Raw genomic sequence first — 72,089 nt, forward strand, 5'->3', positions numbered from 1 at the left:
GGCCTAAGATCAGGGGAGGCTAACACCATTCTCCCATCACTGAGTTGGTTTGATGCTCAGTAGTAAGATTTCATAAAGATCTATTTAATCTCATTCTGTCTCTGACCTCAGCATAATTTTCTAAACAAGTAATTTTTACAGAAAGTTCTCTGATTTCTCAATATTCTCTAAGATTTCTTTCACACAGGATTACATCTTTTCCCTTGCATGTTTTCTAAGTGAATCCTAGACTTGATGCTGAACTGAAAATTCTGGAGCTCCCTGCTAAACCAAACAGCAGGTGGAATAGCAGCAGTTGAAGCACATGTCCTTTTTCACAGTGAAGTACCTTACATCTGACCAGCAGGATGGCAGAAGTGAAATTCAAGTAGATTCTTCGAAGCGATTGTCAAAGAGGCCATCTAGCACAGTAGTCACAGTGAGTTTTAAGAATACAGATACCTGTAAGACACACTGACTCAGTTCACACAAACTAGACACAGATACAAAAATACACTGAGTTTGAAGACACCATAGGGAGAGGCAGTAAGTTTTCTCTTCACCATCATGAGCATTTTGATTTGTAAGCCTGTGCTTTTATTCTGGTTACCCAAGAACACATTCAACCATCATATCAATGCTGAGTAACTACCAATGGGAGGAGTTGTCCATCTGTAACAAGACCACATGCACAGGTAAGCATGTTCTTGAGATTACAAATCTTTCTGTTAGATTCTGATCAGCTTGCCTATACCTTAGCTTCTTGCAGCAGTCAATGGTAAAACCCAAACCCCATTTGGGCAATTTTATATTCTGCTTTTGCAGCTTTCTTTGTGAATGATGACTGCTTTTGCACTCTGTCTTTGCTTATCCAGACAAGTTCAATGCTGGTCCCACTGGAAATATCTGGCTTCATACACATTTTTAAATGCAAACACCTTCCATGTTCTACTTGGATTTTCCAGGAAAAAGTTTTTGTTTCAAAGCAAAATGATTAAGAAGATACAAAAACGAAAATATCTGTCCCAGGAAATAAAAAGTCCTTGCAACTACTCAGCAGTTTCTATTGAAATCCCACCAGATGTCTTATTTCTTGATAGATGGGGGCAGCCAGTTCTTTGGCTTTCTCTGCTCCTTCATTTAAAACCTTTATCAGATGAGATTTGTCTTCCTGGAGTTTCTTGATTTCATTCCTGATAGGTGCAAATTTTTGAATAACTGACTCTGCTACCACCATTTTGTAGTGAGCGGTGTCGAGACCAGCAGATTGGTGCAGCACTTCTTTGATGCTAAGCCCCGTTACTGCAGCATGAATAGACACCAGATTGGAGACACCAGGGCGACCAGCTGGATCATAAGTCACCTCAGAGGTAAAGTCAGTGACAGCTTTGCGGAACTTCAGCACTATTTCATCAGGGCTGTCCGCTATGTTAACAGTTGCTAACTTCTGTGGGTCTGACTTGGACATCTTCACTGTTGGATCTCTGAGAGACTTTATTTTCTTTGTTGTACCTTAAACAAAAAAAGGAATAAATATGAGCACGCACACACATGGACAATGGTTTCTTATGACAACTGATAAGAACACTTCGTAGCAGCATGAAGTTCCGTGTTTTTCCTTGCTTAAAAACAAGTTGTGAGCACAACTGCATACACTCCTGCTTAGTCCTTTTGCCCTCCATGTCCTTCTAAGCCACTTTTCTGCTCCCATAAGCTAAAGGAAAACCTGCTCCATTTCTCCCCTTCTCACTAAGCAGAAAATTCAGCTGTGAGACTCCCTAATATTTTCTGGGGATACATGCTGATCTTTCTGCAAAACTCTCTCCTCCCTTCATTCTTGGTGCTGGGGACAAGTTACCTAGAGAGCACAGACTGCACATTACTAAAAGGTTCTGTAACAGTGGAGAAGCAGGTTAAATCCACTGGTAAAAAAAATCACAGGACAGTTAATCTACTTACTTTACGAAAATCTTTCACCCAAAATCTCCTGGTAATTCTCCTAAATATTAATAAAGACACTTACTAAATGTTCCCTAACTGAACACTAATCATCTCCGTTGGAGAGCACTGTTCAGACAAGAGAGGTGTGGGTATTGTACAAACTACTAAGATATATGCGTGTACATGAAATAGAATAGTAGCATTCAGGGAATATTGTAAAGTACTTTCTTTAACAGCATCAACACAAACTGTTTCAGTCTTTTACCAAGAAACATCATACACAAAGTACCACTGATCTAGTACCACTCACGCCAATTGTTTTTAAACATCTAATACAGACAACTAAATTACCCACATACTCCTCATAGATGGTCTGTGTACTCAGTGAAAGGAGAAGCATTCTTCCAGGGTGCAATTCAGACTGCCCCAGAAAGTGCTCTGTTTGAATCACCCTTTGGAAAGGTCTGTTTCTTTTCTGTACATTTGAAGAAGTCCAGGTAACCTTAGCTGCCTACAGCCAGTGAGCCTGAATAGGTACCTAACTCCTCCACTCGTCTAGGATAATTCATTGCTTTGCATATAGCCTGTGCACTTATAAAGGTGTGCTTTTCATGAGGAAAGTTTATGTTCTGCTCCCCGCCCCCAACCGAGTTTTTTATTTCCTGGGAAACAGTCTCACCTGAATCATAGGCTACACTTGGCTCCTCATTACAATACTTAGTATTTAATTCTTCATTAGAAACTGCAGAGCTTGCAATACCTAGTATTCTGTAGGCTCCACTATGAGTCTAACACCATTTTTAGTCACTGAGGCTTGAAAATTGAGAAAGGTTTATTACTGTCCATCTTTTCTAAGGTGAGAGCTCCTTGCCCTTTAAGGGGCGAAGGTCTCTGCTGTGCATTCCTCTACATTACTTACAACAAAGATGCAATGCTTCTTCCTTGCCCAGTTCTTCATGTTTCTTAACAAACATGCCATTTGTGCCATCTGACTCCTCCTCACAGCCCGGCCTATGACCCTTTAGCTTAAAAATGGCTGAGAAGATTTTCCTTATAAGTCTCCTGGAGTCTATAATCAAAAGTGGAAAGTCTAAGCTCTGTAAGAGACCCTTACTGAAATACGCAAGTATATATTAAACTCACCTAAAAGATTTTTGAGCATTGTAGCAATAAACCTACAAGCTGTTTAGCATGTTTAATATAAACATCTACCACTCAGACACTGAAGAATTCTGCTTGCTATAGTCTCTCATCTTGTTCCTTACATGCCTCCTGAACTAGCAACATGGAGCAGAGGCCCTACTCTTAAAAGGTCTAGTACTTGAAGAGCAAGGCTGACTGGCAGCAGCCGAGTGCATCTGGCCCCCTGGACCAGAATACCAGACGTCACATACATTCCTCTACTGGGGATTTGTAAAGTCTTATGCCGATCTTGGGAGTTCAATTTCACAGCCTCTAGTCTCTTGTTGTCAGTTTTTAATTTTACACTCCCTTAGCATCAGCTTGCACCCTCTTCTTGGTCCGTGAATCTATTTCCACAATATTTAAATCTGTCTTCAACCTTGAAGTGTAGTTATGGGGGGAGGAAAAAACCAAAAACAAAACCAAGACCAGCTCACTTAAAATGGCTTTGGGCACAGGAAAGAATTCTCCGTATTTCTTGTTGAAATGTTGTGCTATATCTTGGGCTAGTTCCAGGTGCAGGACTTGATCTTCTCCAACGGGAACATGTGTTGACCTTTTAATAAAAGACAGATACAGGAAACTCAGCAAAGCTCTCTGGTTCTGCTGAAATGTTACTCAAGACTGCCATAGCTTCTGCCATGACTGAGGGTCAGATTGAGCCAAACACCCAGTCCCAGCTAGGCATACATGATGTGGGAACAAGATCTCAAACTGACTGTATCCCAGGATGAGTCTGCTCTTTATGCTGAAGTACAACTCCAAGGGCAAAAATAGCCCTTCACAAAAACATACCATAAAGATACCAATAAGAGCAAAACATTAAATCCAGCTCAAAGAAAGGTTTTTGTAGTGTCTCCTGCTGTCTCTTTGGAGATGAGAGAGCACGTGTTACAGTGAGTAAACAAAGTAAGAAAGATCTGCAAGGCACAAAGTGCAAGTACATTGCCTTGTCAAGTTTCAGGAAAACAAAACTGTTGTTGAGAAGTTAGTACTGTGGATTTATCCGGGGAAGGAAAGAAGAGAGTGGTCCTTCCTCATGGGTCACAATCATGTAAATATCACGTGAGCCAGTGCCTCTACTGCCACAAGTGTTATCATTCACAGATTAGAACTGTTAGGATCAAAGGATGATTTGATCTTCTGTATTGAACTCAATAGCCTGAATGCAGTTCTGGAGGAAAACTCAACTTGCATCAGGGTACGTGAGGAGGTGAAGAATCCATTACTTCCCCTGGTGATTCTTTCCCACAGTTAATCATACTAGCTAAAAATGCATGATTCTTTTAGTTGAGGCAGACTTGAAGTCTTGCCAGCTTCTGATTACTCTCCCTTCTCCCAGCAGATTTTTTTTTTTCTAAGGCTTGTGGGGTATTCAGCTCTGAATCCTGGATATGTTCCAGTGTAAGAAAGTTCACTATGCATCTTTAAAGTTCCCAGAAAATTTCAGTTCAACACGGTACTCCTTCCTTCCGATTCTGAATTACTGGGCTGACATCCAGGAATCAATTTGTCCACCTTTATTCCCCACAAAACAGTCAACAAGGCAACCTAAAAACAGTTACAGTAGCCAAGAGGAAATCACAGTGGCCTACAACTAACAAAAAGAAAATCAGCTACCATAATCAATATGCTTTAAGCAGGTCAAAAGAAATGTTTCCATATGCCAAAACAGTTCCATATTTACAACTTTGCCACTAAACAGAAAACATATTGTCTTTGTAAATGCCTCTGCATGATTCTTTGCCTTTTTCTTTGCTGTTTGTAAAATATTTCTGTCCTGGTGCTATTTTTATTCCTTTCTATCATATATTTACCTTCTGTCCATTTTCCTGTCTCTTTGATCCTTGGTTCATCTGAATTAGTACTGTTTCTCCCCCTCCTCCAGTTCTTAATTCTTCTTCATGACTGCTGTTCCCTTCCTGTGTTTCCATTTCTCCCTGATTCTTGTTCCATATATGATGTTTTTACATGAAAACATTTTTTGTTAAAACATAGTATGTCAAATTTCTTCAAAGAGATATTGTTTCTCTTTCACTTCCTTGTTTTGCACTTTGTCTGGATGGCCTGCTGTTAATACACATGGTAGCAAACAAGCCACAGGCTTCACTAAGGAATGACAAATCACATGATCTTATTAGAAATGGAAAAGACATACATGGCTGAGCTCAATCAAAACAAGGTGATTTCTGATAAAGCTGCCTATATTTCAGCCTTACAACAGTGCTTGACCATCGAATGGGACTCACTGCTTAGAAGATTATCTTATTAGTGTTCAAACTCATTCTGACTTTTGCTTCCCATTACTTTCAGTTAAAATTCAAGTGAATTAAAATATCATCTACTAGTCTTGTAACGTTCTTACTAATGATCACTTAGGATTACATTTCTTGAGATGGACTTCTGGGTTAACAGTTTGCCAGGCATGTCCTTCTAAAGTCCCTGCCTTCAGAGTTCTGTATTACCTCCCTGTCCCAACAAATGTTCACAATTTCACTTCAGAACAATTCCACAGAGTATATCTGCTCAGAACATAAAAATAATTAATACATAGTGCATTGTCTTTGACATTTACTCATTGAGACAGTTTAAAACATATTATGAAATATAACTAGTCATGACAATGTACTACACGTTCTATCAGCTAGGCTACAAACTTAGGCATACTGAGTCACCAGTCCCTCATTAGGATGTATTTCCCCTTCAGCACACAGCACACCACAAAAAAAATGGAATTAGCCCAGGTGCCACAAGATGCAGTAAATTACTCACTTTTTCATCAGTATCAACAGGCCTACACAGAATCCCACACTAATATGGGTATACTGTATTCAGCTAGCTTAGGTATCTCTACAGTACACTGCATGAAATAAAGCATAACTATCTAAAAAAAAAGTACGTGTGTGAACATGTAATATGTATAATTCAACATCAATGTGTTATAATTCGCTAAGAATTGTTTTGAAGTGACCAGCTTTTTCTTTTTACAGCCCTTTCAGTTGCTTTCCAACCAGACTAGATTTCAGCTAGCCACTTGACAGGTAAAAATGCTGTCATCCCTTTCCAATCTTCTGATCTAATCACACCCAGCTCCCCCACTTAATAACTTAGCATGTTGACCTGATGAACATTCATTTTAATGCAGCTGAACGGACATTGCCCATGGGCTCACATTCTGTCTCTTACTTGTACAGCAAAATATCTGCTGCTTGAAGCACAGGGTAAGTCAACAAACCAACAGTTCCTTCATTATTCTGGCTGGCACGCTTCATCTGTTTGCAAAAGAAAAACAGAAAGAAATCACCCTTTTGGTTAATGGTATCAAAGACTGTGATTTTAATTAATTAGAATCCTGACTAATTTGAGTAACTTATCATGCAAGTCTAGAGAAAAGTGTACCACATAAAATCTGCTCCCTGTGAATACACGCATCCCATTTTATGTCCTATATTTAAGAAACAGGCTTGGGTTTTCTTTCTGTTTGTAACCCTACTGAAGATAATAATTACAAATGCAAAACAATCAGGCTAGGTCATTACACTGATTATTGATAATCCCTACTTTCTAAATAGCATTTTCAACAGTAAATTTTTGAAATGCTTTATAATAAGCTATAAAAAAGCATTAATACCCATGTTTCACAAAAAAGAGATCAAGACATAGTGGTCACACACAGTCACCAGGAGAGTCAGTGACAGCTAGGAGAACCCAGAACTACAGAGGCAAAGCCCAGTGTTCTCTCCAGTGACTCACGCTGCTCCCACTGTCCTGAAATCCTTTACCACTCTAGGTTATGGATCATTTAAACCAAGATAGTCAGACTACAGATACTATTTTAGCAATGGCATATCTACTTTTTGCTTTTAACAATAGTTAAGCACACCAAAATCCTTATAATCTCATTTGAATAGTCTTAATGAAATAATTATCTTCAGATTTTTCTCACTCTCTTGTACAGATCCTGTCTTGTGTCTACATCTCTAAGTACCTAGGGTTCAGGGGACCTAAATTGCAAAGCCTAGCACCTGAAAAACCTATTTGTAGATTTGGAAAGTCAATCCAGTCAAAGTTGGATTTAAGAGCTTAACTTTAGAACCTCAGGTTTGAAAAGGTTGGCTTTAATCTATGCCATGCATTAATGCTGGTTGCTGTATTTAAGTTTTACTGTTTTTATTTAATTAAGAAGAAAAACAGGAAAAAAGAAAACATCTGGAGGCATTTAAGACTGCTCTGAACTCTGCAAGCCAAACTGCTCTTAAGATTTTTTTTTCCTTTTTGATACTTCTCTCTCCTGCCTTTTGGTTTTTCTGCTTACTAAATGCCAAAATACAATACAAGGAAATTAAATGCAAGAATTCAGCTGATGCAGTACCAAGATTAAGAAGATGAATACTTGCAACTTGTAAAACCAAACATTTAAGTTGCATTAACTTTCTCACTCAGTGCATTTTTAATATTTATCATCTCTATACTCTTCTTCCAACATATGCTTCTCTTGCACCCTCTTCCATCAAATCTAGAGAACAGCCACTCTTCACACTGGAAAAATAAAGGCTATTTATGGAACTCCTTAATCAGTAAGACTCAAGGTTTCCACTATGATATCTTGTAGTTGTGTTGATTTTATTAAATAAGCATTGAAATAACTCCCAGGATTATAGCAAAATCAGTTTAACAACATCAAACAACTCTCCTATTTAGTACAATTTCTGCAAGTCTCTGTCAAAATTATTATCCTGTAGCTTCCAGGAGAGAAACATCCACTGAAATAACAGACCTGGAAAGACATGTTTTCCTCCTTCCACCAAAGGACCAAAGAATTACTTAAGCTTATAGGAAGGTGTTTCACAGATAACAAGTATTCCAAGGACAGCAGTTCTAGTGAATTCCTTTCATTTCCTTTCTATTTATGAAATTGTCCATACCTTCCACTGGGGCAAGCGTAGCAAACGTGGCACATTAGTTAAGCATCCAAGAATCCATGCAAGTTCTGCATGCTCAGGAACCTGGAAACACAAGGTCAGAATGTATTTTAACCTTCTAAATTTATGTGAATATTTTATCAAAATCAATACAGATAAATAGTATCAGAAATAGATCAGAATAAACTGTATAGATCAGAAAACCATTTATCTTTGTCTATTATTTTTTCAGTAGAGTTCAGCGACAAGCTAATGGGAAGTTCTGGACACTACAGGTATTGAACACACTACGCTCAAGCAGCACAGTAAGGTTCTGTTATTGCTAAAGCATTTTCTTTCTTTTTTTTAGATAATGTATTAATAGTTACAAAATCTCTTTGTTTTTCTTATTTCCAGTGCCAGTAAGCCACTTGAGCTTCAGTTCTTCTGCATCATCATCCTGAATGCACAGATTTCCCCTAATTGCCCTCACCAGCCTCACCTGAGCCCTCCACCCATACCCTCTGCCCACAGCCCCAGGAGCCCCATTTAAGCTCATGCCAGATTGCCCTCGGTCCTTGCCTGCGCTGCATTGTGCTGCAGCGTGTCTGGCACTATACTAACCGCAGGTCCTTCACAGAAGCCTGAGCTAATGGCCAGGGAGCAAGAAGAGCTGGGCTGCCCCATGAGGCTGCGGGTGCAGACAGCCACAAGCCAGGCAGTAACAGTCACCTCCATGACCAGGACAACGTCCTGCAGTATTTCATCAGGGCAGGGGTAGTGATGGTGACAGTCTGGTGATCATCAGACATAGTAATCAGTCACATCTGAGGTCAATCCCTGAAGCCCAGGGAGATTATTTGGGCAGCAAGGACAGGGCTGAGCACAGGTACACTGTGACATAGCTCAGATGAAGACTGGGGGCCTGTACTTAAGTGAAGCTCCTGGGGTACTGGACTGACAGAAGGTACATGGCTGAGACTTGTCAGGGCTTTGGGTGCACCAACAGGTCTTAATGACCCTGACCTGTCTGCAAAACAGGGATAACAGCTGAAGTCAAACTACAGTGCAGCCTGAATTGTGGCTTTATTTGTCCCTCAGTTCTGCAATCCTATCAAATCCAACACTGATCTGCCAGTGAAAGAGAAGGATTAGGTTTCCACATACCTTTCACTACAATGGTGGTTTGAAAAGATGAGAGAGAAAAGAAGATCCCATTTAAGCTCATTCAAGAAATCATTTAACGTTCTCAGGAGACTGCAGTGATAGTGGAATTTTAGTCATTTCAGAAAGACAACAGAGTGATTGCCCCCCTCCTGCTAAGAGGAAAACTGCTACAGGCAGAGACAAGAAATGTGCTGTGCAACCATCTCTTTTGGATGAATTCCTGTGTAGCTTCTTTATATACACTCTTCAGCTTTTGCATTTCAAATACTCATTTTAGGATTAGTAAAAGAGGCAAACGTTGCTCATGCAGATGCTGTTCTTCAATTTCTTTCCTGTCATTTTGTCTGTTGTTAGTTAGCGATATATACAATGATCATCAAAAGAAAAAGTTGATCTGTTTTCTGCTCCTTTGCTTACATGTTTGATTCACTTTTTTCAGCATTGGCAGGTTTGGATACTTAAGTGCATGCTAACTATCTCAAAGATACTCAAAGCTTCATGTTTGCCACATGATATAATAACCCAGATGGAAGGCAGTAAAGTGTTTGTTAACAAGTAAGAATTAGTAGCATTGTTAATGGCAATTCCTTTGTTGTCACATTTTAAATGTAGTAATTTTCTAACTAAGTCATTAGACTATTTAGGCTGTCAATGTTGTGTAGAGGTATCTAACCTCAAGACAACTGCTCAGCAGTTAGAGATATTAAATATTCCAGGTTGATTCTCTTTCCCCTCTTTCTGCCTTTCACACAGTTTTTTTTCCTTTTAATTTCCTTATGCTTGTTTGACCTCCAGTCTTCTGTGCACAAGTGCAGCAAGATGCACCAAATGTACTTTCTGCAAGATACAAAGAGTGAACTGAACGTTATAGAGGTCTTGAGCTTAGTATTTTCTATTTCATTTAGAAGGAATCACCATCTGGTTCAAAGTGGTTTTTCTCATTCCTTTCTTCTAGTCACGGACAGAGAGGAGATGGTGCTCTGTTGCCCCTGTGTTGACAAGGACTCCCTTTAAAAGCTATTCAGTCATCGATCCAGCTCTGTCAGAGGTTGCTTCCACAGCCAAGACTGCACGTGTGTTTCATTGCGTCAGTGTCTTTGACATTACATCAGTTACCAAAGCACCAAGCGATCTAAACATAATTTGTTGATTTGAATCCACAGTTCTGGGTCCTAGCAACTTATACTTACTTCTCATCCTCAAACACATAGAGTCCTTTCCTGAGTAAGGCTAGAGTGCTAAATACTGTGAAGAAAAAGCCTCATAAAAAGGGGAGAAAATATTAAAAAGTGCACAGAAGGGTAGAGATTTCAGTTGGAAAACGTTTCAGTACTGGAGCCTAACAAGTTAACATTCATCACCCAAACTGCAGTAACTGACAGTGTGTTGGTCTGTGAATCAGGCTGAAACCACAAATCATTTGTCAGACCAAATAATGGTTTAAGCTACTGAGTTTTACTTGGCAAGAGGGGCAGGTAATTGCTGCATTTGGTTGGTCATCGTGCATCAGCTCAAACATGATTACTCATTAAGCTACAGTACTCCATAACTTTGATTGGATAACTTTGGATACATAGAAACTGGAAAAAGTGAAGATGTATATGATACCAGTAAAATAAAGGCGCCATCTACTCTTTCTTTCTGGCACTGAGCAACATCGATGGATCACAATTAGGAGAAGCCATTCTCTCAACAAACTCAGTCACTTGCCCTGAGGCCATTTAAAATTCTGAGCAAATGTCTTCTTTAAACAACCAAAACATCAGAACATAAGAAATAATATTGTACTGGATCACAACAGAGGTAGCTGTAGCCTAGAACTCTGTTTCTGGGAGTAGCAACATGAGACGGCATTTAGGGCAAGCACATGAGCTTATTGCTTCCTACAGAATCTCCCCCACCCCTACTTCTCCAGCATCCATAATTTTTGTACTATGGAATATCAGAATGTATTATCCCTGGCCCAGTCCTGTTAGTATCCATGTTCCCTATGAATGTGCCTAATCCCTTTCTGAACCTGATGATCCTGCCCATTTCACAAGTACATGAAACAACAATCTCCAGAGGATCAAACCTGATGTGTAAAGAAGTACTTTTATTTATTCACTAAACTGATTAATAGTTTTAAATGCCACCTGTTTCTTGTATTGCACAATTTGATGAACAATTCCACATTCAGCTTATCCAGTGCTTTTCTGATTTTGTAAACTTTGATTGTATCTACACCTCAGCCTTCTCCTCTCTGAATTGAAGCATCCCAGACTTCTATAATAAATTTTTCCTTTTAAGGCAGCTACTCCATCCCCTGTAGCATTAATTCCCCTTCTTTCTATCATCTCTAATTCACTACTTCCTTCTTGAGATGTCAACATTAAAGCTCTACCCAATATTCAAGATATGGGCACACTAACGTTTTTTATAGTGACAAAATGTCACTTCTGTCTTGTTCTAAATACCCTTCCTGATGGTATGGCGACGATAACATATTATTGCTTTTTTTGAAAATTACTTGGGCTGAGCCAATGATTTCAGAGAACCGCCAATGATGACTCCATTGCTGGACCAATGTTTTCTTCGTGAGTGGTGTCACACATTTAGCTGTTGTTATTGTTTTTTCTTTAATGTTTGTGGGTTTTTGCTTTGGTTTGGTTTTAACACATTAGGTGTTTGTTTTGGTTTTTAAACATGACCTACAGGACAGCTGTAGGTTTCTTGCCTTTTGCTTATTTATTTCTGACGCCTAGCTCCCTTTCCTGAAATAGAAAATTCATGCACTTTATTTGGCCTGCTTCTTCCAGCCACAATGCTAAACACCACTATAATGATATTTCTGCTACTGTCTTCCACTAAAACATCCTGAACTGGGTCCTGTGCATCACTCAAAAGTAAATGTAGTATGGCATAATTTCTAACTGACTGTAAAACTAGGACACAGTTTATTGCATCCAGAAATTTTATCTCTGTGGCCATCCTGATAAAGGCTATATGTAGACAGTTGAAGTGTAATACGATTGGTGTTTTGGTTTTGTTGTTGTTCTTTTGCTTTTTTTTGTTTTGTTTTTAATTAATGCAAAATCTAACTATAGCAAATAAGATTCTACAGAGTTCCAATCAAATAAGGTTAATCTGTGTATACATGAACTTAATTTTGTTTGTATTAAAAAAAAAAAATCTGATAACAGAAGTACCCTCTGGAGCTACAACATACTTCAGGAACGCCTCACCTTCCCAAAGATAACAGATAATAATAAGCTTAGCTCTTCTTCAATGAAGACAACAGTTTCTCAGCAGTGCTCTGTCCCCCAGATACCCCAGTATAAAAATGCTACAAAATGCAGAAAAACAGAATTACATTTCCAACAAATGAAACTTACAACCAGTGACAGTTCCTAAACTGTATGTCAAACCAGCTTCCAAGAATGTCACAATCACTGGTAACTCTGAAAAACAGCTATCTAAACCATTAAATCCTTCATGTCAACTCCAGCTACTTTTGTATCCTGAAAGAATATAATTGCCTGTTTTCAATATAAATATTTTTTTCAGGAAATATTTCTTGCAGCTCAGCTGAAAATACTTTGAGTACTAAGTCTTGTAAGTCCTCTATTTATTGTTTCCCTTACAAAGCCAACTATTTCCCACTTAGCAGTTTTCACAAAAAAAGCTTAACCAGATCCATACAGTGAATCCATTTTTAGACAGTCCAAATCATACCCTTTGCTTTTCTCAGTAAATACATCAAGTTTCTCTTTTTTTTTTTTTTCCTGCTCTGTGCTCTCACACACTTTAACACAGTTTTCTTTCCTAATCTGTTGCAAGTCTGTAAAAACCATCAACAATTCTCAAAGGGTCGAGATGGTCATCTCTCTGCTATTACTAGCGACACATTTCCTCCTTCAATTTCCATTGCATTAAGCATCCCCCACGATCTGGCTTACTAATCACTAATCAAAGAGTGATCTCCAGAGCAAGCTACTTATATTCCTTCCTTGTGGCCCAACAAGCCTGAGTCTGCATAGTTAGATTCCTTTTATTTTTTTTTAAGCACACTTATTTAACAGGGATGTCCACTACTAAATGATAACGAGCAGTTACGTAGAAAGCTTTGTTCTCAATCCTGGCTATTCCCTACTGAGTTACTGCTGCTATTCCCTGGCCACAGCCACAGTTGATATATACATGGAAAACCAATAGGTACTTTTAGTTCAAATAATTCTAGATGACTTCTCATGCTGAGACATACAGCTGAGGAAGACAGTAAGCAATGAGATTCAAGAAAAACGGAGGGAAAGGCATGGACACTGTAAGCAGACCTGAAAGGAGGCCAATCAGCAACACTGAAACTCAGCTTTCTGAGGCTTATTATACAAAGTCTGTGTTGGCATCTGAAGTGGCTTCCTGCAAAAAGAGACACAATGTTTCATTTTCAAGATGGATTTCCTCAAGTTACAACCTATAGCCCCTCTCTGTAAGGCACTGCAAATCTGCTGTGTGCCTGTTACATGGAAACAGCTTCCCCTCAGCAGTGTAACCTCATGATGGGCTACATTTTAAATGGGCAATAAATTTCAAAGATTTGATTTTGACAGCACAAACACGCAGGTGTGGGGAGGTAATTTGGATAGCTATGTACTAAGAGAAATCTGAGGAGAGGAAGGGAAAGTGTCCTAAATCTGAAAAGAAATGAAACCTTTTTAAAAAGTATTTTTGTCTTTCCTAGAAGCACCAGTTAGTGCTTCCAAAAAAATTAAGAGGCCTTTAAGAAACAAATGCTGCTCATGTTTGTTTTCCTTGAATAAGAGGTAAGATTTTTTTAATGCCTAAGGCTGTAAATAATATGTTCAAGATATTTAGTAAAGCCTCTTTATACTACACAGCTAGAGAGAATAACAGGGCTATAAACAAGACAAATCAGACTGCTCTTGAATCAAATGCACACAGTAACTGAAAGCCCAGTGAGATACTTTCATGAGAGAAAATTTGACATGGTATCCCAAATTCCTGTTCAAAGAAATAATTCAAGTGTAGGTGGATATGTTCATGGTTACAAAGGCAGCATCTGATTTGTAAAACATGTTAAGCAATGAATTGAATTGGGGGGTGGTTATCTAACTATCATTGGTAAATCTATCAGTATTTACAGCTTGCACTATTACCTTTAAACAATTTAATAACTTATCCTCGTTTTGATAAAACTTATGGAAATAAGATCTGTTTCTCCTTTCCAAAGATCCTGACCAAGAATACCCCTGCTGGAATCAGGTTATACTGGTTAGAAAGCCAGACAGAGCACAGTAATTTGTTCCAGGAACTCTCTTCCCTCCTTTTATTCATTATGAAATGAACTTATTTTCAGAAACATTCTCCTAGTCTAACACACAATACTGTTTGATTAATTAGCCTGGGGTATCCAGAAGACCGGTGGAGATAGGAACATATAACAGCTACATAATAGTATGAAATAAACCAGGTAAATTAAGGAAGAAGGAAAGAAAAGAAAAAAGAAACCCTACTGAACTGTGACTTCTCTTCCCGCTGAGCTCTAGTTATGTCTAGTCCAGTCCTATGGGGGAGAAAACAGAGGGATGAGAGAAGCAGAATAATTTTCTACATTAAATAGTCACATAGTTCCTTTTACAACAGGAAGTTTTCAATGGACCATGCTAAATTAATGTACTTAAATGAATTTATAAGCTATGATGCAATGGAAGCTTTTAAGCTCCTCTGAAAATTGGACAAGAACTAGTGTGAATCCATTCAAACTCTGCCCACAAAACAAAGCAGCTGGATATTTCTGGAAAATAATAGCAGTGAAACAGTTAGTGCGCACATTTAAATTGTTGTATTTTGGCTTTTGGAGTTAAGGCTAAGACAAATTGGCAAATTCCCACCTCCCAGAGTTACTGCTTCAATTTGCTTGCACACTGCAAGAATACTGCAGCTGATTATACTCAACAAATAAATCACCCCATCCAGAAGGTTGAAAACTGCAATTTTCCACCCTGAAACTGAATGTTATGTTGTCCAGAAACTCACAGAAATCCTCAGAGAAGTGTTAGTGCAGCATATTGCAGCATATCAACCACTGCTTGCTGAATCAACTCTGACGGAATTTTAGTTTCTCTTGGGACATTTACCATGTGTCTACTACGATAGGTGGGTGGACAGAAAGAACTGCCTGAGACCACATAAAAGCAACAGCCGTTTCTAAAATTGTTTTGACTGTGAAGCAGATGAGATACAAGATGGTTATGGGTAAGAACTGAAATGTGTATTGTACCCACCAGGAATCAGAGAAAATGGTTTATACCATATAAGCTTACCATGTGCGCAGATTGCTTACTGTCTTCCTTATTTCCCCCTCCCCTGTAGTCCTTTTTGTTTTTAATAAAACATTCAGGGTTTTATGAAAGATGACTGTTACAGCTTTTATCAGTTACGGTACAATTTAAGGAATACATTTGCTCTTTCTTCTAGTATTCTCAGGACATGTTTTATAGGTCATTATTCTGTTACTTTTCTTTTATGCCTAGTAGGCAAAAGCAGCCACTCACAGCTTACATTGACATAATTTTCTCTTATAGCTGTGATCCAAATAAAAAGCATAATTTTGAAATATGCATATAGTTTTATTTTTATTCTTACAGAAATTGTCACTCTCCTATGACTTGTCTTCCTACTTAAGAAAATATAATTAATCAAGCTGCAATGAAAGAGCTGCTCTCACTGGGAGGCCATTCTAGTGTCCAATACATTCCACAATTGTGTTTTCATAGATACTCAGATTAAATGTGCTCATTTATAACCCTTCACAGACAATGCAATTACAAATACCACCCTAAATATTAATAATCATCCTTCTTGCTTCTAAGTATTTTCAAGTTATCACCACTTGCTCTTCATAGCCACTACTTCCCTAAGCAAGAGTTCAAGTTTGTATATGGTAATAAAAGTGTGGGAAGTTATTTGGTGAGCTGCCACGTATGGAGACCAAATATATAGCCAGCCGTTAACTTTCTGTTTATATATATTATAAAAAACCTATAATTTATAAATGGTAGATTCTATGAAGTATATAAATCTAATTTTCATCAAACTAGCACTTTCCATTTATAGGAAACTTTGCTGCATACCTGATACATTAGAACAGATGCCATACACTGTATAAGCAATACAATAAAAATCAGTCTATGCAAACTTCCTCTGACTTTTATTTCATTTTACTCGCAAGGCAAGGATATCACTGAAATAAGTTCTGGGACTCCAAGACAGCTTCACCTGTATCCTTATCGCAGCAGCACCTTTTGAGTCTAGTGTAAACGTGACAGGTATCTCTTCTCACCACACTTCTTCCCAGCAGTCAACCTGTGATTATTCAGCCTTTTTTCTCTTGCTTGTATTAAAGGATGATAAAATGTGGGAAAACTATGGAGGCAGGTATTTCAGATAGCTCTGGATTAGAGATACGATCTGCATAAACCCTGCTGTAAACAGTCTGCTGACAGTGAAATCCTTACCAAATGCACATGCCTTTTGAGAAACAGGGTAATCAATATTTTTTCTCACATATGGCAAACATATTCCAGAGAACCAATACAGGCAGCAACAGAAAGAACAGAAAAAGCCAAACAAATAAACAAAGCCCTCTTCAGCAATTCTAGACCATTCTTGCCCAAGTTAACCCAGAGGAAGTAAGAGGACACAGGAGCACTTACAACAGTGACTGTATGAGCAATTCCTTTAATGGGATCTTACCATTACCAGCATACTTTTGCAGTGCAAGAATTTAATTATGCTATATACTACTACAGAATTAGAGTGTTACCAGTCATCCGCTGTAGCTGGATTTGGTGATTAAAACAAAAAGTTAGTATTTTTTAATAATTTCATTGCATGTTTAAAAAAAACAAGAAGTGCCAATCAGAAGTAACTGCAGTAGCACTTAGGTGATCTATAGATTTGGGAATTTTCAAGACAGAACTGAAAACACAGCACTAATTGTAGCATGTTAATCTACTGAGAAGTCTCTCAATTATTAGTTTGATCTGGTATTGAAAAGGGAAAGCTACTTTGCCCATAACCAAATACCTAAACCAGTTTTCTATTTGGAGCTGGATTTTCACTGCTTTCCAGATGACCTCTGGAAGTACAACCTATTTCAGTATGCAATTGGTTTTGGTCACTTTGCTTTACACCTCAGCCAAATGTTTGTAAGCAAATTTGTGGCCTTTTAGACCACACTTGGAGACTGCTACAGTGGCTGAAAAGGACAGACCAGCTCCTTTTTTGAAAACTGAGCAATTACCAACCCAAAATCAAGCAACAAACTTTTTTGATTAGCAGTAGCTGCAATCATCTTATACCTTTGTTTTTAGAAACAATCACCTCAATATTATGACATTCCATTGCATACTATTTCATTACCATACTAAACCAATAATCACATTAGCAAGGTTCCTGTCTCCTTTCCTTGCATCAAGAGCTACACACAGATATTCCTTTTAATTGCTTCCACCGGAATGCCTGGTCCATTGTGCATTTCTGGGTGCATTTCTGGTGCATTTCCACTACATGCAGCTTGAATAGACTTGTTTTTGGGACATCAACAAGCCACTTCAGCCTGAACCATTACTGAAACAGTCTGCATTCACAAACAACTGTAATAGTCCTCCCTTCTGCTTGCAGTGTGACAATGAGCTTACAAAAGCATGCTAGAATCAGCCACTTCTGAAAGTTGTATTGATATATGTGTACTAAGTATTACTAAAAATATGACTCAAGACAGCAGACACTGGCCACAGAAAGCAAACAGTTAATGGCTTAGATTGAATAAGAAGAAAAAACACTAGATCTGGACAGTTAAAACCACTCATAAAATTAGGATAAAAGGTAGTCTATTTAACAGAGGCCAGCCTAGCCACCATAACATAAACCAGAATCATCTTTGGTGGAAACTTTTGTTTGATAAAGCTGAACATTCTTCAAGTCTAGCAATCCAAAACTTTAATTGCTTGTTGACTGTATTGGTTCTGTAGAATCATCACTTAGAGTCCTCCATTTCTTGAGGCTGATACTTTCTCTTTGGAGACTCAAAGACTCAATCTCAACATTGTTATATTGTGAAAGATACAATGTGCTTTCAGATTCTTACTGATAATCTGATGGCTTCCAGGGAAGTCTGTGTGTTGCCTTTAGCAAGACCTGGAACAACAGTAGTTTAGCTTTTAGACTCATAGGAACCTAAGAAAAGCAACACTGGAACAGCTCAAATATCCATATCCAACAGTAAGCATCAGAAAAGAGTTTAAGTACAGAAAAGCGCAAATACTCTCCCAAATGTGGTTGCAGCACTTCTTGCAGAAGTGGCACCCTCAGGTATGTAATAGTCCTCAACAATTTTTTCAGATTAATTTGTAAAGTCCTTTTCTGAATCCATACATTTTTTTAGCATGTGCTGTGTCCTGTGTCAAGGAGTTCTGTAGCCCAATTGTAGACTTCATGAAATGCAGCATTCTTTTGCTTGTGCTGACGTTAACTTATTTTGGTACCTGTTGTTCACATTCTTTAGTGGATAAAACAGTTGTTCCCTATCTATTTTCTCCATTTCACTTGCAGTTTTATAAATCTTTACTTTATTCCTCTCTAACCGTAACCTGCAAATTATCTCTCTTCTAGGCTGAAGAGTATTTTCTGCGCATCTAGTTATAACACAGAGTCAGTTACTAATTGAACAGTTCAGTTGCTTGAAAACAAGAATAAACAAAACTCCAGACTGGTTTTTACTGCGTTACTGCCTTGTAACTTACCTTGAGATCATTCCAGTTAATGTCAGCGTCAATGTGAATGAAGCTAAGTCAGAGTAGAGCCAAATTAAAACCCAAGCTGCTAACTTATTTAAAAGGATAAACAGATTTGAAAAAGGATAAATTAATTTAAACACATCTGTGCTATAATTCTGACTGTTTTTTTTTTAATACAGAGGAAAAGTGAAGCAGGAAGTGTATCTGTCTTCATCATATCAATATACACCAGGGATATGGAGCTATGATTGTCATTTGCAGTTTCACAACCACAGGAAACTCTGCCTGTAAAGAACCGTGTTCAAAGGAGGAATGTAAGACCATAATTTTCTCTCACACTGATAAAATTCAGACCCTGTGCACACCAACTTTGCAGCTCCGTTGCAAGTTGGACATCAGTTTAAAGATGTCTTTCACAAGAGCAGAAGCTATTACACTTCTGCTGCTGTGGGAAACTGCAGAAGTTTGTCAGTTTAGAGAGAACTACAGAAAGTTAATCAAGCAAGAAACTAAGCTGTATCCCAAGAAAACGCAGCATGCGATAGACTATGCAGACAGATGCCAAGTAGAAAGGTGACATGGTCAGAAGATGCTAATATTTTACATAGGAATTATCAGATCAGGTGGAAGAAGGTACATATGAAAAGGAGTTTATAGCAGAGAAGGGAAAAAAAACTAAAAGAAAATGGCACTCCCTGGTGATTACGATGGAGCTGACACAAAACTTACCACGCCAATCACCTGTTGGAGATATTGTTCAGCTGGTCAATTAAGTGGTTAGTGCTGATATGAAACCAGAGACATGTTTTACTTGCCTTTATGGTAACACAGGCTGTGCTTATGCCTTTATGAGTTAACCTTTTGTGACTAAAGTGACACTTACTGAGCTAAATTAACACTCTCCTAACAGGTCTTTTTGGTATATTACTCATAACCTGCACAAGCTTCTAGCTCTGTTTCAGAAATATAAAATGTACTTACCCCTAAATGAACTTCTCAATCATGATTTCAGTCACTTCAAAACAGCAGGAAGGGGTAAGTTTAAAATCCAACATTGCTAACATTTTCTAGGACCACCAACACAAAGATGATAAAAGAGTTCAGTAATGCTATGCCCATTCATTAATGTGTCTGGAAAGCCACTTCATGAGAAACAGATCTAACGTAACAGGAGCACTAACCAGTGACTGTCGGAACAGGAAACACTTCTTTGGGTCAATACCACAGGCAAGGATGGCAGCAGTGGTGTCCAGTATGTTCTGGCGCAGGACAGCTGGCTCTTTGGGCATGGTGAGAGAGTGCATGTCCATAATGCTATACAACACAGAGCTGCACTCTTCCTGCAGATTCACCCAGTTCTGAATGGCTCCGAGGTAGTTACCCAGATGAGGTGTCCCAGTTGGCTGAATACCAGAGAAAATTCGATCCACGACCACATTCTGTCACAAAGCATTGGTAAAATTAACACATGCATTTTTTTGACAGATTCTTTTACATTTTAAAGCCATTAATAAAGCCTCACTTACACCTGTCTCTTGTCTTCTCCTGCTAATATATTAACGTATACATGACCTCAGGATTGACTAAAAATAACTACAGTAAGTCAGTCAAAATACTCAATCTTCCTGCAGAGAGACTGACAACTACCATAATTCTAAGCTGTAAGACTGCATATGCAAACAAACACAGCTGTAAACAAGAACACTGAAAACTAGATCTTAGAAATCAAGTGGTAGATTCTTTCATCCTTTTTGTGCTGAAGCTGTATGTTTCTCTTTAGCATATTATCCACTCTGATACAGAAACTCAGGATCACAGCACAGAGAAATTAAAACATTTTTGTTGTAAACATACGTGATGTCCCAGTAGATTGCCATCTTAACTCCCATGAACATTGAAGTCTTATTTTTCTAGCTGGAAAGAACATTTTGAGCTGTTCTTGAAAGAAACCTAGTCCTTGACCCAAAGGTCAAAGAATTATGAAAGAGATTATCGAAGTTCTGAAAGTACCCGTCTTGGCAGCAGTAGAGTTTCTGAAAGGGCTCTACAAAGAAGTCCTGTTATAGTTCAAGATCACACCTGGAATACTGTGGATGCATCAGTATCAGTAAAATGTCAAAATCTTAACAGAGTTCACAGAGAAGCAGCAAAAAATGAGTAAGAAGCTGAGGTTTTGAGCAAAGATTAAAAAGCTTAAAGTGTGTATAGCTTGGCTAAGTGACAGTTACCATCTTGGAAAGTTTGTTTTCTTGCATCCCAGCCCTCCATCTGACCATTTTCTCACTGCCCCAAGCTGTCAGCATATGATCAATTACCTCCCCGACCTTTCCAAAGAATTCCACCATATTCAGAAAGTAACTCAGCAATGTTTTATGTGAAAACGCTTGTTATGTGCCAAGTTGTAATAGCATGCAAGACTGCTCAACTTATAAATGAGGGTCCCACCAACCTCAGCAGGGAGTCCCAGTCACAAAGCTGCACAATACAAACCTTCAGACTCTGTTGTGCAGCAGGAACATCAACTTCATTATGCCTCTGGCTGCATGACATTTTTTTTCCTGCTAAATTTTATAAGCAACATCTATAACAAAGTAGAGAGAATTTATTTACTGACATAGTTCGTCTCCAGTTCTGCAAATCTCTTAAAAATGTATGGCGGAGAAAAAAAAAAAAAAAGCCATACAATCATGAAACCACAGAAAATTGCACCAGAAGTCTAGGACAAGAACCATTATTTTTAACTATTAAAAAGAAAAAGGACTTCAAATTGACTTAATTAATTTTCACTCGGACTCAAGAAAAATCAATGAGAAAGGGTTTCCAAGCAGAGTAGGACTGATTTTTTATTTTTTTGCTTGTCTTTTTACATGATCTATAGCTCAGGAGAGCCTAGCCCATTTCCTTCACAACTTGCTGAAAAATTCTCTTTGCTTTCAAAGTAAGCCTCTTTTTCAGATCAAGACAGTTTTCTTATCCAATGTTTAAGTGTTTGCAGTGACAAGAGCAGGTTTGGGCTAGTAGCATGCTAATTTTTATTGCTCACATAAATGCCTACACATTTAAGTCCAGGTGGTAACCCTCTCACCCCATCCCAAATATCTGCTTGACTTTGAGGTATATTCTTGAGTCAGTTTCTAAGTGCTCTTGGAGAACCTCCAGCACAGGAGCTCCAAGGTAGTCTCTGCAATGAAAAGCACACAATTTCCTCCAACAGCAATTCTAACTTCCAGTTCTTGTGCTACATGTTCTTCACCAAACATGACCTTTTTCTCCATTACATAAAAATGGAATTGTGCTACTCAGTTCCTTGTTTGCCATTTGATTCCTTATTTTTCTAGGAATATGCATTAGAGCACTCATCACCACTTGCAGAAGCCCCTCACCTCCCATTAAGCTGCTACATGGCCCAAGGACAGCAGCCAGTTTTTTTGTTAACACTGAGAAGGGCCAGGTGCCCACCTAGGAAAGAAGGCATACAGAATCCCAACATACATAAATTAAATTAAGCCTTGTAGAACCTTGGGGTCCACTAGGCTTCAAAGCTGTCCCTCTATTATTAATGGTGTAGAGCTGTTGCTAGCCAATGCAACAGGTACTTCACAGGCATAATATCTGTCTTCTGCTTTCCATGTTCCTGCTCTTCACCAAGAGAATAAGAGCTCAGGAAGAAAACAGGCTATAAATATATGATCACTAAGATGATGTTCTGGCCCTATGGGGATCCCAGAACAGCTGGTTGTTTTTCAGAGCACATTTCCTCTTCCCCCAGCCTCCCCTCACTCAGTCCAAATCCTGATGCTCCTTCCCACAATTACTTCTCCTCCCAGTGCTTCCTGCTTTCCATTGCCCATTTATATGCCTGTTTAATTGCTCTTTTCTATACAGGCTATAGCTTCTTACAGCCCCACTCTCCATTTTCTTATTAGATAGTTTAATTCCTCTCATGTTACTGTATTCTCTTCTTCCTCCACTTGTGGTTCCCCACCTTGTGCTTCCCAGAAGAGCTTCTGAATGGTATATCAAGACAGTAAGGAGGCACAGAGAATGCCATACAGTAAGGAAGCTATTACTGCCTTACTGCAGCAACTTCATATTAAATATGTTTCCTACCTGCACTGTTAGAATAGCTAAGCAATTTCATGGTGTTCTAGAAATCCGCTATGGATGTGCATCAAATAAAGAATGTTAGGATGACCGTGTTAAAGCATGATGCAGAAACTTGCACATCTTTCAGCTGCAGTCTAGACAAAGACAGCACTACCTGAAATGTCCCCTGGTGTTATTAGTTCTCATCCCTGGGACTCTGAGTTAGTGCTACTTCAGTACAGAAAGAACTCTACCCTCTGGGATAACTGTCTGTTATACCAGAAAGCAGGAGTCTCTGTGCAGTCAGCATAGATCAGCTTACGTGCCAATACCTTGACCCGAAAAGAGCTGGCACCCTGAGCCTGTGGAGAACGGTTCTGCCTACAAACCTTGTGGGTCTCCAAGTCATGCAGACTCCATTCCCTTGCAGCTGCAGCCTCTGCTTCATATGTGTTCCACAACATGTTCATTATGCACCTTTTCCCCTTCCCAGATCACTGTAGATTAAGTCACTATGAACATATCTGATGTGCTGGTAAAATTATGTCCCCTAATTTGAGAATCATGCACTCAGATGGTACAAATGTAACAGAGATATTTAAGTAGGTAGTTTGAGGACATTTTTCACCAAGAAAATACAAAGTATCAGTGTTTCAACATACACTACAGATACAAATTCTGTACTAACTCCAAATGTTTAAGGGTATCAATGAAGCTAATTAAACAATAGGTTTATTGTAACACTGTATAAGTTAGCAACTGGTGACACACTACATGTTGGAAAGAAAACATGCAAGTACAATGTAAAATGGACACAGTTTCATATAAAGAGATAACAAAGATCTCTGTCTATCCAGTAAAGAGTGTACCTGTGAAAGCAAGTGTGGCATCTTTAATGGTGCTTGTACATTCAAATGGTAAACAACTACTTATGAAAGGTTTGTTCAGTATATGGGCAATAAATACAAAGTTAAACATGAGAAACAAACAGTAGCAGTATTATACTGAGTCTAAGCTCAGTGATTACTTAACCTAAGCATGGAATTTGCAGAAACGAGTAAATCCAATAATGAAAACTGAGCTAGGCTGGACCTGAGTAAAGCACTAGCAAATATATTACAAAGAACAAACCACACAGACTCCCAGCTGAGGGACCAGTTGACTAGGAGTCTTTCATCTTTAACTCCTTTGATGCCATTTAACAAGATGAAGCATGAAATGTTACAGCAAATAGGGTTGTATGAAATATTCCATTGTGTTAGCGGAAGTCTATATTAAAAAAAGCCCCCACAAAACACCCTTAAATTAATTTTGGATTTCTAGCACTAAAAATACACAGAGAACATTGCTCCTTTGGAGAGAGTTTATGTTCCCTGTTTGTTCACTCCATGAGAAGCAGCGGGCAGCATAGCAGCGTGGCAGGGGAGTTCTGCCTGGTACCATGAAATCATAGGGCTGGAATGCACTTCAATGGAGCTCTTAGGTCAGGGGATGGGATCTGTGTGCTCAACAGTACTGGAGCTGGAAAGGGATAAAAACAAAAGGAGTGAAGACTTCCCAATGGAGCAGAGTGAAAGCCACAAGACATGCAGCTCCAGCCCACAGGCACTCACTCATTCAGACATCTGTAGTAAGCACAGTGTGAGCCTGCTGTTCGTATGTTTAACTCTGTGTGGTGTGTGCACCTACACTAGTACTGCTGCATGTTAATCACCATGCTCTTAACAGGAGTGAAATCTGACAGATGTTTTAACATCCATTATTTGTTTTCTCTCAACAAGACTTCTGCATGGCTATTCCAAACACCATGTTGCATTTCTCAGCAGCATTTCCAAATGAAGCTTGGCTCAAAACCGTTAAGATTTAAGTGTTCCCTTACCTAATCTCCTTTTTCATGGTGAGATGAACAACTGCTGGTCCTTATACTGAAAAATGGTCAACATCCAAATGCTTTCAAAAAATGAGTAATAAGTATTAGATTCTTGTCCCAGAGCAGGATGGCTAGACTCTGTCTCCAACAACCTATATATGATCACATCCATTTTCAATACAAAAGAATATACTGGAAAAGATGATAGCTTCCAAAATCCAATGCTGCTCTCCTGGACCCAAGCAGTGCTTTTCTCATATGCCACACCTGCAGTAAGGAAAGCTACAATTGTCAAGGCCTCAACTTGGAAGTCAAACCCACATTCATTCCCTGCTCATGAGACAAATGTGCCAGAACTGGAGAACACACCAAAGTCGCTAGAGTTAAGGAAATCCTATCTGCATGCCTCCTAAAGACTATCACAAACAGCTTTATTTTTAAAGGAAATAAGGTGTTAGCAGCATGCTCATCTAACTGAAAGAATTTTGTGAAAGAATATTAGTAAAGTCAACTTGATGCTGTTCAGTCATATAGGGAAATATACAGATAATACACAGCTTTCTCATGTTATTAATGAAATGGTCAGACTGACTCGAAGACCAATGAATCTTTAAAAGAAACATGCAAACTGCCTTAAACTTATATTCACAATAATCTACCAAAGCAAAAAAATCTTCAAAGGGAGGACAAAAAATAGAGCTACCTTAGACTGAGATTCAGTTTTGTTTCTTTTGTGTGTGTGTGTTTTTTGTTTGTTGTTGTTTTACCCTTAGTGGGCCAAACTATTTTCACATACTAAGCATGATCAGCCAATCTGTATCAGGAAACAAGACCTTTCACTATTTATAGGAAACCTGGAGGACAATCAATTTTAGGGGTTAAAATGTTCACCTCAGAAAGCAGACACAGTATTCTTTTGTCTGTTAAAAAGCACACAGAAAAGCTTCCAAGCTGTTCCACAGCCCAGCAGCACTAAATCCTAAAAGCAGCTATGCAGTTCTTTGGATGCTGGTAGCCGTACATATTGCATTTCCAATTGTGTTTAAAAGCCTTTTGCAACCTCCAGAGCAGGATGCCATATGCTCCTTAAACCATCTGCAGCTGTAGAAAAAGTTTCACGAAAAAGTTTCACAATAAAGTTTCTCTATTTCATTCCATGACTTTCAGATGACTCAAATTTACATTGTTAACACCCTCTAATTTAGATATCCATACAATTTGACTCCATATTACTCTTACATATACATATATAATTGATATCTAAACAACACAATAGCTACAAGACATCTTTTAAAAAGATAAGCATCTACTCAGGAGAAATATTTACAAGCTCAAAAATGGAAATTAAAATATTAGTAGTTACTTTAGAAAAAATCTGTGACAAAAAGTTTTAAAAATTAAAGATTAGAGAGTCTGGAAAATAAGAGTTCAAGGCTCCTTTAAAAACAAGCATGAAAGCGTACAGCTAACCATAACCTAGAATTGTTTTTCCAAACTAAAAATCAAGTGGAAAGCAGAAGATGACCCAATTGCCGAAAGCATTTAATTGCATCACTGACCGTAAAGTTACAGGGCTCCTTCCATTAGCTCAGCACCACATGTGCAACATTTAAAATTGTAAGTCTCCTTTGTTTGTTAGTATAAGAAGACACCTCTGCCTCCTTTAAAACTACAGGAAGTTATCTTTCTTCATTTAAATTTTATTTTTTAAAGGATTTTTAAGACTTCACCAGAAGATTTGTTGTTGTTGTTTTTAAATTGACCCAGATAAGCAACACGCAAACTCAAGCATGACACGCTCATCATATTGAAACACAAACCATGGCTACAAAATAGAGCTGTTTGGAGAGGTAACTAGTGATTTGGGAAGCCTCCAATTGTACTAATTCAAAAGAAGAAACAAATTCAAGTCTCTAAAAGTGTGGAGAATTCACACTGAAAAGATCCATGCAGATAAAAACATCCCATGTCACTAGCCAATTCTTAGTACCTTTCATATTTAGCTTTATGAATTCTATGAGGATTTAATACAACTATTTACCTGTTGAATACATGTATTTTCCTCACATGGTCAACAGAAAACCGCTTCTCAAATATGTAGTATAATCAGTCATGATACACTTTCTCCAATTCACAAAGGTATTACACAAATAAAATCAAGTGAAAGCATTCACAGGACTTAAGCTTTCAGAGCCTCTCTTCTTTATAACTCTACATAAATATTGCCATCATACACTTGAAATGACAGCAGACAAGCTACAGTTATAAGGAACCCTTATGCCTCATAAACACTTTCATCTCTTAGTAGGTTTTGAAAATAGAAAAAACTAGCATCCAGTCAAGGAGGCAGGAGAAAGCTGACAGACAATTCTCAGCACTGCACAGGAAAACATTTATACAATTCTATAAAAATATACATAAAAGTTGGGCAGGTTAGATCCATTATTTCACACAACAGACAACAAGATTATGACATTAATCCTGCCCTAGGAGTACAGAAGCAGTACATCTCAGCTTCTCAGCCTACCCAGTGATGGGGAAGACAGACGCTTACATTTTCAAGACCCCCACTAACCAGACACAGAGGTATAAGACTCCCAAAGAGTCTTTTGCTAATTGTATTCTTTGAGTAACTGAAACTAGGGACAAGGCTTCAGACTAATTAATTTCTTTAGACTTTGTTCATAAAGCTATCCAAAGCAAGCTAACTGATGGGAGATAGGCTTATGCCTCTATCTATAACGTATCTAATAAATATTTTCATCTTTACATTAAATAAAGACTTGCTTGCAAACTAACCTTTGGGCTGAAACACAAGCAAGAGATTCTAGACCTAAAAACCCCATCATTACAGAAAATTATTATAGTATTACAATAGCATCAGTACAAAAGCAGCTGCAACAGAAATCAGTCCACAACCCACAGGGGTGGTTACTATTCACATGCTATAGCATTTAGCTGCTCTGCTTTATTTTAACAGCTATTTATTCAGGGCAGAACAGGTGAAGAGCTGAGTGAGATCTGCAGCATCAGAGCTAATTCTAAACACAGGTGGTGGGCACGACAGAGAGAGCAGGAAGCCGGCAGGAGAATCACTGCTGACATCTACGACAGAAAAGATTGATGGCTTCCCTCTCTAGTTTTCCCCACTGTGTAGGCACGCAGGGGGTGGGGGAAAGGGACGGAGAAGCTGCTGTGCTGGCGACATAACACACCACGCAGCTTCCACAGCACCAGTACTGATTAATGAGATTGGAACGACTCAGGAAACAGCAAAGGATCATTCACAGACTTTGCTCTTCTTGCTATAATTTTATCTGTGGTGGTTCACTTAGCCCTAGTTATCTTAAACTGAAGCAAGTTCAAATTTACCAGAGGAAAAGAAAATGTGAAAGTCAAAGGGAAGAAAAAGCAGCATTAAGCAAACACAGACACAAGTAAAACACAAAATGGAATACCTGAAATTTCAAACATGAAAATCCTCCCAACAGGGATCTAAAAGGGAAGGAAAAAACCCACTAAACCCAAAAACTTGCCTCAACCTCAGAGACAAAAAAAATTGGCTGACAGAAGTCCCCAACTCCTGCATCTTTTGCATCTATGACATTTTTTTATTTCCCTCATTAATGCTGTGCAACTTCAAAGCCCTCATTGCTAAAATGATATGCCCGTCTGTTAATCTTGGTTTAGCAAAACCTGTCTTTAGACAGCTATTAAGCAGCAAAATGAAGGAAAACCAGACAAGTCTGATTTTAACAGCTAAAGCATAAATTTTAAAGCGTAACTGGGATAATTTAAGTGTTAATATTATTAGCGAGAGAAAAAAATACGAAGGAAAAGGGAAACATAGAAGCAGTCTATGTACTACAGTTGCTTCATTATTGCTTTTTAAGCAATTACTTCTCAGCAGTAGAAACCTTTAAAACACGTTTATCTTGATCTGGTAATTCAATACATCCAATTCATCAAGTACAAATGAAGTTTCAGCATGCTTAATTCTTAAAATTAGGGATTAAAGAGCTAACATTAAATTAGAAAGAAAGATATTTAGACCAGAGCAAATTTTCAGATAAATAGCTTCTGAAAAAGGCTTAACTCATTTCTCAGAAACTGAACTAAATTAAGATTTAAACAGCACCGCCTGGTAGCCCTTTCTTGAATGTCAAATGCATTTATATTTAAACTTAAGTAAGATTTTAATATTTATATTTAAAATGAGAAACACATTTAAAGGAGAAACATTTACAGCACATACCAACCCCACCCTATAAATTTAACTCTGCCCTCCGGGGCTAGCAAAAGAACACAGTACAACTGCGTCTGGGTTAGGCTGCCCTCTCATGCTGCCTTGTTAAAGATGACTAAGCAAATGGATCCTTTCATGTGGTATGCTGCATCCCACAAATGTATTCTCTCATTTGCCTTTATGAGCCCCACGTGCCACTCAATGTGCTAGTGACAGCTGCACTGACAGACACATGGCTTATCTACAGCAGGTTGCCACAGTTCACACAGCCACACAACAGAAGGTACCTCTGGACCCAAGGCAGCCACAGACCCTTCCCTCCTGCATCCAGTGAAACAGGTTGTACAAAATCTGGCTAATGGACTTTGAAGCACTCAGCAGTCTACAAAACTGAAGAGCTGGCTCAAATATTCTGCAGAGGTCCTAGGACATGAAGAGGAGATAACACTTCACAGAGTGGGAAGGGTTTGTGCAGTCAGTGAAGGAAACAAGCACTGGGTGTGCATGCAGCCAACAGCAGTGAGTGATCTTATTCTGAACCATAATGTCTTCCGTAGCAAGGACACAACCTGACAGCCCTTTTAGGCTGTGCTCCCTACAGTTCCCCACATCAGCTGCAAGGACAGCATGTTATGGCATCTGTTCAAAGCAGAGGCACACCCCAAAAGCCCAACACACACTGACACACACAGTACTTCTGAACCTCCTGGTTTTTAAAGACATACACAGAACTGCAGTTAAGGGTTTCAAATGGTCCAAGACAGGCAGCAGCCTATATCAGCCTTAACTCTGCATTAACTATTCTCAAACCATCTACTTTTATTTTTTTAAGCCAAGGCATAAAGCTTCTTCAAGCAAACTACCTAACCACAGGCATTAACTGCAGGTCTTATCAACCCTTTTAACCCAGACTCAGTGAAAGGGTAAAGGACTCAGTAACACTATGTTCTTACAATGACCACACAAGTAAGGTGCTAAGAGGTAAGCCAAATTAGTGCCTCACTGACAGGAGGCTTCAGCAAGAGCTGAGTGTGCTGAACCATCAGCAGGAACATTCTGGCCAGCCGGGCAAGGCATGAAGGTCAGGCCAGTTCAGTACATGCTGCCTCCAAATCCATTAAAAGATGCACACAATGTTAGAAGCTGAAAATGTGACAGTTACAGTACTGTAGGCGTTGCTTGAGAAGGTGGCACAAGGGAAATGTAGAGTGGAGACACAGGCTTATTACATTGTGGAAAACACCCTAAGACTCAAATCCATAGAAGAACTTGTTACATTCATTGAACAATGTGGCTGAACCAGCAGCAACCAAACAATTAAAATTTGAGAGCACAGATGCCTTCTGCAAACAGCTCCCCAAAGCACTCCACCAGGTCTGCCTTCCTCCTGATCCAGATCCAGTCCTGTGGGCTGACAGAAAGCACACAGTGCAGCAGCGAGCAAGGGAAAGCAGGGAACCTCATGCTCCACTCTGGGACCTCACCTAAGTGGAGTTACTCTGTATGAGTCAGCTTAACTTCAATTCTTGGAAAAATGTAGGAATAAAAAAAGAACTAAGAAGAAATTACAGCTATAAACAGCAGACAGCAATATTTCTCAAGGACTAGTAATGTCAGACCACTCTAACAGCCTTCTATAGCAGAACAGATGCTATTAAGAGAATGGAGAAGTACTGAAGGTTAAACCCTGATTTTCATTAAGTTCTGCTATTACCTCAGTTTCCCACAAGCTAGAGAAACAGCATGTAGAACATAGTATTATAGACTGGGAGGGTAGAACTGCACAGAAAAGAAAACAAAGCAGCACTTATCAGAAGAGTGCTTAGAGAGGTTCTTTCTCTCTCTCTCTCTCTCTCTATATATATATGTATGAGAGATGTGTTGATAAAGATGTAGGGGCAGTCAATTTTTATTTTGGGCCAGGGGAAGCCCTAGGTCATCTCTAGTTGGGTCTCTTCTAGTTGTCTGAGCCTCTGATCCTATAGAGGCATGCTTAAGGTCAAAGTGCAATGAACAAGGAGGATGGAAGAGAAATTAGAATTCTATTTAGATGGGCTAGATCTTGTGGCATTTCAAGATTCAAGTATTTGTACCTGCATTTAACAAAATTTATTAATTGAGGCCTTTACATGGGTAGCAGCTGAACACTGACATGCTTTGAAAAAACATGCCATGTTGTCAAAAGATGTGAAATATAGGTTAACATTTATCACTTGTAAACTGGTATATACTCACATTCAGACATGTATACTGCTTCAATACAATAAAACTGATAGCAACAAGTGAAGAATTAGCATTCACTTTGCTACAAGCTACAGGTGCTACTGTCAAAATATAAAGAGAAGTGTATTGTACAGGGTATTTAAAAAAGATGGACCCAGTTTCAAACTGAAATTACTTGGAAATTGCATCCAGCTTTTCGAAACATCCTGTATTTCTTCATTATAAATATAGGTTATTTTATACATGAAATGCTGATGTGATTTTAAGTTAATAGGTGAAACCATTTTAAGGACCTAAAACATCACAATCTTAAAGCAAAACAAAAGCTGAAGAATGTTCTTACAACTAAATACTTCCCTTCCAGAGAAATTAGATAAGTTTTATGGTTTTGATCACAGCAGTATCCAAATCTCTGAATAACATCTGATCGCTCTTGCTCCTTCTCTGACCTCTAGCTGAAAGAGAGTTTATTATACTTTTTTAATATATTTTCTTCAAGTGAGGAGCTTGCTTGTTACCAAGATTGCCCTATGGGATGTAAACAAAGACTATCAACTTACATCTAGAGGGAAGTTTTTTAAAATATATTTTTTGTTTGGAATTACTACATTTCTTCAGAATATTGTCCTAGAAAGTCAAAGAGTAGTTCACTTCCTCTCCGTTATTTTATTTGGCAATTTCCTGTAACAAGGAAAAGTTGGCTTCGTGTCACCTGGGGCCAAAATTAACACAGCTGTTCAAAAACTTTCACCTTGTGGTCACTGCCTGAAATTCATCTCAGGTGAAAAGGAAAGTTCTAAAATCACCTGATGGCTGTTGAGAGGCCTTAAGACTTGTAAGTCTCAGTAAATTCCCTAATGGTACACACATACACAAAAACCTGCTGCAGCTGATCCTTCTTGTCTATGCTGAAGAGAGAATTCTATCAATTTGAATATTTTAGATATCATAATCATAATTGTATCGGGGACTTCTACAGAATTTAAAAAACATTTTCTGAAGACAGACAATACTCACAGACTACATTTAAATTGTATTTATCAGTGCAAGTTGGTCCTGAAATCACAAGACTGGGCTGTTTCCACAGAAAGGACAAACAAAAGATGAGGAGTGGATAAGGAGGACAAACACAGAGATGTTCATTTGCAGCCAGGTCTTGCCCTCCAACAGGATGTAGCTAAGGCACATTCCTGTGTCCACGGGCACAGAAGCTCATCTGGATGCCCTAGTTTAGATACAAGCACTGACCACAAAAAGTTAACAAAAGCTATATTCTCTTCCTAAGGAATTTCATCCAACGTTGGTATCCTGGTTTTGTTAAAAACAAGTTTCTCTTTTAGTGATTTTGCTTGTCAGCTAAAGCCTTCATATTAGCTGCATTTTCCTGGAGAACCAGACACGTTTTGGTAAACCTAGCAATGGAATGCAAACTTATTGATAAGCACAGATGGACATCTCGCCAGAGGGGTGATGACAAACCGGTGACCAAGAAACTGACCAACTGTGTATAACATTACATTCACGTGAATACTTCATATAAAAGTGGGAGATCATGAGGATCTCGGCCCTTTTGCCTTTGCTTTTTCCCTTCTGCTTATGGCTGACATTAGGAGAGGACCTTGCTAGTCGTCCCTGCAAACTGAGGCCTAGTGACAGACTGAATCCAGCTCCGGCTGGCTGCAGAGTCTAATCCAGGACTTTGGTTTCCAGCTCTGCAGTTGCTGAGACTTTCAAGATTGGTTTTGTAAATTTTGTATTATTTTCTGTATTCTTATTAGTAGCCTTAGTAAAACATTGTTAATTTTTCCAACTGTCTTCTCTCTGTCCTTCTTTCCCTCCCAATCGCCTGTCCTTAGTGGGAAGGGGGGAGGGGCAAAAGGGGGAAGTGGGGGGTAGAGGAGGTTAACAATACATCTGCCAGGGTTTTATTGTCACCCCACAATCTAAACCCCCGACAGTTGGGTTGAAAATAGGATGAGTGTAGTGTCTGTATGTCCATTGAACAAGCAGACTGGATTGAAAACTGATGGAATCTTCTGTATACAGAGCAAATCTTTGGCTTACATGAGAGGAAGTTCTTGTAGTACTGATATAAAATGTGCACCAGCATTTTCAGTCACTAGCACAATAAAATGCTGCTTAAAAAAGTATGCCGCTTGGTTACTAGCATCTAAGGAATGTAAAACAAAAGCAATACAGGCAAGTATTTGTGGCAGTACAATGAAGGATTATCATATTTGAGACCAAGAGAATGTAGAAGTTTATAGAACATTACCTGTGAAACTAGAATGGCCACAGCACAAGTCACCCAAGTCACAGTCCTGCTTATTACACACCTTAAGCCAAAAAACATCAAATGAAAAGTTCTCTAGTTCGTGTGTGACACTCATTGCTTTGTTATAAAAATGAGATCTCTTTTCTAACTTAACTTACCTATATTATTCAAACTGGTCCCCAGGAAACTAGGCAAATTACCAACTCTCAATTTGGATGTATCCACTGGAGTACATCAGTGTAAAAGAAACTGACTGCCTGTAGTGCAGGTATCCCAGAGATGTGTAATACTTCATGTTTCTTTGAGGACTGGCTAGTATTCTCCTAGATTTACAATCAGTGTTGCATGGCCAACTGTAAAAATGTCCCACTGAAGGGAGTGATAGCAGCTTTGGCCGTTCTGACCTGGCTTAATCCTTGATGAACATGCGAAGTGCTGACATTGCTTTAATTCTGCAAAGATATCAAATGCGAATGTCTTCCAGAAACAAACCAAACAAAAACAGTGGAAGTGTATGAAGAGTAAAATGCACACTCATTCTTGGTGGCAGCAATTACGTGGGCTAATTTGTTGCCAGCAGAGATGCAAAATGAGATTCAGTCAGGAATTCAGAGAGCTGGACCCCTTGTTCACCTTACATAAGCAACAAAGAAGCTTTGAAATGCTTGAAACTGTTTTGTTCTTCCACGCAAAAGGGAAGCACCCCATGGATGCCTATCAAGTAAAGTCTTTCCACATCTTGGCAAGTATGTGATTTCAAGAAAAATATTTGCAAATGGATAACCCAATTCAAGTAGAAGTCAAAGACCACCTATGAAAGAAACTTTGATGTGGCTATAAAAAGATTATATTTAGGAAAGATAGCATAATGTGCTTCTGTCATCAAAAGTTTGTACTTCCCCTATTTCTTTGCTGTTGTTAATGTAAAAAGCAATGCTGGCAAGCAGAAAAGTGAAAGCCCATGAGACCTAGGATTAAGGCAGAATCCCTGAAAGGAACTGTTCCTCCTGTTGGGTAAGCTCAAAACAGGCCATTTTGCAATCTCCGTGCCAAAGGACAGGGATATTAGAGTATCTACAAGTGTGAAAGCTAGTGACAGAAATAGTTGCTATGTGAATCTTTGGTGAGATCATCAGGAAGCCTGGAGTCTTTTATTAACATGGAAATGTTGCTATACCATTTCCAAGACACAGCTACAGTGGCAGATTCCAAAGTTGGAATGGTGCACCTGGGCAAAATAAAAAAAATATGAGCCTGGGGAAGTTGTGAAGATGCTACCAATCAGGTTTGGTGTTTGTGTTTTTGTGTTTTTTGTTTTGTTTTGTTTGTTTGGTGTTTGGTTTGGTTTTGTTTTTTTTTTTTGAATGCTGGCCAACAACCTTTCAGATGAGATTAATAGTTCAGCATCCAGATTGTGAGGAGGAGGCTATGAAGACCAAGGTATACTATTTGACTGTCACTGATGTATGCGACCAGAAACAACAATGAGAAGATTGCACTGATGGGATTCAAAACCACAAATATTCCATCTGTCAGAGCGGGAGGAATTTCATCTCACTTTAGCTTCCAAATACTTCTGGGAATTAGAATAGTTACACAGGAGCTCTGCGCCTCAAAATGAAACTTATCACTACCTAAGCCTGGGATCTTTGTGCACAGGAACTTAAATATTGACACCCACCGATGTGGGTGAACTAGATGGGCTTACCCCACTTTGAAAAATCAATGACAAGCACTTAATTCACTTTCTAATGTGTACTGTAAAGCTCCAAACCCCTTATCTATAAACAAAGTAAGTGGAGCAAAAACATTTCCTAGTCTATACAGTTATGAAAGTGCCATCTAAATACAAAGGAAGCATAGCAGAGTTTTATTTGCCTGGTTATGTAGAGACGATCAGCATTGTGGTAGTAGTTCATAACATGACCTATGTGCTTTACCATGAAAATTGAGGAAATCCCTGTTAGTGCTCCCTCCACACAACACTAATTCTTCATTTAGATATTGTACAGACATCACTGAAGCAATGAGGTAAACTTCACCTTTCCATTACTTCTGCCACCTCCAAGAAGTGGAAGCAAGCCCTAGCGCAATTCAAACATCTTGAAGTAAAAAATAGAAGCAGACATTTCATTTCTGGTAGCAATCATCACATTTCAGCATAAGAATGAATAAGAATTCATTGTATATTTTTGCGTGTGTGTATACATATATTCAAATATATATGTATTTCCTTTCCCTTGCAGGAAGAACTTCAGTACAGTCTCAAAGTGGACATCTCTGGCCACAAAAATGTATTTAATCCTGTCCAGTGAATGTATAGAAAATGATAAAATCTGCTATGTGATTAGTTTGCATTTGGAACTCCAAGAATGTTATTGTTACAGTTAACAAAAGTCAAGGGATCAAATGGCCAAAAGGAAAACAATTTCAATTCACTACTTACAAACTGAGCAGAGCTCAAAACATATGTGATCTACAGTGACTTAACTGACTTAATGTTTAAGGGTTTTCTTCACTTCAACTTCTGATCCTACTGTAATTTGAGTCAACTCCACAAAATGTTTGTTCTTCTAACCCTGGAGTCCTAGCACAAACCACAAGTTGTGTCATGGAAAAAGTAATTGTTGAATGTCTAGAATAGTACTTGCTGTATTAGTAAATGAAAATTCTATCTGACAACGAAACAGCACTAAAACAAGACCCCCAGTCTACAGTCTAGAGGCAGAGGTGATCCACTACAGACTGTACAATTCACAATATGTTTGTCCAACATATGCACCAGAGAAATTTACACAAAACTTCAACATCCAGGACTGCCAGAGTAGCATCTTTCATTAAGTTCACTGTACAAAAACAAGTTAATAAAACCAGAAGTCCCTTCAGAGAAAAAACAGGATCAGCCAAGAAACTCCAAGCAAGGGCCAGCAGGAGAAAGAATGGTGGGACTCTACCCAAGCCCTGCCAAGACGCTGGAATAAAGGGCTGTTTCCTGCTAAAACAATCTACGTTTGCCAGACTTTATTGTTAGAACTCCATTATGGAAATGAATAGGACCCGTTCACGCCTCAAAGATCCTTCATTTCTGTCTTCAATGGGGGCTCTCTCCTGTGCAGCTACAACAGTGGCCAAAATCCACTAGAGACAAGGCATTAAGCAAGGCAGATTAGGAGAAGTGTCTCTACGACTGGAAGATCTAATTTCTGTGTGGCAATCTCAGTTCTCTCAAATCCAGTGAAGACCCGAGAAATGCACATTCTTACTGCATACTAACTTCCCTTCAGCTCTGAAAATGATACACAAGTCAATGATTTCACTCTGACTTAAAGAACACCTCCAATGTTTCATCTAAAAGATAAGCCAGTTTCCCTAAAGGACTAAACATAAATTATTTAGTGATTAAAATAAAATCAAATTACTTCCATTCCAGTGTGGATAGGAGACACTAGAAGTTTAATCCAAAAGCTGGAACATGTTGCTAAATCCATTTGATTTCAGGAGGAACTGGGTAACCAAATAACTGTTAGTATCTGTGCCCAGCAAGAGTCAAAAACATTAAAATTCAGGAAAATAGGAAAACATGAAATTTTTAAAATGGTACCAATTTCTACACTTGAATTCACACAGATGCTACACATACTTGGAAAGCATTTCTCAAGTCACTTAGATCTTTCCTAAGGGTCCTGTAGATTACAACATACTGAAGGACCCCATACTGGATACCAGGAAATAGGATGGGTCTTTGCTGTCAAACCAGTATTTGTATTTCCAGCCTTTTTCTCAGTCAAAAGCACTTTACCACCTCCAACCTTCATGCTCTTTAGAAGAAAGGTATACTACACTGAGGACGGCCACAATCATAAATCCAAGGCAGGCACTTAAACTACCCGCTTATCTATCAATCTCAGCACAGGACTGCCTTGAAGGCTGTCCTGAAGTTGACCTGCTGCAGTACCCTGTGTATGTGTGTAGCTTGTTACATGCAGCTGGGGACTAATTTAATTGATGGTTAACAAACTGACTCCTATGTGACAGCAACAAATTCAAGACGGGAACACGGATTCTTTTAATTGTTTGCATTTTGTTCATAACATATCTGAATGATATTAAAATTTGAGCTCTCTCTCCCACTCTAGTTTTAACTACCATCTGAAATCTTTAAGGATTAAGGCCTGTTAATTTCAGTTACTTCCTTTCTCTGGAACCCATATGGTAACTATAGCTAAAAATTTTCAAGATTAAATTTGCAATCTGGGAAAAAGTATTTTAATGGTCTCCTCCACAACAACCCTTCAATTTTTATCTAACTGCCTTTTTCACAGCTATCTTCATTAAAAAATATGAAACATGACCAGTCACTAACATGACAAGCACAGTAACAATGGAGTGATCAGGTGGCCTGAATACAGAAAGAACAATACTTCATCAAAAAAAATGAATCAAATTTAATCAGAGCCAACCAGTCTGAAGATATCTTCTTAAAATACGGAGAACAGTGGCCAGAATAATTGAGGTTCACAGCGGCCTAGCAAAGTATCAGAAGACCAAAAAAGGACAAATGTCATCCCTGTCTCCAAAAAGAGGAGCAGTCTGGGAGGTAGTCTGCTTAGCATCAATTCTCAGTGAACAATAAACATCTTTTGCAATTCCCTAGAAGATAACTAGAGGAAAACAACAGCAAACATGGGTTTGTTAAGAGCAAAACATACCAGACTAGTTTAACTTTGGCCTCCAGAGCCAGTAGGCTGTGACAGTAGAGGAAGACACAATAAATGCATCTTGATTTTAGCACAATCTTTGGTCACAACCTGTAAAGCAAGCTAGAGAAACAACACCTACAGGGATCTACCCTATGGCATTTTTCAGATATTAACTCAGGCAAAGAAACAGGAACATTCCTAAATGAGCTGCTGAGATTACCAACACGCTGGCTAAGATTCCTTGGATTTGAAGGTCTCATACTTGCAATGGTCCTGACTAAACGTTCACCAGAGATGACTAATTCTGTGCACCACTCACATAGAGGTAGAAGCAGCATCCTTGGGACTCTGGAACTCAAACCAGTCTTCGCTTTTTATGACCCAAACACTGCCTGCTAGAGTCACTGTCCTGAGTTTCATTACAGCAAATCTAACTTTGAGTGCCAGAAAAAAAATGACCAAATTCTAGCACAAAAAAGAAAGTATTTTGTGTTTAAAAATACCAACCCTTGTGGCTAGAAGATTGAGTTCTGCATCACATAAAACTGAAAGAGAATCCATCAGACCCTTGTCAAAATTGACAAGAGATGAAAGTTGTAGGACATCAAAATGTACAGCTGTGCAACAACAATACAGTCATCACAATACATCATGTGTGAAGGCCAGGGAAGGCTTACCTACCAAAAAGGGAAAAAGAGAAAAGGCAGCAAAACAAGAGGTTCATGTTTTCTTCAAAAGATGTTCTCAGGAAGAAAAGCAATACAGGTATTACAGTACTGTTACAATAACTGTAACAGTGAGAACTACTTTCCTACTAGAAGAGAAAAATTTTTCGTCACTTGGGTAACATCAAAGGTAGTAAAATACCTTCTGGTATGTCTCAAACATACTATGTAGAAGGAGCTATGCAGGTCAGAGTCTGAAGGGGTATGTGCAATGCTGACTAGGCTCCTCTCTGAACAAATTAGAGGGCCATTATGGAGTACAGAGGAGAAAAGGAGATACCCTGTCTGAAAGCTTGAGTTCACACCAGTACAGAAATGCTCTGCTGTTAGTCACTGGCATTGTTAGTAGTGCTGATAGATAAGATTTTTTTTCACCCAGAGCACAAACAGTCTCTGTCATTATTCACTTCCCTGGACTTTTGCAGCAACAGCTGCTATGGTTAAAAATGAAGGTCTGAACTAGAGAAAAGAAAGCTCGCGCAGGCTGGGATTCGACCACTGACCACTTCTGATCTTAAATTATTTGGCTTTGCAACAGTGAGACTACAGAGAGATTATCAGCTGAAGATAACTGATGTAACAGCTAACCCATAAAATTAACTGACTGACAGACCCCATGTGAGGCCTGATTTAGTAAGATTTGACTGAATGCTTACATTAGTAGCAAGAACGTCTAGAGCTTTGCTGACAGGACTAAGCCTAATTCATATTTTATCAGGTCATATACCAACAGCTGACTGACTCACCTTAGATTAAATTTCCCTACTGACAGGTTATGCCATAGCTGGATTTCTCAGAATTTTATCTGTAATTCCCTGGAGTAGCTGGTAGCTGCCATTTTTAAGAGTGTCTTATCAAAGAAACAGATTTGATGAAATGGCTTTCTATAACCCTGGCTTAGAGACCACTGAATAATAAATCAAGGAATTTGAAAATAAGCTCTTAAAAGCCAAGATAGCCAAAATACAATTAATCTCTCTAACAAAGTATTACTTTCTTCTTAACCACATATATTATGCCTACATATTCTAGTTGCATCTTAGAACTAAGTAAAACAAAAAGTATAGAGGAACTTTTCAACAGCATGATAAATCCAGCATAATGATGAACTTTGCACTACAGTGAAACAAAGCTGAAACCACAGAAATTATATCTCCTAATAACTGTGGCTGCATTATGAAATGCTTAAACACAAAAAATGTTAGGGTGCCAGTAGACATACACTGCTCAAGCTTTAAGATAAACACATTTCTAGCTTGAAATCTGAATATTTCTCATTAGCACATAGTAAATACACGAGCTGTTCCAAGCTGTCTGCCATAGTAGTTGAAATACTCTAAAGCTGAGCCTGGCAACAGGAACAGCATAAATTAGGAAACCAGTTTTTTCTTCATTTCTTTTAGAGAAGCACTGAAGTACCACTTCAATTCCAGTGCAATTCTTTCCAGTCAGACATAAGAGGGCACTTAAAGTGAGAAAGGAAAGCGACAAAAGCCCACAGCATATTGGACTTGCAAATTTAAAACTAGAGAAACAACTTAAATTACTGCTGTTATTTGGGGGCAGGCAGTATGAATTTACATAACCAACGCTAACTTTGGGCTTCTTGTTTTTCAAATTCAAACATTTGAAGAATAACAGTGAGGATGTACATTCTTAGATCTATTACATCTAAAGAACATCAAGTAACAATAACCAAGTAACAAAGCACCCAATGAGTAATCTCGATCTGACAGGCAACTCAGAGCTGGCAAAGAAGTTCATGTCAGAGCGAATATAAAGATTTAACAGAGCCAAGTCTACTTAGGGCAGATTTCTCCGTGACGCAGGATAAACCAGAATCCTTTGCTAGAGGAATGAGGGCAGGGGAAGGTATCTGCTAGGATACTGAATGGACCCCCAAGAGCCACCATGAAAGATAAGCATATATAAACCTTTTCAATATTTTTCAAGGAACTTCGCAGTTCTTTTTTTCTAAAAATAAAGAGTGGTTTGAAACATCTTTGCAAGATCTGCATGTCATTTGCTTTGGCAAATGTATTACAGGAACAGTGTAACTGTTTGAATTTTAAGTGTCAAAAACATAGGAAGATTTAGGTACATATAAGTGCAATGAAATCAAAGCACCTAAACGAATGGAAGCACTCAACAAGCTTACTGAGTATGCCACATCAAGCCCCTTTAGGTCTTCTGTATGATTAAAATTCAGAGTAGTATTGTACACAAATGAATTATGAAACAAAAAGTAAGCACAGAAACCTTACTTCTGCCTCACAGTAACACTTAATAGGAAGCACACAGTTACTAAATAAAATATCGATTATGAAAGTTTCATAGGGGATAACAAGTTCTCCTTTTTTCCCTCCCATTCTGCCTCCTCAATAGGAAAGGCAGAATCCAGGTAATTTGTATGATATTAGCTATCTTCATAAGTAACTGAAATATGCATTAATTTAACCTTAACACACCTGCATTTGGTGTATTCGTGTATGGTTTAGCTTGAAATTCTCAGAATAGCAACTCTGTGGTTGAGGGCAACTGGTAGAATACAGTTGCTACAAGGTCACACATAACGTGGATAACACCAAGAAACTGAAAGTCATCTTTGGTCTTCTAATTATCCTGTTTCTTCTCACAAGCAACATGAGACATCTACCCTGACACCCATTCTGGATGAAGTATAGAAATACAGCATACCATTCAGGATTTGGATCATATATGAACGTGAGCATGATTTTTGTTAAAAAGCCAATTGTTTAGCTAAGGGAAACAAATATTGACTAAATTGATGCAACATTAGTATTATTGTCAGGTTTTTTTAGTAAATAATTCTTCCACTCATTTTAAAACAAGATGACAAGCTACATAAATTGGTAAGGCAAATAATTTATAGACAGAAAATTTTATGAAGCAGGTTGCCTACAAACACATATATTCCTACCTGACTTGGCTGACTGCTGAGGGCACGTTCCCAAACATGATGAATGCAATCAACTGTTCCTTTATTTCAATTTTGTAATAGAATGGGGGAAGAGGAGCAGGAAAGGCAAGCTGCAGTTCCTTACGGTTACAATTAAAATCTACAATGCATTAAGCCAATTAAACCACTATATCTCACTGAAGTGGCAAGGGTTGACATACAGCCTTTAACTAATGTTCACATACCCATATATATATAAATATATACTATTTTTTTTTTCTTTCTTCCTGCTGGAGAAGCCAGGAGTTTGAAGCCTTTAGGTACATTTAATGTGGGTACATAATGATCTGGGGAAAACTTAAGGCTAATAATCAAAATCTGAATAACACCCAGTGTTACCTCAGCGCTCAAACGACCACCAGGACACCGACAAGGCCGGCGAAGGCAGCCGCTGCGCGCTCACACCTCACCTGCCGGCTCAGGCCTCCCTCTCTGCCCTGACCCTACACCCCGCCTGCCCCGCGGCGCAAAAGCCCCACAGCTAAGAGGCGCCAGAGACAACTGGCTGGGAAACCGCGGGGACTGCCCGACAGGCGACAATCGCCAGCAGGTCACGGCGCCGCCACAGCCCCGCCCTCCGCGACCGCCCTGGTCTCCCCAAAGCGCATGCGCGGAGCGGGCCCACTGCATTCGGGGCGGGCTGACGTTCGGGCAGGCCTCGATTGCAGCGCGGGGCTTAGCCAAGCTGGAGCACATCGTGAGGCGATCCCGCGTCCCCCCGGGACGGAGGAGGTGTTCCAGGCTGGTTACCTGGCGGAGGGTCCCGCGGTGCAGGGCCCGGATCAAGCCACTCGGTGTCGCCATGGCAAAGGCGGGAAGGGTGGTTGGGGGGGGGAAGGGAAACAGGGTGGAAACGCGGAAGGGTCAGCACATGCGCTCAGCAGCGCAGTCGCCGGAGCCCAGAATGCGCACGCGCAGACCCGGGGTGGCAGCTTGAGAGCGCGGCCTGCCGGGGTTGGGGGTGTGGAAGTGGAGGGAGCCATCACGTGACAGTCGCGCACTGAGGAGGGCGGTTGGGGCGTGCGGGGGTGGTGGCCGTTGCGGGTCGGCGGTTGCTGGGGCCTGGCAGGCATGTCTTGCACGTGCTGCGAACGCCAGTGCGTCCTCTCCTCTCTTTAATGTGTCCTGCCTCATCTGCAGGTTGCCCTTGATAGTGCCCCTCTCAGCAGTGTGTTCCCGCTGCCCCTGGCAACCTTGGAGGGCTCCCTGACCCCTGCTCCCCTGAGGATGGCTCACCATGGCCGTGACACCTTTTCTGCCAGAGGTCCACAGACTGGGCCCCTGCTCGAATACACTTGCCTCTGCACGTGTCAGGTCTCCGGTCAAGTAAATCCCCACAGAAAACCTCTCTCTGCCCCAAATCTGCCCTGCTTTGTCCCGAATGATACAGCCAAAGCAGCTCTCATCATCTTTCATCTCTGGCACTGTGCAACCCCAAATCCAGTTGTTGTGCCTGTGTTGCTCCTGGTTTGCTAGATAACAGAGTCAAAAAAATAAGTAACACTGAAATTATAAATGAGACTTAACATGCTCTTGCAAATGTTCTACCTCAGGGGTGGGAGTAGTTACATCTATACAGTCCTAAAATTACATTTGGCCCTTTGAAGGCAACCTTGAGGCTGATGTGGCTCCTGGTGAAAATGAGTTTGACACTCCTGTTCTACCCCAACCCTTCATGATATCTCTTTTGGGAAGGGTGCTGGGTTTCTCCCCAGTTAACTTTTACCAAGTTCAATTCCTAGGCTGGGAAGCCACAGGATGTTTGTTACCAACGTTCAGAGGATGTGAACTGTGTCTCATCTGCAGGGCTGGAAACATCTGGGGCAGAGACTGTGGGAATCTGCTTCTTCAGAATTTGGGAAAACAGACCAGCTATCAGGAAAGATGGTGCAGTTGTAGTTCTGTTATCAGTGGCACTATGTAGCTTAAGGGTGATTATTTCCAGTTGCAAACTCAGTACCGAGCAAGATTAGTCCAAACCCCATCACTGAGGATATTACCATAGAATGTTCCTAACTGTGAAATCATGGAGTAATTTTCATGGCTAAAAATACTCTTAAGTTTACATAATTGTTTGTTTATTTGCACTTTGCATTGGTTAATAACAATTTTTACATTTTAAAATTGTGCTTACTACCTTGGAGCCTAATCTTAATTTAGTTCCCCAGACTCTACTATAATACAAACTGTAAAAAGTCTACTTTGCACAGTCAATAAAAACTTTAACTTGAACCCAGAAATTGTGCATATATGTTTTCAGTTCTTTGCATCATCACTATAGATATTGCTTATAGTTTGAGCTGAAATCTTCTGTGTAATAATAGTCACCTTTGTTTGACGTTTTTGTTCAGTGTTATGTTTCAGCAAAAATGTGTCATCCATTTTTGAGAACATAACTAGGAAAAATTGCATGGAGCTGCTTGAATTATAGGAGACATCAGAGAAGAAGCTGAAAAATGGAAAATCCAGGTGATATTTTTTTAGATTTTCTGGTCCTAAGCCCCAAAAATATTGGACAAGAGCCTGTGGCTGCTCCCGTAACATGAGGCTGAAGACGTGCTTTGAGTGGAGTGTTAGTCAACAAGCCTGATAGTGGGAGGGATGCACAGATGCCTTGGCCTCTGTCTCACAACTAGAATTGTTCTGTGTTGGAGATTAATTGGAGCAGGTAGAGCTGTCATAAACTAACTTGATGAAGAGGGGGATGCTGAAGTGGCAAATGGGGTATAAGCTTATCTTCAAAAAGTTGTAAAGAAAATGAAGATAATGCGATAAGGAAATGCTAAGGCAATTTTTCAGTTGTAAAGAATTTAAAACCAAATGCTTTTCCAGTATGTAATTATCAAGGAGAAAGCTTTCGACATATACTAAATATAAATGTTATGATGTTATTATGAATAGGTAAGTCAGACATTGGTTTCAGGCAAAATGACGAAGAAAAATCTATGTAGGATTCAGTGTTAAAAGACTGAAGAATGAAGTTATAGTTAATGCTACTTAAAAAGTCTTAGTGTTCATTTTCAAGGTTATTAGAGTTAATAAATGGAATTGGTTATTGAGTTAATAAATGGAATACGGTTACCAGTAATTTGGAAATAGTTACTGACTAATTTATGTTTGAATGTGCCCCTGACACAAATATTGACAGACATGTAAATAATACTAAAAATTGGGTGAATCACTCATACCACTCTGATAATAGGAGTGTAATAAAACAAAGTATGTTTTAAAATCAAGTTGGAACCAAAGTAAAAACTTAAATTTGTGTTTGGTTTTGGTTTTTTGTTTGTTTTTAGTTAACCAGAACGGGGCCTGAATTATTACTTTGTAGTCTTTGTTGAACCCAAACTCAAGCTGAACAAAAAGAACAAAATCAACACAATACTTAGAATAGCTCTTCAACACAAGAGGAGCCCACTAATATGACAGAAATCTAGCAGGAGTGGAAGAATAAGCACAAGGTATTTGTGGTGCAGGCAGTGAGGGAGACTGGTGCGAATGTGTGAGGAGGGTGAGAAGAGGTATAGGTTGGCTTTGAGAATCTCAGAGAAGACAAGACAGCTTGCATCCTGAGAGATGGCCCAGTTAGGGGAGGAGAAAGATTCACTGCTCATATTTATTGTCCTCTGAAATCTCACACTGCTGCCAAAACTCTTCTGACCTTTCACATGTGTGATTCCTGGACACTTTTCCCCTACCCATATTGCCCCTACACGCATTGTGAATCCATTCAAGGCTGTTGAGATGTGCAGAATTTGTTACTGAGCCCAAATTACGAAAATACCACCAACAGGTGAAGATGAACCAGAACTCAGTCAAAATATCACTAGTGCAATTCTCCATTTTTAATACTACCAAACTGACTGTTGACTTAGAAACAAGAGTTCTAGACCATATCTTTCAGATGACTGTGTGTCTCCCGGGACACAGTGATTCTGCAAAAGATCTAGAGTTTGTGTTGGAAAATCAACTCTCTTTGATAGTGTAGATGTGTTGCTGAAACGGTCAACTAAGTGATCTTTAGTACCAGTCAGTAAATACGAAGTCCACTTTGGGTTTCCATGCTTAAAAAGACATATTGAAAAATCAAGGAAAAAAACTACAGATAATAGCTATAAAATTATTTAAGAGAAGACTTAGGCATATGCTCAAATAAATTAGTAGTGAAAATGCAGGATAGTGCTAGGACCAGAATGGAAAGTTTGTGGTTCTTTTTTTCAAGGTAGAAAGACCTCTCTAGCTGGGCTACAGCCCGCAAAGCTTCTATTTTCACGAAGCCTTTAAGAGTCCGTGCTTTACACAGGACCCATTCTTGGCTGGTCTACAGTGTGAATGGGGTCCAGGGAATTAATTAATTAGGGATGTGTAGAGAGATTTTATGCACAGCCTCTTTGTCTTATTTAATATAGAAATTACAAGTTGTTTGGTGGGTGTGGCAACAGATTGTAAAAAGGAAGAATGGTTAAAGGAGTGGAATAAATTTTGAAACCCCAGCTTTATTCCTTACCGCTGTCAAAAATCATAGGTACTAAAACATTTTGTGTTGCTCACCTGAAAATGTAGGGCAGATTTGCAGAAATTCTGTGCACTCCTATCTAAAGGCTATTTTTTTCTACTATGCTTCTAATGTACTATATGCTAAAAACATGAAACAACCTAAAATATCAGGACCTATGTCTATTAATTTAACACATAAAATTTATCTTTTATGCTTAATGTATGTATGCTTTAGCTCCCATCTTTAAAACAGAGTAAGAGGTATTCAAGTCAGCATTGTCAAAATAATTTCACTAATACTCTAGAATAATTCATATTCTCTGATAAAAGTGAGAAATAATGACGTAGAAGGAAATAAGTGATTTTCTGTTTACTTGACGGTTTATGACGGAAAAATCTTACGGTAAGAAAGTTTTAGGATACTATTTTGAATAAAAAATATTTTTTTTAAATGAACAATAATCAGTGAAGCAAGACCCTGGCAGAAAAATAGTGTGCAATCATATAGCTATCAAATAGCTATAGACCTATCATAATATTTATACAGGAAAAGGGAGGGAATCAAATGGAAATCAAATCACAGAGTTGATGCTGTCATTTCTTAATTTCTGAGATCATGCCTTTTTAATGTAGCTTGGAGGAGGGGTAATTGCAATTAAAATTGATTTTGTTATTTGCTACAGTATTGCTCAGGTACTGTCTAAAACTGTCTAAACCAGGATCCCTCTGTGCCATGCGTTGCTCAAGCACACACCAGGTGACTGCCACTGTTCCAAACAGCTCATAGTCTAAGCACACAAAATGGACACAGGTCAAAGAGTCTATGACACATGGCGTGATAAATTAATTTGCAGAAATTGCCGTGTACATATTGTGACTCCCATGTTACTGCTGTCATCAGCAAGGTACTACCTGAATGAAAGAGCAGGAAAGGGAGATTTAGGCAAAGTCTAGAGAAGGCAAAGAGAGAGACCAGGTAGGGTGGGATCTGAAGAATGCGCAGTAGGAGGAGAAGTTGCAACAAGCAAACAAAAAGCACAGGAAAGAGTCCAGCCGACCACTTCATGTTATCATGCAGAAAGAACTTCACTTGAGATGTGTAGGTTGGCATAGTTTAAAAGCACATCTTTGAAATTCTTGGGAGCCTAGAGGTTAGCAGCAAGACTGAGTGAAGAGGGTGAATCAATTACTCTTACCTGTTTCATTTTACACATGCTATGGAAGAATCTTTGGCCATTTTTATACATCTGTTCAGTGCAGCTTTGGCAGAATAGTAATTTGAAAGCTCTGAAGATCTGGCAGAGAGTATGAAGTGGTGTTGTATTATCTTTTGTACACTGAAGCTGTTGATAGTATAATAGCATTGCGGAGAGCTATATCCTGTGAAGTTCATGGAAAAACACTGTACTGGTAGCCACTCAGAAATAAAAACACCTAGAATCTTCTGAAATCTGTAAACCTTTTCTCCCCATAACATGTTGGGAGAAAAGAAATCTTTCCTACATGTTCTTTTGTATTATCATCAGTTATGGTGACTGTGTTCTTTACATTCATTTTGAATCTGCGTTTCCTGTCATGAGCAGATTAAAAACAGAAGAGAGTGGAGTGAAAGTTTTCTATTGCAAACATCTGTGTCTGAAAAAGGATTGTATTTCCATGTCCTGGAACATCAAGGGGAAACGCTTGCCCTCCCCAGACACACACCTTTGGTTTGCAGCAATAAGTAGTTTATAGACGAGGTTGCTTTACTACAGTAAATAGAAAACCCAATTCTGCTGTTATTTCCAGTAGTTAATCCAGTCTGGGTGTCTGAGGAGACCTTCGATCATTGTTCCCAGCAGAGAGCTATCTTATTCTTTATCTCTAAAATGGTTAACATATTTTGGAGTGTAACATAACCAATGCTTTTAATAAATCCTGTCTTTTGTATCTGAAATTGTTTTATATTGCAAATATTGCTGTCCAGATAAGTGTTCTTAAGGACTGTAAGTACAAATGGAGAATGGACATACTTAGCCTCTCTGAGTTACACGAAATCCACAGACAGAAAAAAAATTGTTATGTCAACGGACTTCACAAAGAAAAAAATTAATGCTGAAGTATCATCCATATCTGTCTGTTTTTAAAGAACACAAGGCTAGAAAAGGAGAGAAAAGATGCAAGAAGCACTGGGGGGCAGATATACAGTACTTTCTCATACTTTCTGATATTCTTACAGGAATTTAGCCCTGGAAAGAAGGAATTTGTTTATTTAGATGCCGCCTTGAGACTTTCCTATCTCCTACACAAATGTCCTCCTCCTAAAACTTCAATATACTAATATGCATCAGTGCAAATACCACCCAAAATGTGTTTCACTAGATTAATGTATTGTCTCACCCCACTGTACCGGAAGATCTGTTGTTGTATGTAAAACGGGAACAAATCTGGGAAACAGTTTGATAAAATAATCATCTGGACTGGTTCTTCAGTCATAATTTTCTTGGGCACCAAGGAGGCTTTTGCTGTTTTGCTGGTATGCAACAGTGATTCTCCTTTTCTGAAAGAGAAACATGTCTTCAAGTAACAGTCCACGGGCTAGAATTTTACTTTGGGCAACATTATTAGTGAGGATAGTATTCTCTCTCCTAATAATTTCTCTCATCTTCCAAACCTCCTTCAAGTATGGTGATACCTGTGGTGATAACTGATGGTGATACCTGTGAATATAAAGACTCTTAAGACTGCAAATATCATAACTAGAATTAATGGAAAAATGAATAAAAATTTAAAGTTTTAAACAAGAATAACAAAGTTAAGTAAGAAAAATCTCATAAGAAAACAGATCTGCAAAATTTTGAAATGGTTAGAAATTCACAGTCTGAACCCCTGCTTTGTAATACCACTTGTTCAAATTAGCAAGAGAACCTCACAGCTGCCTTTTTTTTTTTTTTTTTTTTTTTTTTGCAATAGCAATTAGCATGACATATCTCGTGCTTTCTCTAGAGGATATATTGCAGTGTGAACATTTTCCTGTGACTTACATGTCTGGCTAAGGTTCTCAGAAGAGACACTACAAAAAATAATGAAGTGAATCCTGGACCTGCTTCTTGGAATAAGGAACTTAAAGAGATGAGAGTAGGGTACAGAGAGATCTGCTTGCTTAATTTACATTTAATTTACATTTAAATTGGGGGTCATTAGGCACCAGACACTTTTGAAAAGGCATTGATGTAAAACCTATCATATATTTTTAGAAATTGTTCCAGTTCCTACCTATTTGCATTTGTCTAATTTCAATTTCCAGTTTTAGATTGTATAGCCTTATTGCCTTTTAAGCTATCTTTTACTTTCAGCAATCCTCCCTTACAATCAGAATTGGGTTTTTTGTTTGTCTGTTTGTTTTTTCTGTTTAAGAAATGGCATAGACTGATTTTTTTCAAAACTGTCATCATAAAATAGGCTTTACACATTTTAAATTACAATTGTAGCTTCTTAATCTTTTCAGTTTTTGAAGCTCTTCTGTTCAGGGTAGGAACCAAAATGTGCCACAATACTACTGCAATACTTGGTATCATTTATTTGCTCCTACTCAACCATCTGCTAAAAAAAAAAATAGAAATGTAGCTAAGAAAGTTCACAGATGATTCACAGATTGATTGAACAATAAATAACATTTATATATCTGAGAACAGTGTTAGCTGCTGCACTGCACTGAGAGCTCACATTCTTTCTGTGTGATCTCTGCCTACCATTTTCAGTCTCAGTGGTTTCCACAGTCCCCCAATTTGTACGAGTGACTTACGTTTTCTTTTGTTTCCAGGTGTGTGACCTTACATTTATGTGTGTTCAGACACATTGCTTGAATGATTTCCCCTTCCTACCAAACAACCCAGCTGTGTATAACTAGCTGTTTCTCAATACTGTTCATAATTCCACCAAGCTGTGCATCATCTGCAAACTTTACTAGCACTTCTTTCATATTTTCTTCTATGTGGCTAATAAAAATACTAATTGCTAAACTGAGATCAGAGGCTTAACACCTGTTGAACCGGTAATGATTTAACATCCATTTAATGTATACTTCAATATACGGTTCACAGATCTTTTCATGTTAATTTAAAAAATAAGACTATCACAAAGTACCAAAATAAACACTTTAGGAAAATGTAGATATGGCACACCCAAGTGTATATCTAGATACTAGAAAGATTGAATTACATAAAATGCAGAGTTGTTATTATTATCTCTAAAAAAATCACTCACATGTGTTAATATAATATTAAACAACACTCCTGAATAATATATTCAATGTTTTGGTTTGGTTTGGTTTTTTTTGTTTGTTTGTTTACTATTTATACACACATTCATGGCTATTCTCTGACTACTGTGTTCCCACCCAGGGAATGCAGAACACCTATGGTTTATGGATATGTTGACTGGATTTGAAGCTGCTTTGTTTCACCAGAGCAATGAAATTTGCTGAAATAGACTCAAGCACCCTTCACTTTTTGCACTCAAAATTCCTGCTGATTTCTCACATCACGCCATTAATTGCACGCTCCCTTTGTTTGCATCGCTTTAGTCTGGCATTATCCTGTGAATGTACGAAATTCCCCAGGCTCACACAATCATGCTCCCCTTGTATGCCAAGCTGGCACTTAATTCAGGCAGTGACCAGCTGCTCCAAGCATCAGGTTGGTTGGAGGTGACAGCAACACCTTCCTGCTCTGCTACCCGCTTTTCTTACGCCACACACTTGGAGAGCCAAGGCCAGCCACCGGTGTGGAGGGAGCGAGGGAATTGCATGGGCACAAGCTCTGCCTGGGTGGCACCACCAAGCAGCATTGGTCCATGTTTCCAGTTCTTCTGGCCTCTTGGTGATGGCGACAATGACTGATGAGCTCTCCACAGCTTTTCCCTGACCCCTCTGCCTCCACTCCTCACCTTTCCTCCATCTCATGGCAGAAGTGTCCCTGTGCCTTCTCCTTTGGGTAGCAAAATATGATGTTGCCCACATTGCATACAAGCCTGGAGCCAGCCCTCTGCACATGTCCACTTCCCTCTCCACCACTGCTCTGGGAAGGGTGCTCTTGGCTTCCCCTTCAGCACAGAAAATGAACATGCTGCCTTCCACCTCCCTCTCAGCTTATCTGTAAAGATGGTGTGGCACAATAGGTGCTTTCCTCCCAGATGCTTCGTATGAATGGCCATACTTGCTGTTATTTTTTTTAACTAAAAGTTGTTTTGTTGTTGTTGTTGTTGTTTCCCACACCCCCATGCAGAATTCTTCCTTTTGGACTGGCCACCATCATCCATTGTTCTCCATGAAACAGAAACTGCCATTGCCCTCGAGGGAGATGGTGGCTGCCTATACTGTAAGGCATCATAAAACACAGACCCCGTTGGGAACAATAGGGACAAACCTCCTCAACATGGCCACCAGCTGAGGCCTGCCCCTGCTCTCTGCCCATCCAGAGCACTGGGGAGCAGCAGCCATGTTGAGGGGAGGCGGTGGTCCACCAAGCAGCCTCTGGGCTCTGCCTGCGGGGAAACAAGATTACATGTAACAGGAGAAATACCCAAAGGAAACAAACTTAATTACAAGAAGCAAGTGAAATAAAGTCTTCATGTGAAGTTGCAACAAGTTCCATTTACGTGGGAGCTAGCAAAGGTTTTAGGCTGTTTTGAAGGGGAAGTTAAAGTCCTTTTTGCTGCTCCCTCCCACTGATGCCTCAATTCCCCCTTAAATAATAAGAAAATAAAATTATTATTTGACAGTTTTAATAAGAAACAATTTTTGACAGAGAATAATGAGCATTTAATCTGTGAGGATGTGATATTTTTCCACCCTTCCTTTTCACTGTGCAGCCTCCTGCCTCATGGGTCACCAGAGCTTGTATTCGTTTTACCAAGATAAGAGACAAAGAGAGGTCTAATAATGGGTGGTCCGTTTTTTTAAATGTCTGATTTTTAATGTCCGAGCAAATTAAGATATTCAAATGCATCTTCGAAATAACTGGAAAACTTGTTTTGTAATCAAACCATACATATTGTACTATATGGGAGAGTACACTGTATTTTTCCTAGAGAGTAAAGAATAATCAATAAAACATGCCTGAGTTTGAAAATTCACCCTTGACTGTAGAGTCTTTAATTGCCTCTAAAACACACATTAAACGATAAAAAATATTGTAAAAGATGATAAATTCAAGGCCATCCGTCATCAATAATTTTGCACAAGCCATACTGTTGGAATATTGTGATTATTTTTGAAAACAAGCATTGTGATTCAATGAAATAAATGGGCAGGATCTTACTTAATAGGAATTTAAACCATTCAGGTAACTGAAATAATAATTAGCATATTTTACCATATCAAACTGTAATCTATTAAAATCCCACATACATAAGCCTCCAGATCTCCATACTTTTACATTTATTATTGTAACAGTCATCTGCTGCCATTGTTCTTCATAGCAGAAAACTTCCTCTTGAGCAGAAATCTTAACCCTGCCACAGAGTGACACTAAAAACTTTATAATTATGCCTACAGCTGTTTCAGTGGCTTTGAACTTGGATTGATAAAGTTGATCCTTAAAGAGTCAGTGTATTCTCTCTTCTGTTCAGAGTAGGGACCATAATTACTCTGGAAGTAACGATTCATCCAGAACAATGAAATGGCATTCTCAGTTGAGACACTGAGCTACTGGTATTACACACCTAATTATGTGAGTTTGGGAGCTGAGAGGCAGATTTTTGGTTTTGAATAGTCCATAAATACCACTCAGGGTGCTAGGCATGCTTGTTGCCTTCCACACCGGCTAAATGAGGGAACACCCTGTGTTTAGTAATAACTTACACAATGGAGGGTACTGCCTGAAGTAAACATTGAATGCAGGGTCAGAGAATCGATTAGAGTGAATGAAACAGGGGAAAGGAGGAGGAAGCAGGCAGGGAGCAAACCCAGAAACCACGGTACAAGAAATGGAGTGAATACACAATGGCCTTGAAAGAAAGCCAAGGGAAGGAGCTTTTTGAGCAGAGCTCTGACTGCAAGCAGATCTGGGATCATGAGCAAAGCAACGGATTCTTGTTCAATCTTACTGTATTTCAAGAAGTGGGACTTTGTTTGTAGTAAAACAGGATTACTTCAAAGAAATACCTGGCTTTTGTAATCAGTTTCTCATCCTAATGGAAACAGCATGCAATGCCGTGCATACAGGCTTACTGCTCAGGCCATGATGGAGTTAGACAATGCAAGGAAAACAATGAGGAAAAACAGGGAGGGGGGACAGAGGGAGATTTTAGAAAAAGACATGGCAAAATGGAAGAAAAATGAAAACTTGCAGGAAATTAATCTGAGGCACAGAGAGATAAAAGAATGTAGTCAGGATGTATTCTTCAGCATGGTGGTCAGTCATTTGGGAGATGTTAGTGCCTCTGGGGAAGAATAATCCCTAAAGTGTACCCAGGTCTGAATTTCTGATAAAAAAGAAGACCCTGTTCCTCCTGTCCCATTGCAATTTCAGAAAAGCAACCCTCTCAGACAGACAACCAGGCACCATGAAAGAGGTTTAAAATACATGAAGCTGCTGCCCATTTGGAACACACTCTGTCTCCTTTCACATCTGCAGAGCATTTAGCTGCTTGCATCTGGTTGTGTTTGCGCAAATATAATTCCATATTCACTAATAATTCCCGAGGCTAAAGGCCCCTCTCCTGTAACCTTGTTAATATTCTCACAAGGCCTGGTGTGAACGCCTCACAGCATTTGGATTAGAATTCAGTCTGGTGGGTTTTTTTTTCCTCCCTGTCTCTTACTCTTTCTCTCTCTCGTACTTTTCTGGCCTCCAGTTTCCTGGCCACCCACATGACGAGACACTCTCCCTCCCGCTCTCTCCCCATTCTCAGTTTCAAGGAATTTCCTTTTGTCAAAGGCAATGTGTGATTGACATATTTTCCCCCTCTTAAGTGCAGTCTTCTTAATACTTGATTTAACTATGTCCTTATGGGGGTCGTATAATCATTACCTAGGTGAGAAAGAGACCCCCTGCTCCCTCTCTACCACCATATCTTGGGCTTCAAGCTCCAGACTGCTGACTATTTAACATGCTTAATGTGTTTTTTATTCACTTTTTAAAGATGTTTTTATTAATTTGGTGGTGATGAGGGGTTCCAGATTGACAGCCTGGAAACTGAAGTCATTTGTTTGTCCACAAAACAGGTACCACCAAAGCAGCAGAACTGCCAGCTCCCCTATCAATGTGCCTTGGGATCTCCTTTCAAAGCATCTCACACAGGCCAGAACAATTACCTTCTCTGGCATTTCTGGGGAGAAGGCAATTCAATTTTCTAATCAGGCCTCAACCCTGATGCTGAGACTGATAAAAAACCAAGCCAGAGCTCACCCTGACCATAGTGTCACAGGAGTCAGGGATATAAGTATTTTGCTCATTCACTTCTGGTCCCTTCTGGTCTGCAGCATGAGAAATGATGATTTTCTGTTGTTCTCCAGCCTATTTCCCACATGACCTGCATAGCATGGGCCCTGGCCAGCTGTCCATCCTAGGTAGAAACCAAGATGTGCCATGGTGGTGGGGGCAAGGGCTTGAAGGGCCCATGGGGCTTGGGAAGGTGGATGTGCTGCTGGCAGAAGGAGAGGAAGGTGAGTCCCCAGGCTGATAGCCTGGAGTCTTTAATGATGCCATGGCTAATTTGTATTGGGCACCCTGCTGAACTGCTCTGCTTTTATATATGTCATGTATGGTGGGACAGGAAGGTAAAACTTCACTATGATGGCTGTGGCTTGGCTGCGGGAATTCAGTTGAAAAGGTTGCTCAGCCTGAGCCAAACATCTTCGATGCAACATATTAATAAGTTTTTTACTAAATATTTGCAACATCTTAGCACACCTTCTCATCAATATGAGGACAAAACAGAGTCTTGTTTCCCATTTGACAGAAATAGTCCAAGATCCTGATTGTTACAACCAACATATAGGGAAATGTTAATGTATGTTGGCAATTTATGCCTCATCATTATAATACCTTGTTTTTAGTTGTGTATCGACTTTGCTACATTTGAAATAACTAGCCTGAAATTTCCGTTGTCAGGGCTTAGTGCCTTGCATCCTTCTTTTCCGCTTTCTTTGAAAAGGGGAGGAAAAATAATTAATTGAGTTTTCAGAAAAAAAAAATAGGGAGACTTTATTCTCATGGATAAGCTAAAAAAAAAAAAATCTCTGAAAGGGATACCAGTAAGAATTCATAATCCCTACCTAATTTGGATGAAAGACTTCTCTTTTGATCAGCATTTGGGGCGGGGGATTCCTCTGATGTCAGGAATGTACACTTGGCTATTTCCATGAAAATTTTCCCACATTTACTCAAGTTATGAGCCTCAGAAAGTCCAGCTTCACACAAAGACATTGGAAATGCATGTTCTCTGAAGGATTTCTGCCTGTTTTCAAACTCGGGGGAGGATAACAGCCTTCTCTCCCACCAGAGCAGTGGGATGCGTGGTGTGGCTGCTCTGTCTAAGGACACAGGAGATGAACTATGTTGCTGCTTCTGCTGTGGCTTTGGAGTTTGTCTGTCAGCATCGGAGAGAAGAAGGAACCTTTCTGACAAGACTGCATAAGGTAGGGAGCTGGGACCAAAGTATTGGGAATGAAGAAGACATCAGGACAAAGAGCTGCTGGGCTCAATATCCTGGTGTTCTGGGGAAGGGTAGGGGACTTACAGGTAGGACTGGAAATGACAGGGGGAAGGCATGGACCTCAGATGCTAGTCTCTGGAAACAGAACAGGAATTTGCACATGTTGGAAAAACAAAAATTAAGTATAACAGAAAAAAAACCTAGAAAATCAATGATTCAGGCTTCAGAATAGAGTTGAGATGATTTGCAGTAAATAACATGACATGAACTACCTATTGAACAATAAGTGTAAAAGAAGACCTCAAATATACAGGTTCTTTAACAGATCCAGTGGAAAATTTTTATGTGGTTATGTAATTAAAGATGGTAAGTTAGTTCATAGATAGGGCTGAAATAAGGTCAGGCTTGCTGCTGATGACCTTTAAGATCTGGATGTTTGGCTTTGCAACATTAATAGTTTCTTGACATAGTATTATTTATATAGTACATAGACATAGTGTAGCATATAGGCCAGGACCTACACTGCTGTAAGGTGAGTTAGATTCCGTATCTTATTAATGACTTAAATTAATTAGCAACTATTTACCTTGGCTCTGGCTCTAAGCCACAAGGATTCAAAAGAACACATCCTTTGCTAAGCCAGCATCTGTGTATGCTGTAATGAGATGGGACCAAACAGTAATGATATAAAAAAAAATCCTTTCATTCTTGTCTTCATTTCTTCACACAAAGATGTGCAGCTGTGCCCCATAGCTGCTGAAAATAGTCATCACCACAATATGGCAATGAATATTTTCAACCATTCTTTTAAGAAAGCTTTTATCTTTTCTTGGCCTCACCATGTCTCCAGGCAATCTATCTCCATTGTCATGGCCTTATTTAGTGAAATATTGTTTCAAGAAGCACAGTCCAGAACTTTTTTCTGTTATGTGCCTGGGAAGGAGTTAACTTGTAGATGGCTTCAGCAGCTTATCAGATCACAGTCCTCAGCCGTGCTGCTGCCATGTACTGGGACTGACTCCCTTGTCACCAAGAGCTTATTCCCTGGCTTTGCACACATTTACCTTGCAAGCTGGCCAGAAACTGATGTCAGGTACCTGACTACAGATATTGGTAAAATAGTGAATTTATGCGTCATGGGAAAGTACAAAATTCCATTGCTGCAGAATACGTGAGTTCATGAAACTGTGACTGAAATGCTTCAAAGAGGCGATGTGAGAACTCTTGTTTCTAGCACCGAGGCAGCTTTATGTTGTTGCAATGGTTTACCCCTGCTTCAGGCTCTCACAGTTATTTCCATAACTGCAATTGCCAGGAGCTTTTTAAAATATAAATTGCAATTTCTGGGGTGTGGTTTATGGTGAGTTCTGCATAGGCTGCAGAGCTGTGGGCAGCAGGGGCTCTGACTGTGCAGCAGAACAGACTGTGCCCCCCCGAGCCAGCTCACTCCACTTGCAATTGCTGTTCTGCTCTTCCCTCCTTGTACCACACTCTCTTGTGCACATCCCCTGTGAGATCAGTTCTCCAGCCTTAGATTCTGTTGGGCCACTCTTCTGGTGGAGTGTATCCCGCCTTCACACTAGCTCAGCCTCAGGACTGTGGTGTGATGTTCAGATGGTTTCTCAGGTTTGCAGGACTGCCTTGCAAACAACAGCGCGCTAGGTGAAAACACAAAAAGCAAAAAGCAAATTCTGGATAACTGTGAAACAGCCTTGACTTTCAACATGACTTCAAGTAGCTCAAGAGACCAGTGACTTGAAACATGCTAGAGTATTTGTATACTGTTTTTTTCCTGAAGAAAATCCTCTCTGTTCTCTGTTCTAAAATGTTGGCAGTAATAATAGTTTTGTTTTTTTTTTTCATTTCAAAGAAGCAAATAAATACTCCTGCACTTTTCCTGCTAGATTGAAATACCTTCTTTTTCTCTTTTAGCTGAGTGTTTGAAGGGTGTGGGGGGAAGCAGAAAGAGTGGCTTGAATAAGTTGGCAATGGAGTGCCTCAGTGTATCAGGTGTTTTCCAGGCATTGTGTAAAACAGTCCTTGCCTTAGTGCGTGTAAGGTCTCAAAGAACAGGGTCCAGAAAATCAGAAAGTGGAAACTGGGCATGGGATGAGGCTAGAAGCAAGCACCATTATGGTCCTGGAAAACAGAATTGGAGGATATCTATCATCACCAGGGGCCAATTTGGAGGAAATGGAACACAATCCAAAAAGCATGTGAGTCCCTCCACTGTCATCAAGTACCTGTGAAGCCCACAGACAGAGTATAACTCACCCCTTTAATGGCCAGACCAAATCTGAAATGGCAGTCTGCTACTGCTGCGAGCAAATTGAGAAACAGAGACATCTCTGTGCCTTCATTCTCCCCCAAGCAAATAGCAAGCAAGAGGGATCCTGGGCCTTTTGTTATTAAAACAGTAGTTCAACAACTATACTGTGAACATTGACGGATAGCAAGGAAAAATGGCTCTGTTAAGATGTGGATCAAGAGACTCCCAAACAAAAAACCCACTTTTTCCTAAGAAAAAACAAAACTGGGATATTGCAACTGGTGTTTCTGTTTAGACAGAAGTGATCAGGAACTCCCTTCATCATCTGATATTGAGCTGCCTTAAGAAGTGCAAGGTGCTGCTAGGGGCTGAGGTGTGAAACAGAAAGCCTCCTTTAGGCTTTCCAGAGACAGCTCCTGTTCCTGTGGATGCTTTGGACAGTGAGTGGCATTGTTCTGGGAGCTGCAGCTTGTGCAGAGTGAATTTATACACAGTGTCAAATCCCTCCTGCCCTGACCCTTCCTGACTCCTAGACATCTGTGAGGGAACACCCCTGAGAAGGTAACTGTAAAGAACCGTTTATTTTGCAGTGAAGGGGTAATCTCATAATAACCAGAGAGTTCCTTCGAGTTCCTGGGAGTACCAAGTGAACGTTGCCCAGTGTTGCTGGCTGAAACGCTGCAAACACAAATACAATGGAGGCTCTGAAGAAGGCAGAGCAGCTCAGCACCCACAGCCCGTGTTTATTTTCTCCAGAGATGAAGGGGGGACTGCAGGTCAGCAGGAATTGTGCGTTCTGACTGGTATTTATTGACTCAGAAGTCCTTGCTGACAGACAGAAAGACAGGCAGGGAAGGGTTCCATTACAGTGACGTCTTTTCTTTCCCTCTTCACTCCTGAGGCTTTCACTGCTGACACTCTTTACATATAGCTGTGGCTTCTCCAGCTGGTGCTGGGGTGAATGGCAGCTGCCTTTCACCTTGCTGATGCTGAAAGCCTGGGTGTCCCCAGGGAACACAACTGTCAGGCTATCAGTGACATACTGCTGCACATCTATCAGAGGTGTAGCAACAACACAGAGCTTCATGTTCAGCCTTCCCTTTGAGACCTGGGTTAAGCCTGGAGGTCTGGGTCAGATGCTGAAGGTGAACTCTGGGTGGCTACTGGGGGTCAGCATACAGGGTCTAGGTGAAAGAGAAATATATCCCTGTGCTGTGCTCAGCCACATTTCCACTTTCTATTCCCTGATGCAGTCACTACTAATAAGGTCTTTGATTGCCCTACTCTAATATTGTGCTTTAGGAGAGATTTGAGTCCTTTCTGTAAGCAATGGTGAGGCAGATCTACTGTCAGCTGTTTGCAGGGATGCCACAATTTTCTAAGCAGCCTCTGTTTGAGCCAGGGGTCATGGCTTCAATAACTTTGATTCCTAGTGTGGTTCCTTCAGAGGTTTCTTTGGATTTAAGACCGTACTGGAGACTTGTATCCATTGCAAGCAGTACAGTCCCTGTGATTTTAGCCACACAGGGCAGCCTTTTTTAATGAGCCCTCACTGGCAATGCAAGATACTGGATCCCTCATCCTTTGTCAGAATGGAGAAGCAAAATGTCCATGTTTAAATAGCATGAATTGTTTATCTTGTCCCCACAGTCTCAGTTGTTTTTTTAAGGTTAATTCTCTCACTTTGAGTCCAGTACCTTCTTTACTCACTTTAAAAACATACTTGCAGCATGTATAAATGGATCATACAAATCTCTTGCTTAGTGAAATTTACATTAGGGGTGCTAAGAAGTTGCCAGATGAGGGTGCCCTTTCAGATTCAGTCTTCATGAATATGCGGTCTCTGTGAATACAATGTATATGAATGAGAACCCAAGCATCAGATAATTTAGTCTAATTCTTGATTGCCAATGCAAGATTATGTGCAGCAGTGCATGTTTTGTTTTAACAGCCTTAAATGATGAGGTATCTTCCACATTTGGATTCTGTCTGTTTTTCTAGTAATTCGATTCATGCAGTGAAGCATGGTTGCAACACTTTCTGTTCTGTGACAGAATGCTTCTTACATCACCTAACATATATGGAATTCTTTTCAGGCTCTACCTCATTAAAACCCGATGCTTAGATCTACTGCCTCTCTAATGTACAGGGGCAGATCTAGGCATATTTTCACTTTGAAAATATTTCCTCTCCTTTTCATTAATGACAGCTGTACAGCTGTCTAAGGACTGTGGAGATTTCACTCTGCACTGCTGGATGTTTACTGTCTTGGTAATCTGTTTGTGCAGTGCCACATGCTTTTGTTTCCCCAGTAAAGTTCCTTTAAGCGTAACCTATTTTCCCTAATGTGGCCTTCCCAGTAAATAGGAGTAAAGAGGGTGGGGGGTTCAGTCTGTATATGGTGGATGCCAATGATGGGATGGTACTGCAAGGGAAATGCTTTCCTGGCTATGTCTGTTAGCTGCCGAGGATGTCTCATGTAAAAGGGCTGCAAGAGTGAAGATCTCTTCATGAAGGTACACACAGAGCACCTTCAGGGTGCTTATAAGTGCACATCAACTTACAGTTCTAAGTATAAGAAGGCCAAACAAGCCTCTAAGCATTTTATCATCTAGACTTGCTAAGCTTTAGGTGTAATGGGGCAAAGTATGTTACAAGCATGAAGATATTGGGGACAGTTATCATCACTCTAATGGGCTTCCATGCCTGAAGAGGGATCACCTGGACTACTCAGTCTTACCTGAGGGCTGACTTACACAACTGGGATGCCCCAAGCTAATACCTGTTTGAACAAGAGCACATATGTAGAAACAAAGCAAATCTTAATTTAAAAGCAAACTTGATGATTACCATTCTGTTACGAGACTGGCCCACTGTAACTTTATTTTTCCTATCTTTAATTTACTGTTTTTCTCATCTTTCCCCACAAAGTGCAGTGTTCTTATATCAGTGGCTTTCAACTTGTGATCCATGGATTTATAAAAATTGGGGGACTGCTTCTAGAGGGTCTAGGAAAGAAAAGCAATTTATACATGTGGTTCTGTAATCTATATATGTGAGATTTCTAAAGACGATACCACATCTGTGTGCCCACTGGGATAGGCAGGAAAGAGAAGATTTTTCTCATGGGAAGAAACAGGGAATTTAAATCCTAGGTTTGTGGCAGTTTTGTAATCTTTAGGTTCCTTTAGTTGTTCAAGAGAGGCACTCTGGCTGGTACTTCATGGACTGACTGAACCTTTCAGGAGTGTCCTGTATGTGCAGAAAGAGAGGATGCACAGTATAAGGGGTGCTTGCATTACACTGAAATAGGTTCCTCACTACTGAAGTATACTGTACCTGGCCCAAATACCTGTGTGAGGACATTTTGGACATGACATCCATGCACAGGAAAGATGATGACATGAAAGAGTGAAAGTTATATCCTTAACAAGAGCAGGCACAGATGCAAACATGCCCTGGATTTGGGAGTGAAAATTTTTTTATCTTGTGCAAATTGCTGCAAATTAGTTATGTTTGATCTCTAATCCAGAGCCTATTTAATCCCTTTCTTCTATGTTGTCTCTTGGTCAAAGTGCTACCATAGCCTGTTCAGCCACCATGTTAGCCTTCGATCCTAGTTTTGCTCAGCACCTTTAAGCCTCTTTTATTTAGAGCCTGCGATTGCATCTATTTGTGGCAGCTGTAATGTAGAAACAACTTCTTTTGCTGTTCATGCATTCCCTCCAAAATAAGTGACAACCAGGCACAACGGATGTAACAAAAGCTTTCGCGCATCTTTACCTTAACTTTTCCTTGCAAACATCAGAAAAGCTACTTATCTTAGTTACCTCCATTGCTGTAGAAGGAGAAACAGACTTTGCTATTTTGTCTTCTACCAGTGAATCCTCACCAATGAAGGATGCTGACCACATAGATGACCCATATAGGTTTAGAGTCTTACTACTGTTGATCTGTGGTTTAAGCCTAGGAAAAATTAATTTTGGTAATGAGATCACACAGCCAGATTAAAGTATTTTTGACAGACCTTTGACAGATCTCCTTTTATTTTTGTTTCCTTCCCAAAACATCTAGTGATTTCCTGTAAACAGGATAATATCACAATTTTATAGGTTTATAAGATTAGATACCTTAATGGGTGCTGGATATCTGTAGATACTGGATATTATGTTTGTACAGAATGAAACTAAGGTACAGTTGTACAGAGGAAGCTAATTTAAAATAGCCCTGATGAGATCAAGTTTGTCTTTCAGTGATGCTGGAGCACACTAGCTTATATTAACACATTAGTTAAGCACATTATTTGAATTTCGGTCAACAAATTGAAATGGAACCAGACAATAGCTGTTTTCTCTCTGGCTTGCACATACTTGCACATTCAGGTCCTACTCTGGACAAGCAGAGCTCAGTGCAGTAACACATTTCTTTTTTGCTAGCTTTGCACTTCATGTGACAGATTCTGGAGAACCATTAGTTTCCCATGTTTAACAGTGCAAAGATTCCCATTTCAAGAAAGGCCAAACTGTGGCTTGCAAGATAAATGTTTCCTGACATATGGTTAGTGCAGCATGCAGCCCATTTCTTGTCCTCTTCTGAAGGCTCTCAAGGCATGTGTACAGAGAGCAGGTTATAGGCTTTGTGGGTTGTTCTTGCGGTTAGTGCCACCAGGTCATTCCTGTAGTCCTCATTTCCAAAGATACATGTAACTGACATGATGCCAGGTGATAGAAATCCAGCTATTGGAAAGTCAGTGGTTTCCCAGGGCGTAATGCACTGCAGCTGTACCTTGTGCCTTCTCCAGCGTATTGTCCATGCCTTTGTGCCAGATTCTTCAAGCAAGATGGCCCATGTGAGCAGTGCTATGGAAATTCCTTTGTATCCCGGCGATTTCCAACTCATTAGTTCTGTCACTATTTGGGTGCAGAGGCCACAGTGAAACACAGCCCTTGTTTTTGTACATTAATCCCCCCACTTCAAAGTGTGCTGGTTCAGCAGAATAAAAAATCAGTAGGAGTTAAAAGATATTTTTCTGAGTAAAGGAAAAAAATCAATCCTCAGGAGATAAATTTGAGTTGATGATTGAAATACGAATAATGAAGATGTAACATTTCAACTTTGTCACTTTATTGAACATTAGTGTATTTTGACATATGTGAGGATAAGAGAAAAAAATAGTTAATTAAATTGTGTTGTCTAAAATAAGCAAGGGTGCACTCAGCTAATCCTGGGAAGAAACACATTTTTTGTGACTAGCTCTTGAGCATACATATTTAAATTGGAAACCCCAAAGCTTTTGGGTTCAGGTTTTGCAACATAATTCAGTTGGATTATGAATCTGGAATTATGAAATCCGAAGTGGCAAATGGTTGTTGTTGTTGTTGATGCATTTTTTTAAAGGCTTGACTGCTTCCCCTTTTGTCTAGTTTTGCTTCTGTTTGTATCCTGTGTGTCCTTACTTTGTTTCTGTGTCTCTCACCTGCACCTAACATGCCTGTTATTAGCATGTACTGTTAATACTGTAGACTTAATTTTTAGACGGTCTATACAAAACCAAAAGCAGCTGCTTTTGTCTTTGGCAAAAACACCTCTGAAAATCAAGCACCAATGTTTTTCAGTTGGAAAAAAGATTCCCTTGTTTAAAATAATGCTTTGCATTTACAATTTAAATAACTTCCAATCTATGTAGGTTTTAAAATGCTGTGTACACACTATGTTTGCACAGGAATCTGGCAGCCATTTCTAGAGAGCATTAAGCAACAAGATCTTGTAGTGAACAGAATAATTATTTTTTATTTAGAGATTACATAACTCTGACAAAATGGGAACTAGTCCCCATGCTTCACTGTAGACCAGAACTTTCTCTTCCCAGATGGAGGATGACCTTTAATTGTGTCAGTTCCACCCCACATCCTCAGAAAACAAGGGCAGCTGCTTCACACATGAGGGTAAGCAGAGACTGAAGCAGCCATGTTGATCAAGGGTAGATCATAACTGAGGTAACCTTACAATAGCTACATGAATTAGAGCCCCATCCATCAGTCAGATCTGCGAGGGTCTCCAGGAGAAAACCAGTTGATCTTAAATGTTGCAAATTGAATTAGCCCCCGCCTACCTCTGTCCCTTTAGCAGCCACTGTCACAGCAATACTGATGCATCCAGAAAAGCTGCCTGTCACATTTAACCCATAGGGGATCAAGCAGGGTTTGATGCAAAATTGACACTGCAGTGGAGCTGCTCACTCAGCGGTGGCCGTACGGGAGGACTGAGCAGATGGGGAACTGATGGTGCCCTTGGACTCAGTCTACTAGAGGAGGAGTTGCCATGTGGACTTCATGCAACTGGGACTTACAGCAAAGACAGAGAACTAGAAACACACCAAGTATTCTGCCCTGAGTTAATGCATCAGTACTCCCATACCTGCTTTATCAATAATTGTCCCAAAATCTCTGACACCACTTATGCTCTCCTATCTCTCACTCCTTTTGTTCCAGCCACTCTCCTAAACATTCAGGTTTTTTGATTCTCTTTTTCTGTTCCTTTAATGTCTTCATGGTGCTGGGGGGTGGGTAGGCAGGAGGTGCTGGGATCCCTTCTGTGGAGCAGCTGTGATTGCTTCCCCAAGATGTGTGAGAGTTGGGAAAGATAGCCAGGCAGGATTTTTTGCTGTATGCTGAAAGGCTTTCTCTGTCAACCTGAAGAAGGACCTGGAAAGTGGTGAAAAGGTATAGAGTTGTCAGCCCTGAAACAAAAGAATTTGCACAGTTGGGAAGTAACTGGGCAATGTCTGCATCCTCTGATGAGCTGAGACTATTCCATCACCCACAACCTGCCATAAATCAGCAAGTCCTCTCTGAAATGGGCATTTGGTGTTTGCTCTGTTGTTCCTTAAAGTTCAGGGCTCTTGGTCAGAGAAGTGACTTCAGTGCAGTGGTTGGCATGGAGTCACTGCAGTAAAGACTTTATCATTTCTTTTGACAAAGTTGTCACTGAATGCAGTCACATGCTAAAATACAATTTTAAAATATGAATTCACTTTGGCTATATTTATGTTAACTTTCTGTGAACAGTCAAGCAATTTACTTTTATTGACAAGAAAATCTGTAAAAAGTCAATGTCAAAGATACATATGTGTGTATTTAAGCAAACTAGTTTTAAGTTCTCATGCATAAGCATTCAGTTTTGAAGTGCTTACACATTTCCCCAGCCAAAGGAATGGAAACAATACAATGTGATTTATCTGACCAATCAAACCTAACCCAAACAGCTGCAGCGCAGGCTCTCCTGCTGGCTGCTATTTCCATGCCAGCAGAAGAGGGGAGATGCCTCGGATGATTGTATTTTTGTTGTGAGCTGGTCACTCGGCCCTTCTTGCTGATGACTCAGAAGCTAGAAAAAGCACAGCCTGCCTTGAAGAGTCAAATGTGAAAAGTGTAGGAGCCCACTAAACGTGGTGCTCACTGAACAACTGCCTATCGGTGGTATTCACTAAACTGGGCCTTTCATTTCTATATTTAAATACGAATATGTTGATAGGGAACAATTTGCGTGCTATGCTGGATATGGCATCTCCCCCTGCCACAATTGATTCAAAATCGTTAAAAGAGCTGTTGACAAGTTCCATGTAACAAGTAGCATATTAAGACAAAATGGTGAAAAATATGCTGGTATTTGGTGTCACAGTGTTCTTCTTATTTAATGTGGGCATGCATGATGTCATCACTGAAATAACAGCTTCAAGCTATACCTGTGTAACACTCCTGTGTGAATATTCCTGTGAACCATTCAGAAATGAAGTACAAAGGCCTCATCAAAAAGTAAAAAACACCACCAAGAATCAACATCTAGACCACTGAAAGATATGCCAAAACATCAGCAAAGCTGCTGCCAGACCTGAAGATGTCTAAATTCCTTGCAGAGCTATACCTTTGCCAGCAAAGCTCCTTGTGATCTTGAAGGTCTTCCGCTGAGCAGTTAAATCTTGACTGCATTAGATATCACAGCATGTAACATGCAAGATCTGGAGAAGAAAAGCAGTGTGGTGTGAGTAGGATACTGCTGTGCACCCCTCAGGTTCCTGTGATGCAACAGAAATCCATGCCTGGGATCCAGGCAGGTGATGTGCATGCTCATCCCATTGTCTGCTCTGTTGATGACCCCCACCTGGCAGCACAGATTAGGTCATAGCTCCCTGTCCACACTAGTTCTTGCCATCTCTCTTACTTGTCTTTATCTTCATCCATAGCAGAGAGTGTCTGCTAGGAACTTGGGAGAAAAGGTAGTCTGAGGACAGATCTTTATTTTCAAGGGGTGCATTTCGACTAAGGTGTGGAATGGCAATCAGAATACAATGCTCCTCAAATCACATACTTCATCAGCTCTGGTAGCAAGACCCGCTTGCTGTCTTAAGTGCATTTTCAAACAAAGACCTCCCTTTTATAAAAACATTATTTTGAAAATCAAAAAGTGGTGTTGTTTTGTTTTGTGGGGTTTTTCTTTTTTCTCTCTCTCTTTTTTTCCTCTCCTTTTTAAAACCAGAAATCAAACCCAGATGCTTTTATAAATTTGTGAATACCATGCTTTTTTTGGCTTTTCATTGAACCCCTCCACCCTTTGGCATATTTCAAGTGAAGTCTGAGTGCAGCCTGGTGTGCCCGTTGCAGAGAAACAACCTTTTTTGAGGCAAGGGAGTGTCGAAGCTCTTGGGGCTGCTCTGGTGGCCAGCCCAGCTCAGACCCCGCAGTGGGTGCCAGGCAGTGGTGGGTGGGTGGGTGGGTGTGCAAGGGGAGCTTCTGGTGGCCCCGACAAGGGCAGCAGCGGTGGACATCTGCTGCACATGTTTTATTTATTTCTTGTTTGGAACAGCTATGTGAGTGGCGCGGTAAATCTCACACATTTTCTCAATCTGTAGCCCAAGCAGGTAGGATTGACAGCTGGAGAAAACCATATATTCTGAGTGCTAAATAGGTTATCCACTGTCCGTAAGAAAGAAAAGCAGTGGGCTTTACAACTGTGCCTCCTGGCCATGCCCTTGTTTTTGACTTTGCCACTGGCAAGGCTGAGTGCCTGACCCCTGCTAACATGCGGTGCCTTTAATAAGGAGAGGGAGGGAAGTAATTTTATACTCAGCGTGTGAGTGATTCATGTTCTCAAAGGGGATAAAAATGTTATTAGAAAATTCTCCTGCCAAATGTGTGGCAAACGAAACCAATTTATTAATGCTGTGAAGCCAATGTGTGAAATTGGGATAAAAGGTGAGGTGCGGTCCCACCACGGTGCTTACTGTGGCAGAATGTGTTGGAAGACAAAGGGCTCTTGTCCTCAGAAAGGGGATGCTGCACTAACAGCAAACAAACAAAATGTTTTCTTCAGCTCAGATGCACTTCAGATTGTCGGGGTGAGAGATGCCGAGTCTGAAAGAGCAGACCTTGATCATGAGCCATTGAACTGCTGCTTGAAACCTGTAAAACATTGTCAGAACACCTTTGAAAATGCTTTTATTATTTCTGTAGTTCAAGTTTTCCTCTTCATTTAGGGTTCTTATTTATTTTATTATGTGTTAAGCAGTTTCAGTGTGCTCTGTGTTGAACAAGGCACAAAACAAAAACAGTACCAGGCCTCAGAGCACTCTTGATTTGGAACAAAGTCCACAACAGTAATGCATGGTTTTGGAGCCAAGGAAGAGGGTCAGACATGGCCCACACTTTTATACTAAAGTATTTTACATGGGATAATAGTGAAGGTGACCATATGTTCATGAGGTACCTATAAAGCAGGTGCTGTACTATTGACAAAAGCAAGGTGAAAGAAGTTTATATTGAAGTCACTCCTGAAAGGTCAACAGTTCTCTGCCTGGTGCCCTTAAACTGAAAAAGTCTGTGACTCTTCCTGCATGCCTCTAATTTTTGCTGTTTTTGCCAATGCCGCGTTTGATGCAACTGAACAAGACTGAAACAGCACGGATGGAGCTGTAAGCAGAATAAGCAAGTTTCAGCCCTGCATGCTTTTACCTCATATGCAAAGAGCAACATCTCCCTCTTTTCAGCACCTGGAAAACATCAGCATCCGGACAAAGAACAGTCAGACAGAGCCTGTCAGGACAGAGGAAATCTGCTGGGGAATTTCTGCCTTTAAAAACTCATCTTCTCCAGAACAGAATGTACTCCTTCGTATCTGACTTCAAACTACCATGTAAGTAGGCATGCTCAGGTCTTCTGGGTTCCTTTCTCTTCCTGAACAGCCCCTAAAATCTAGATACTAATAACTCAATTTCTTAGGTGCAGATATCTAGAAATCTGTGCCTTGTTCAATCAGATTTTTATTTCATTGTGCCAATCCTCATCTCTAAGGTGGTTTGCTGCATTATTTTACACTCAGAAACAATGCTGAGGATTGTTTTGATCAACTTCTGGAGAACTATAACCCAGCCATTAGCTCACTTAGCCCATCCAAGCCCAGTCTTTCTGCTCACCTTTCATTCAAGAAAGCACTTACCGTTGCCAGACTGGGCAGTAGGGCAGAAGAGGCAATGCTATGAGCAATGAAGTTAGATGTACTCAGAATATTCCTGAAGAAGTGTGAAAACTGTCTGTTGTTCTTTCATGCTAAAGAAGAACACTCAGGAATTTGATGAAAGACAATAAAGAATAAAATTTAGCTGCTGTAGTCCAGCACACACAACATGAGTAGCTGCGTGTCTTTTTTCATGTACTTCATGGACCTGACCTCTAAATAAAGTTAAATAGATTTAACTCTTCTCAAAACTTTGAATTTTTTGTGGTTTTCTTTTTCTTTTTCTTTTTCTTTTTCTTTTTCTTTTTCTTTTTCTTTTTCTTTTTCTTTTTCTTTTTCTTTTTCTTTTTCTTTTTCTTTTTCTTTTTCTTTTTCTTTTTCTTTTTCTTTTTCTTTTTCTTTTTCTTTTTCTTTTTCCTTTTCCTTTTCCTTTTCCTTTTCTTTTTCCTTTTCCTTTTCCTTTTCCTTTTCCTTTTCCTTTTCCTTTTCCTTTTCCTTTTCCTTTTCCTTTTCCTTTTCCTTTTCCTTTTCCTTTTCCTTTTCTTTTTCTTTTTCTTTTTCTTTTTCTTTTTCTTTTTCTTTTTCTTTTTCTTTTTCTTTTTCTTTTTCTTTTTCTTTTTCTTCGTCTTCTCCTTTTTTCTCTTCTTCTTTTTCTTCTTCTTTTTCCTCCTTTTCTTTCTCTTTCTTTTCCATTCTAGTTTCTATTAATGAATCTCATAGTGGTAAATTGATTTAGATATGGGATTTCTTCAAGCTTCCTTCAGCTGCCATGTACCACTTTTCTGCCTGCCATTGAACCAGCAAACTTATTCCACAAGTTCTTAACATTATTTGTATTTTGTCTACAGCAGGGATAAATTAATTAGTTTCTGACATAATATTAACATTTTATTAGCATAAGTCACAGAGCTCAGCCAGAGCTGAGTGATCCAGAATCTGAATTAATTATTTGAGTTAGTATAAAGTACCCACAGCCATCTGTCAGGCGAACGTCTCCATCTAGCTCTGTTTATGGCTGGAGTCAAAAGGTGAACTTTGCAGAATCAGTAGCTCAGTCCTAGTGCTCCATATCATCAGGTTACAACATTCAGCTTTCTTGCCATTACACATAAGTCCTTTGAAGAGTGAGATAACTGCAGCTGATTGTCAGGACATAGTATGCTAAAGTAGAGTCCAAGGTCTCTAACATATAAAAAACAGAAATAAACAAAACCTACCACTGACAGGATTAAAAAAAAAAAAAAAAGAGAAGGAAGGAAAGAAAGAAGGAAGGAAGGAAGGAAGGAAGGAAGGAAGGAAGGATTGAAACTCCATATATGCCTCAGAGTTCCCAGCTGCATGAGAGGATCCCGTGTAATACTCTTAATCTAAGCCTCACAGTATTTTTACCTTCAAAAGCTGGTCATTGTTGTTGCAAGTTGCTGGTTCCTGTGTCTCTTTACTTTATGGGTGAGCTTTTATATACTCTACATTTTAAGAACAGCTTTGAAACTCAAAGTTTAATTCCAGCATTTGTCCACCAGTGTACGGAAGTGACCTCAGAAATATCCAGCTGTGGGCTCAATCAGTTGTTACAGCCAAGGAAAAATCCTAAGCATTTATTGCACTTTGAAATACATTCAAGTATAGACTTGCCTGGAGTGTGGATGTACTTCATATTTTCTGTCTCATCAGCTGTTTCCGTATATTCTTTGGGCCCTTCAACAATATCAAGAACTCAGTACCTTCAATCCATGGACATTCCTAGAAGGGTCTTCAGAGCAGGTAGAATCTATTGACAACCTAGGCAAAGGATATCTGTGCCTAGATTAAGGCAAGATGTACACCTGGAACTGCATCTCAGAAGATGAAGTCAGAGATGAACAGGCTGTTCAAACCATTCTCCAACAATCCGCTAACCATATTCCCATCATTTTTTTTCTTCTCTCTCACTAACATGAAACTATCGCTACAATCCACTCAGCCATCAAGAAAGCCAGGAAATTGTCCCTGTTGGTAGAGGAAGAGAAGTCTTCTCCATGGGGTCCCTGGAGAACATTGTGTTGCATTTCATGAGATCTAAGAGTTTACAGTCTAGTACTGATTCTGGAAATGCATTCCTTGAATAGAGGCTGTTATTTTCTCCATTCTAATTGGCTAATCCCCTGCTAAAGGCTATCGTGGGTCAATGATTACAGAAGAATATAGTTTGAAGAGCAGCAAACACAACAGAAGACAACTCCTTGGATTCTGAAATTAAGGGAACATGGTTGGCATCTTGTGGTAGTTTAACTTTGCCATCTAATAGTGACACCAAATAGCTGAGGCTCTTCCTCTAATTGGCTTCCTGAAAGGATTCTCTGGGGTCAGTGAGGAGCTAAACTCAATTTACCATCTCCCTGTCATCAGGGAAGTATTGGTAAGGTCAGTCTCCAACAGCTAGTGATTGTTATGTTGGCTATCTGTAGTCAAATTATAAGCAAACTGACATCACAATCATCCATCTTCCCCTTCGACAACTCACATATCCATACAAACCTTGCTTCCTCAGGAAGTGTTTTATGTTTACTCTCTGACCAGCAAACCCACCAACATTCTTATATGCCAGTTTGATAACTTATATATTGCAAGGAAATTTAACAAAGTGATGGAAAGAACAATTAACCAGTTTCTGATGTCACCTGCACTGGTGTGTCAAATCTCTGGAGCTCTGCTGAAGGCACTGGAGTTACTCTACATTTCCACTGGTATGAGCAGATCAAAAGATAGCCTTATTTGTGCTGTAACTTACATTTTTTAGGGAAGCATAAGAATTTCCATTTTGTTATACAATGCTTAATTGGGAATTGTTTATTATTATACCATTATTATCATATGACCTAAGTGTTAGTAGGCAGAAACATCTCTCAATGTAATTTTATATTTCCTGGAATGCCAGATCCTTGGACATCTCAGAAACAGTGCTTTAGCCTGTGGCAGTGCAGATGTGACTGAGCTGTAATAACCTCATGGTACTGCTTTATGTATATATAAACTGTGATTTATAGCTGTGTAGCATGTAATTTGCATTTGTTGTTGTTTGCAGCTATATGACAGCAGTGCTCTTGACAGTGTGCCAGAA

General features: G+C 39.6%; 1 protein-coding gene across 5 annotated transcripts; it reads right to left on the minus strand.

The window, feature by feature from the left end:
• Positions 1-553: 553 nt before the first annotated feature.
• Positions 554-43,077, minus strand: WARS2 (tryptophanyl tRNA synthetase 2, mitochondrial). 5 transcript variants are annotated; one of them, XM_021292639.2, is made up of 7 exons: positions 42,826-42,893; positions 21,461-21,551; positions 20,152-20,409; positions 8,028-8,108; positions 6,289-6,374; positions 3,540-3,658; positions 554-1,491 (listed from the first exon to the last, which is right to left on the minus strand). In XM_021292639.2, exons 2-7 carry the CDS (start codon positions 21,518-21,520, stop codon positions 1,043-1,045), a joined length of 1,053 nt encoding a protein of 350 aa, XP_021148314.1. In that variant the 5' UTR covers positions 21,521-21,551; positions 42,826-42,893; the 3' UTR covers positions 554-1,042. The 5 variants fall into 5 exon arrangements, with proteins under 5 accessions (XP_021148314.1, XP_005506314.1, XP_021148315.1 ...); XM_005506257.3 differs by lacking the exon at positions 21,461-21,551 and having other exon boundaries at positions 42,826-43,077; XM_021292640.2 differs by lacking the exons at positions 21,461-21,551; positions 42,826-42,893 and adding an exon at positions 42,037-42,676.
• Positions 43,078-72,089: the final 29,012 nt, after the last annotated feature.

The sequence above is a fragment of the Columba livia genome, chromosome 1, assembly GCF_036013475.1.
Source record: "Columba livia isolate bColLiv1 breed racing homer chromosome 1, bColLiv1.pat.W.v2, whole genome shotgun sequence".
In the NCBI taxonomy this organism is placed as follows: Eukaryota; Metazoa; Chordata; class Aves; order Columbiformes; family Columbidae; genus Columba; species Columba livia.

What these genes read in the sequence shown, in the direction of transcription:
- WARS2 (XM_021292639.2), bottom strand. Translation starts at nt 21,520, where the DNA reads ATGTCATGCAGCCAGAGGCATAATGAAGTTGATGTTCCTGCTGCACAA. An exon ending in TCCTGTTCCGACAGTCACTG is followed by an intron (nt 8,109 to 20,151) that starts GTTAGTGCTCCT and finishes TTGTGTTTCCAG; the next exon opens with GTTCCTGAGCATGCAGAACT. An exon ending in GCAGATATTTTGCTGTACAA is followed by an intron (nt 3,659 to 6,288) that starts GTAAGAGACAGA and finishes TTTTATTAAAAG; the next exon opens with GTCAACACATGTTCCCGTTG.